Source organism: Parus major, chromosome 4 (genome assembly GCF_001522545.3).
Source record: "Parus major isolate Abel chromosome 4, Parus_major1.1, whole genome shotgun sequence".
Lineage (NCBI taxonomy): Eukaryota > Metazoa > Chordata > Aves > Passeriformes > Paridae > Parus > Parus major.
This window is the reverse complement of record NC_031771.1, coordinates 48,133,077-48,205,165: the sequence shown is the minus strand read 5'-3', so window position 1 is coordinate 48,205,165 and position 72,089 is coordinate 48,133,077.

Below are 72,089 nucleotides of genomic sequence, written 5' to 3'. Positions count from 1 at the left end.
TTACAATTCAGAGTGAAATAAAATTTCACTATTTACTTGCACTTTTTCTCCTGCTGAGCATAATCAATCTGGAATTGTGTTGAGAAAAGTGACATCAGATCAGAGGCTGTTATTCCCTTTCTTGAGTTTCATTTCTTCTTTTAATAGTATGAAAAAAATAAATCCTTTTCAAAGACATTAGCAGTTACACAACTGCACATAATTTTAATTTTGAAGGATTTACAAATATTCACAGATTGAAAAATACATCCATCAGTTCACAAAAGTAGAGAATGTTGTTCAGATTACTACAGAGATGTTATTTCCTAAGCAAGAAAAATAACTCCTAAGCAAGGAGTACCAAACTCTTAAAGTCCTTTTCTGCTGTACTGCATAGCTGTACTGAAATCAGGCACACTAGAAATCATCAGTTTATGTATCGGCAGAATTTGGATGATGTGAACTCTGCAAAAAAAAACAAAAACAAAAAACTCACTGAATATATAATGTCAGTAGTATTCTTCAGAAAAAGGCCCCAACCCACTGGCAGTTTTAGGTATGCAGACAGCCTAAGTTTGTATAGAAAACCTGCAGAAAATTATTTCTCTGTTACTAAGATAAATTAACTTTATATGTATGAGGACAGAATAGGGTAAGAGTTGTTAGCTTCCTAAATATTTGACACTCAAGTCTACTCTTACCCACTTAGCAATTTGGTAACATTGCTAAAGAATATTTTTCAGCTGTTAGTCTTTTTTCCTCACCATTTTATGCAATTTATCTCTTCTTTTGGGAATAAAGTCTGAAATATCACAGATGTAAAATTAATTTAGGACTAAGAAGGAACAGAAACAAACAAGAACATAATTATAATATTTAAGAAGTTCAAAATAAACACAAAATACTCTGCTAACTTTTGGAGTCAAAAAGAAGTTTAAACTCCATTTCACATAGCCAGCTGGAGGTTATATTTCCTGGAAGAAATTAAACAACAGGTTTAGATTCCATCCCAAATAGCCTGTCTCTTGCTGATAGTTTTATCATGACAGTAATTAATTTAAAAGCAATGAGAACTACTCATGTGTGTGAAATTTTGCAGGAATAGATATTCATTGACATCACAGCTGGTAGAAAATGAAGCAAAGAAAAAATCACTAAAGTGTTTGCAATAATGATGTCCTTTCCTTCTTCCTTCAACTGCCTCTAAAGGAAATTAGTATTTTCTTTTCTTATTTGATGAACTATCTTTAGTCTTTTTGAAAAACATTATAATGATTAGATGGCAGATGCAACACAATCTGACAACAAAGTTGTAAAACCAGCGCTTCCTCTCAAAAATGCCTGCTTAGATATACAAAATATGAAGTTGAGATAAAAGATCTAACAGTTTTGAAAACCTGCCAGATATTTTTCACTGAATAAGAAGACATATCTTCTCACTAAAGCAACAGAAAACAAATTAAGACCCAGTTTAAAACTTTTAACGTGCCGTGAATCTTCTGGAGCATTCACAGTATGATTCACAGCTTTGGATTATGTCTTCCACAAGCATTATTAGCAATTATTATTTTATGTTCTCACTTCTAAGCTAAGTGGGGTAAGCTTCTGATATCCACAGGCAAATCAGCCTGAATATTCTGTGATAAAGGAAATACCTTTGGAATAAGTATTACTAATACATGTATCTTATGGATAGGTTAGATACAAGATTTCTAGAGATAAATTTAAAATATGTGCACATGCAAATCAGAGTACCATAGAAAGGCTTAGGTTGGAAGGGACCTTAAGATTGTCTAATTCCAACCCCCCTGCTGTAGGGAAGGGTGCCACCTGTTAGATTAGGGCACATCCAATCTCAGTCTGGTCTTGAACACTTCCAGTGATGAGGAGTCCACAACCTTTCTGGAGAACCTCTTCCAGTGCTTAACTACTGTGTGTAAAAAGTCAGCCTCCCTCTTTTTTATAAGCCACTTTTAAGTACTGGAAGATTGCAATGAGGCCTCCTCAGAGCCTTCTGTTCTCCATTCAGAACCCTAACTCTCTCAGCTTGTTTCCTTAGGAGAGGCGCTCCAGCCCTCCCATCATCTTCAAGGATGTCCTTCCTCTGGACTCACTTCAACAGGTCTGTGTCTTTCTTGTTGGTTAATTATCTCAGGTCTAAAGTGAGGTAAACAAGGCTGAGGGAGAGGAATGCGTCCATAAGGAAAGCCAAACCCAGCAGCTGTCCTGAAAATCAGCTCTGGTTGGCTTCAGTTGGGGGAGATTATAACTCACATCTGCTGAGGCCAGGTTTGAACACACTTCCCTGCAACTCAGGGGAATGAGGAGAGGTTTTGGGGGGATGATGGCAAAACCAGAGGGGGTGAGCACTGGAGGCTGCGAGTCAGACAAAGGACATACCCTGCAGAGAGCCCTGCCTCACACACACTGGCTCAGCTCTAAAACTAGGTCTCTCTCCCAAGAAGGTCATTCCCACAGGACATTCACATCACAGGCATCTGTCATGTCTTAGGAGTCATAAACCATCAAAAATTCCCAAAGCACACCCCCAGACTCATTTCTGAGGCCTTCCACCAGAGGATTGCATGTGACCCACAAGTGCTGCAACAGATCCAGAGTCTGGGGAACTTTGCCCATCCCCACAGGGCATGGGCGTTTCTACATGTATCTGATCATATATTAACCCACTGAATCCATTGAACTCCATGTTTCATGGAACCATCACCATCTCTCACACTGAGAGGACCAGAAGAACACCAATGGGATCCACAGGTGTGGTGAGTAACTTTCTACTTTATTTGTCTCTCTATCACTCTCTCTACCTGACATTTATAACTAAAATCTGCACTGTTGACTTCAGCATATGCTCTCATTTGCACCTTAATTTGAGTAGAGGCATCTCTCTAATAATGGAATGTTAACATAAGGCTGCCTTGTACTTTGGCTCTGAAAATTAGAAATACCATGTGGATTTGAGTGCAGATTTTGCTTGCTGCTTTTACTTCACTGAATTGAATGAAGGAAATGGAAAAATACCATTCTGTGATTAGTGGTTATGGCTTTCCTGTCTTCCTTGTTGTTCAAGAGGTCTCCTTCACTGCATCTTGTCCTTGTTGTCCATTTACCTAGGCCAATTAAAGACAAGGGGATTTTTTTCTTTCTCTTTTCTTTCTCTATGAAGTAGAGTCTTAATGAAGAAAAGGAGTAAGTCCCCATTTATGTAACCGTTACCAGGTTCCTCAGAATCTAATAAATTAAGAGTAAGACAGAGGATATTATAAGCCTTCACATTTTATCAACATGATAAACTTCAAACCAAAATACTATGTATATTTACTTTGAACTCTGTTGAGCTGAGTTGATTTCTCTTCAAAATTATCAATTTAGTCAAGTTAAACATTAGTTCGAGTAATTCAAATAATTAAAAAACAAAATAAAATAGGTCTTCCTCTATCAATTTTATGTTGATACACACACACACATTGACTGCTGTATTGGCCCTGATAATAAACTTTCTTTACATGAATGATAGACACAAATGTAGGAAAAACTGCCTCACCAGCAACTCCAGGGCAAAAATAGTTTGTTTTAGAAACAGGTGACCCGCATTTTAGCTTTCACTGTGAGTTTCAACATTTAATGAACTGATTATTTGTGTGAGCACTGTAAAATTCTGTGTTCAGACTGCTGACCCACATAACTCTAAAAAATGACAAACTTCAGAAATAACAATTGAAAGGTTCAGATGCTCTGTATTGCCTGTGTTAAGCACTTTGAACAGGACTATAGCAATAATTATTATATATAATCATATATTATTATTATTATTATTATTACTATAAATAAGAATAATTGCATATTAATCATATGACTTAAACTCAGGTGAGTTTTTATAATATTTAATTTTTGAGAAGACAATTTTTTTTGCCTTGAAACTCAAAACTGATTTCTAGTTCCTAGTATTTAAACAGAGAAAGGTATTTGCATCAACAAAAAAAAAAGCTCTGTATTTTGTTTCTGTCAATAACAAATAACATGTATAGTAAGAGACTATACAACTGAACCTGCAGTAGAGAGTATATTTTTGCACAGCCAGACCAATACATGCAAAAATAATTTTGTCTTCTTTGGTCTTAAAGCAAGTAGAAATAAAATTTTCATAAATCACAATCAGATCACTACTGGAATAAAAGTAATAATGTTCACCCAGACATTACCATTTCTCAGAATATGGAAAAAGTGAAACTTCTAAGACCTTCCAAGTATATTCCCACTGTTCAAATTGTGTTAATTATGATTGCATATAAATGGAAAGATAATTTGCCAGGTTTGTTGCTTTTGCAGTTTCAGTATAGAAGTGAAAAGTGGAGCTGCAATATGCTGACATTTTTTGATATATATATAATCTTTAAAACTTTTAGGTATCTAATCCTGAGGAAATGCAGCAGAATGATAGCACAGGCCACACAGGCTAATAACCAAAAACCTTTATATTGCCTCCTTAGACAACCAGACACTTTCCAACAACAGTTTACAGCTCATGACTAGATATGCAGTGGAATTTTTACTGATTTCTGAATGAGTCAAAATTATGACTGGTGATTTTTCCCTGCCTCTCACTGTTTTGAATATTTGTTGGCTTTTATACTCTCTTTTCTCACTTTTTTATCCCTTTGCTAAACACTTTTATAATCATTAGATGTTTCTGGCTCACCTTGTCTTACAATGTTCACATAAAATATGTTTTTAAACCATATCTTTTATTCTGTTGTTGAAGTATGAAATCACGACACTGAAACCAACTAAGTTATTCTAGATGTATGCTGATATATCTGTTCTCAGTCTTGTTTTCCTTAAACCACCACAACAGCAAGAAACATCTATTTTAGGAAATTCTTTAGAATGGCAAAATTCATCATTAATAGAAATGGAGTGAGTTCTTTTCCCAAAAGAGGTACTTGTGAGATCAAACACACACTAGTAAAGCAGAGTGAAGAAACTGCATTGCGGCTGTCTCTGTCAGTCTGTTATCTACATAAGAAATGACTTTACTTGCTTCAGCCAACAATTCAGAACTTGTTATGAAGAGGGGTTTGGTGCTTTTTTTAGATCATATTTTGAAAAAGGAAAAAGTAAAGAAACCTCTCATTTCTTAAGTGATTTAGATTTTAAATGAATACAGCCAAATGTGTCAACTTAATTCTGTAATCTTTAAACTACTGGTGACAACAGATGGTAGATGGAACATGAATGGGAAAACATACTTGATTACATTGTAAATCCTTTCGAGTCTGTTAATTTTTAAAATTAGTTATTAGGACAAATATTTCTGGGCACAGCTTCATGTATTTATCATCATTAAGCCCTGATATTGTCATCCCCAGGTTTTAAAGATCTACAATAAAACCTGGTCAAAAATCAGCTTTTTTTAAAGCAATCTTCAAGAGACTTATTGCTATTAAATGACAAGCAAAGTGTTTTTCATTTATATAGGGTAATTTATCTTTCTTCCTGTTTCTTCATATAAGACCTCTTTTCACTGCACATTATGCATAAGGGTACATTGACAGTGAAAACAAATTATTTCGGTGTGTCTGAAGTCAAAAGGGAGGAGACATTTTTGAAAATACATGAAAAAAATAGCTTTTGATGAGAAGGTTTTCATTTGTTGATTTTTTTCAATTTATTTAACATATCCACATGAGAAACATGGAAACTATTTTAAAAATTAGGCCAGGAAAGATAAGAGATTTTAATCTGGTTTTAGATGCTAATGATCTCTGTCCTATCTAGCTCATAATGGTAATAGAGCTCTTTTTCTAACAAATTGAGGGGAAATGATAAATTCATGTTATGTGGAGAATACAGACAGCATTATTTACATGGTAAAATTCTACTAAAGAAAGTCTGTATTTGTATTATATAACTTCTATATGGTTAATGGCACAAATTTAAAAACCAAGGTATTAAACAACATAGCCATTCTTCACTACTTGCTTTTTACATAATTTTCAGATATAGATACAGCTATCTTAAGATGTTCCCTCTGTTGATGAAAATTTATTCTAGCACTAGGACTGAAAAGAACTACCACAACTGTGGGATGTTATTTAACGTTGGCAAAGGAAGAACTGACAGCTTGGGCAAAATGCAAATGACTAAGAAGTTTGTGATAGAAATGAGTGTAAACAGATGGTTTGGAGTGAGCTGAAGTATTGTTGGCTTTCTATTTTGGGATAATGGAAGAGCTCCTATTTAAGAAAATTTTTAATGGAAAGAAGGAAAAAATACTAACTTTAAAAAGTCTTCACTGTGTAGGATCAAGGAAGCTGAATGAACCTTTTCATAATTCTTGCTTGAAATGTGTGGCTAAGATCCTGCAGCTGGCCATGAAAGGCTGAGTGCATCTGAATAAAGCACTGCTGGGTTCCATACAGACCAGGAGAAAAGGTACCATGCTCCTGGAAGAGAACAATAAAATTCACCTAATCTTCTCTACTACTGCCCTTAGACACATTACCTTTAAGTGTTTTCATTAAACACTTGAACCTGCTTGGACTTTTTTTTGTATTCCTAGCAAATAATTTCTAAAAATTCCTTTCAATAAAACTTAATTTTACAGAGGACTACACATATCAAAAAAGTTTCTATTTAAGATTATAATATTTAGTTAAAATTACATACAATAGAATATTGCTATGGTGATGTTCCAATTTTGTGTAATTTTGTAGAAAATTGCTTAACATGCATGTACAGTCCATTCCACACAAATTATAATCAATTCAGCAACCCATTTCTTTCAGGAGCTTGAATATACAGACCAATCTGAAACATAATAGCCTTTCATTACTACATTGTAATGTAGTCATGTTTCATAGAATTAGGAGAATTTCTTTGTGTTTTTCCCTCTGAGACATAGACTTGTAAATAAAATCTAGGGAAATAAAATGTTAACTGGTGATGGGTGTCTAAAATGCAAGCTGATAAAAATAATGCAACTGATTCGCAACCCTAAAAAGATAGAGAAGAAAAAAATCAATATGTGATTATATATAAGCCAACAATAAGTTTAATCAAAATGTAGCTACACAGTTGAATACATCTAAATTGCATTAAATTACTTTTAGCTTACTTAAGGGGTAATTAGAACTCCTCTGTTTTAAAGAAAATCAGTTTACAAAAAAAGCCCAAATGCTATCTATATCTCTATCTATATTAAATGTCAAAGCTTAATATGAGAGCTAAGTTCACCTCATGGGCATTTTGATGTGACATTCATGTATGATATGAAATTATTATAACATTTTTTCTCTTTTTACAGGACTTTTCAAGACTTGTTGAAAACTTTGAATATTTACTGCTTATTTCTGACCTGATTAAGTGTAGAGAATATCAGGAGAAATTCAAGTAGTAATATTTTCGTGATTTTTGGAAATTGTACTCCACTACTATTTAGGAGGATTTAACTTAACTCACTAATGTCATAATGGAAAATATATTTCCATGGTAAGACAGTGATATATTTTGTGTTGTAAATATTCATCTGAATGTCCAATAAACGTCTAAATTAGAATAGTATGGGAAGACAAAGAGTAGTAAAAGTGGTATAAAAATGTAAACTGCAGTCCCACAAACTATCAATTCCCTTTCAAAGTTAACACAAGGACTGGAATAAGGAAAACAGCACCTACAATGTAGTTCAAGAACCTATCAGTTTCACAGCTGCTTGATATCTAGGTTTTTAGGATTGGTCAGCTGATAATTCTGTTTTATGAAATACATCAGGAACCAGTCCCACAAACACTGCATTTAAGAAAGGCAAAATGATAATGTTTAGAATTACTGATACTTTCAGGAAAACAGCAGATTTCTAATCAATTTAAGCATTACGAATAGTAATATTAAAGAACAAACATTGTCTTCTTTTATTTTTATTTTTCCCACTTATAATTCAACAAGAAATACAAAAACCAATGCCACTAAATATGAAATTATAAACTTTGCTTAAAAATTATTTCTAGTCCATAGAAGAATAAGTCTGGGAAGTTCATCATAAACATGTAGCTATAAGAACTTAGCAGATTTTGAGAGACAGCTCTGAACTCCACCCAAGGTAAAATTATACAATCATATTCATGTTTTAAACATAATTTCATATAGAAATTAACTTGAATAATCATTTCCATTATAATATTGTTTCTCTGCAATTTCTCATATTTAAATCTTTTGATCTTCTGCATATACACTGAAAAGCCATAAGGAATCATTAAAAGTATTTTCTGTTCAGTCTTCTCAGGAAAGGGATGAAGTCTGAGAGATGACAGTAGAAAATAAAATATCAGGGTACCAAACATCAGCATGTCACAAAATAGAAAAGGTTGGTTGCTAATGCTTTGTTTAGATTATTTGTGCCTGCAGTGATTCATGTGTTCTGCAGTATCCTGAATGGATTCTGAAGGATTACACAGAAGACTTCAAGAAATTTAGAGAAAACAAAAGTAAAATTTATCTTCAAAATGATCAAGTCATAATAATTGCATGACCTATTATAGACATGCTCTCTCTGCTCCTGGGTTGACACTGGGCTCTGAGTAACCAGAAAATTTGATTCTAGAGCGGTTCAGTAGTGATAAGAGCCGAATGTAGACACTCAGGAGTCTACATTTCCTGAGTGTAGACACTCAGGAAAAAAAAAGGGTAAGTGTCAGACCAGGTTGAAAAAAGTTTTCTAATGATATTTTTCTTTTTTTTTAATCTCTGAAGATATTTTTCTAATTTAATTTGAAATTTGTATGCCTTCTAAACATCTCTAGACACATATATTTCAAAATTTTTGCGAGGCAAGAATGTCTGACATTTTTAAATGACAGTTTTTACTGTTAAATAATATGTTGATAAATAAATGCATCATGTTATGTAAAACATTTGTGTTGAATAATTCATACTATGTAAAAGAACTACATGCAAAGCAGAATAAATTTGCATCTGAAGTTTTGTCAGAAGAAATGAGCACAATAGAAAAGTAAGGCAAAAAAATCAGGGTATGAAACACTAAAAGTAAAATCTTCTGATATGAATAGCTTTATTAGTGGCTACAAGTTTTCGTGAATTAAAAAGTTACCCTGAGCTATTAACATATTTTGAGGGCTTTAAATTAGACTTTTCCAAAAGATCTAGCCCTATGCCGCACTCATGAAAGCACTATCACCTGTATTATTCAAGTTATGAGTATGACTGTTTATGGTTTTATGTTCTCTGAATCTACAACAAATAAAAATACTTTAAGTTTTAAAATAACTTGTAGTGATGATTGTTCTGATACTACCTTACATGACCCTAATAAGAAAGGAGATCTATGTGCACACACAAATATAAACATCTATAACCACTATTGTCTGACAGCTTGGGTACATAAAATCCAAGTGATTTTATATATAAAAGAATATTTGTTCTTTTCTTATCTTAGATAACCCTTACATTTCATGCTTTGACATGGACAACCCAAAAGATTGACTTTCTCTCTCAACTACTTTTTTCAAGTGAAAAGTAGGCTGAGGGAAAATATGCAAACAGCCATCATCTCAGTGGGGAAGGGTAGGTCACTGTCAATCCATTATAGTTTACAGGTATAGAGAAAATATTTACAGGAATTAATTTTGTCTTTACCAATATAATTTTTGTAACTCAGATCTCACCCTTGGATAGCTGAAAGCAGTGGGGTGTCTTTTTGCAGATGACTGAGCATTAGCAGGAGAGTAAATAAATAGGATAAAAGTAAACTTTTAAAGTAGTGCTTCTCATGAGGCACACTTGGGAAATGTCAGGTACAAGCTCAGCAATGCTTTGATAGCTGTGACCAGCCTTGCCATGGGCTGCCCCTCACTGCTGGTGCAGTGCCTCTCACTCTGTCTGTCCCTGGCCATGTCACTGTCTGGACACAGGCTTCTTGACACATGCAGAAACCTAAGCTCATCAAAAGAAAAATAATTACTGCAGAATCTGATTTATATAATTATGTTGGTTTCAGTGCCAAAATAACCATCTTCTATGAAGTTATTTCTCAGCACCCCAATTCAATACAGTCTTTGTAAAAACATCACACTTTACTTGCCACATCTAACTCATAGATTTTCAGAAATAAATGGTTATTTCCATATAATTAGTTTAATATGATTTTTATTTGTTTTATTATATTTTAAATTTTAAAAAATTAAACTAAGAAAAATAGAAATGTCATTTAAAATGAAAAATCCATAGTAAGTTGAGAGAAATTTATTGGAAGAAAGACAACATGTCTTGTGTTATTTTCTTCTCGTGTTCATAATCAGAAGACAAATGGTACAGACAAGGGGAAGAAGTATAACGTGAAATTGTAATTTCTGTGCAGTGGTAATGAAAAGCCTGTGATAGAACAGAACGTATAACATTATGCAGCAGTGGGGAGCTTCTTTCCACTCAGAGAATAAAGAGCAAGAGAAAAGAAGTTTGGGTAAAGGACAAGAAAAGCAGCTGACTCACTCTTACTGTTATGCAGTTGTTAAACTCCAATTATTGAGAGATGCCTCTGCCCAAATTCAGGTGCAAATGAGACCATATGCCAGAGTCAATAGTGCAGATTTTACTTAACAGTAAAGGTGAGGTAGAGAGAGAGACAGAAAGAGATAGGATAAAGAGAGGAGGATGAAGAAGAGGAAAGTGAGAGAGAGACATAAGCAGAAAGATATCACCACCCATGGATCCAGATAACATCTCTTTGGCCCTCTTTACCCTGGGCTTCTCAGTGGTGATGGTCCCAAAATAATTCAAAACTTTTCACTATTTATACATTTGCATTCCCATTCTAGTATTTCTCTTCTTTTGAATCTGTGAGTTGTGGTTTCCCCCTGTCAGACCATCATAGCTGATTTTCACCAGAGGTGCTGAGATGGCTTTCCTTGTGGATTCTTTGCAGTGATACATTATTCTTCCCTGGTTTTGCTTGTCTCTCCTTAAGCCTTACATATTTGGACAATAGTACCAGTTTTATCATATCTCAAGTTCCCATCAGATGGCTCAATTTACAGTCCAAATTCAGGAATTCACAGAAGCATATTCAGGGGTTTGGTAGTCACACATGAACAGTTTCTTCTCTACACAATTTGCCGCAGTGGGCAAAGTGGCAAAATGGGTTTATCAGTTTGAGACAACTGAGGTCTTTATGTCTCTTACACAAATACTCTAATTAAAAAACGAAAATTGAGATAATTTTTTTTATTATAATATGCAATACAGTTTACATACACTGCAATCTAACCTATGATTGTTCCATACTGAGTGAACTAGCTTTTGTAGTTATGTTAATACAGGAAGGTCTTGCAGGCTATTACTGAACTTGGTAACAAATAATGGCCAATATAAACTAATATAATGGATCTATGGCAAAAGGAGGAAAAGTTAACTATACCTATAAAACATACCACTGTTATGCAGTATTGTTTGTTATAAATGTCAAATAAAAATTAATAAATGCTACAAATTCTGGATCATAATGGTATTTATTTGGTTATCAGTAGAAGAGGAAATTGATTTTTGTTAAGTATGAAATGACGGTGTGCACTATGGTAACTCATATTTGAACTTGACAGAGCCCATCATAAATGCCATTTATTTATTTTTTCATAATTTTCACCTGTTTAAAAATGTAGTGTTGAGGTAATGAAACATAATAGGAACTGTGTGATGTTTCCACCCACAGATACCCAATTTGCTGTTTTGACAGATCATATATTTTGTATTTCATTGTAGTAAAACTATCAATTCTATGAAGTTCTGCTATTTCAAAGAAAGTTAGGAATGTTCAACACATCATATTCCTATGAATGTCTGTGGCGTGCACAGTAAAACAAATGATCTTATGCAACATCACAGTGTTACCCTGTACTCTCACAAGTACCATCCTTGGCTTTTCAAATCTCTTCTTAAAAACATGAGCAGCAAGTTCTAGAAGGTAAGAAAATAGATACTAAAAGAAAAACTGTGATTAGATACTTCTATAAAGTCTGACAGAATTATTCTAAATCCATTGTTTGTCACAATACACAAAAGAGGATAATATCCAAACTCTGAATGACATCATTAGAACAGAATTTGTTAGCAAAATTTTTCAAATGCAGAAAAAGTGTAGTCTAACTGAAACCTACACAGAATAAATAATTATTTCTTATTTCATTAGACTTGTTTTCCTTGTAATCTGTAAGTAGTTAAACAAATCCAACCTACTATTAGTATTTTTGAGATAACAAACACTTTTTCTTGGAATAAAATATTTTTTCAAGAATATCTGAAGGAAAATCTTCATAAATAAGACAATACATCGTGCTTTTCTTGTACTTCTTGCATCTCCCCTGCCATTGCTGAATGATGGGTAAGATACTTGGGTACAGATCTTTAAGCTGTATTCTTAGAAAAGATTTAATCAAGATCTGTCCAGTAACAGTTTATATCTTGCTTCCTTTAGAGAACATTACATCTCAGGAAAAGCAGTTTGAATACAGAGAACTAAACACATTCATAATATGTAAGGTAGTGTAATTGAGGTGTCCTAAATATAAGGAACAAAAATTTATCTTTATCCCAAAAGGTGATTTTTATGATGCTCAAGGAAACAGAGCTCAGAAACACCTAATCCAAATTGAGGCAAACTATCACCTAGTTTTCAAATATTTTTAGAGTGGACTGTATTCTTTCTGAAGACATTAGTAGCATTATTTTCATATGAATGAATGGATTTATAGTGCTCAAATAAAGGAAAAATCAGTGTGCATCATGGTGGCAGAACTGAGTCTAATATGATCATCTAGGTGGACTGAAACTTTGAAAAAACTGTTAATTATTAGGTATCTTTCCTCCTTTTGTGTTCTGAATTGTCACAATAAGGATGCTATTAGACATTTATTATGCATCTCTCATCAAATATTTTATTTTCATTTTAGCGGATTGTGCTTTTTTTTAAATTATGTGATGATTTAGATGTTTATTTGGTACCTCCATTGCAATGAAAATATGCTTAGAACTATAATGAATGATTTTTCTATCTTTGCTCTTTTCTTACTGGGTCTTTTAAACCTTTTTAGATTTTTATGTACAATATGAATAAAAAAAATCAAGAAAATTCTTACTATATTGAGAATGGAAATGAGGATTTAATAATTTTGTCAAATTATTTTATGCAGTCAGTTTCACCTGTCCTCCCAGTCAATAAATATTTTGATGATGGTTTGGGATAAAGAATTGAGCCAAATATAAAGAGTCTCCTTTCCTTAGACAGCATTTTTGCAGGAAGATATTCAACACTGCTTTTCATATTTTAGGATTTTTTTATCAAAACCAAAAATCAAGACATTGAAAAAAATATAAAGGACAAACTTTTCAAATAGCTTTACATTAGCAGCCCAGAGTCATATAGAAACTTAATTGTGTGAATTTTGTCTGATTGCTGGGCATATCCACCTCTGCCACTTAATCCTGGAACCTCATCTCTCTTTTTCTGATGTTGTTCCTTATACCAGCATAAAACATACCTTAGCATAGCACAGCATATAAGAGAACATAACCTCTTCTCCAACATAACTTCTGATCCAGCTTTGCTGGAAGGTGCTATGCCTTCATCAGAGCAGTGACACTTTGATAAAGCACTAGGGCAATACATCATCAAGGAGCTGCATAGGGTGATGTATTAGTGCAATACATCAAAATGCCACTGCTCTTGAGAGGTCTGATCCTGCTCCTCTTGAAGTCTGAAAATTATTAGCACTGAGTAAAATGAAAAGAAGGATCAGAACCATAAGCATACAAAATGATTTTTATATTCTTTCCATCTTCTCAAAATATTTTGAACCGCCACTTTTAGTATCTTAATTTAGCATTTTAATCAAGGTTTTTATTATATGATTTAAGAAAGTCATAGTAGACTATGAAATCTGTATTTACTGTTCTTCCCTTCCATAATCACTGCAGATTTATAGGATAATAAAGGGAGAGGATTTTGAGTTTGTATGGCTCTCACTGTGAGACTCAGAGTTTGTTGCAGTGGGAATAAAACCTTAAGCTGTGGTGGTGTAAAAAGTATTTGTTGGAAGTGCCCTAACAATCTGAGACTATAACAACAGCAATAATGTCCTGGGCCAAAAATCACACACATCAGCAATATCCTTCCCCTGACAATGCCTAAATGTCCCTTTCCTAAACAGAGATTAGAAAAAAAACAACCTTAAAAAATTCCAGAACATCCATGTTGTTCTTCCCAGTGTTTGGCACATTCAAGATCTTTTCTACCCTCTTTGCCATTTTCATGCTCAGCCTCACAGAATGCTTTCTACCTACTTTTTTATAACCTCCTGAGACCTACCAAATCACCCTGAGGCAGCTCAACATTGTATGCAACGTTGAGGTGAATGGGGAATCAAAATTATTGCTGTTGATGAATAATGGAAAATAAACTTCATAAAATTCTCTGCCATTCTTAGATCATCTTTCCCTGGACATGTAACTCTAAAAACTAGTTGTCAAAGATGTTGCATCATTATATTTCCTAATGTTCAGTTCTAGAACTTCCTTCTTGCTGTAAAGAAGGAGGAAAGGATTATCTTTCTGTGGACTGAAAATGAGGCTCAGGGTCTTTCAAGTGTAATTACTCAGCCCTTAGTGTAATAAAAAGTCCCAATATTACCATACATATTTTTCTGCTTCTGGATTGTTGTGTAATAGTTTCTACCAAGTCAAATTCATCCATAGAATTTGAAGGCTGTCTGTGATTTAAGTCCTTACCAAGGCACTCAGCCATATTTCTAATATGACTTATAAAATAAGAGATGTATTATTTTAAATTAACACAATAGTTAATTTTTTTAAAAAATCCAATATTTAAATGAGTAATATTTAAAAAGATTATGTATGAGGCATAGTAATAAATACATATATTATTATACAATATAATTAAATATATTATATAAGAAGCCATGGCGCGTGACTCACCTCTGGTATGTTTTGTGCACCTCTACAAGTAGGAGGGATAAAACAGCACAAGTACAGACAGTAAAAGATATAAATAAGACAGCAGTTATCTGCTAAGAAATACCATTTAACATATTTCAGGATGGACTTCATTATTTTTTCTAGTTTATGTAGAAATGAAAACATAACAAACAAATTGCAAAACATTCCTCTGCTTTGGTTTTGAAACCTGGAAGATACTGACATATGTATAAGTCATACATATGACATTATGAAAATCCTTACAGTTGAATGTATTAACACCTGAAGTTTGGTGTTCAGTTTTTGTTTCTGTAGCAGTAAATTTTTGTAAATAGTATAATTGCCATAGACATTTGTGCCAAAGGAAAAACAAACATGGAAATATAAAACCTACTGAAGCAAAATTCAGAGAATTTTTGAAGCTTTTTATCTGTAAGAGTTGCATTTGATCTTTAGTCTTCAAAACAAGTCCTTGAAAATGTAGCCAGATATAAATGGAAGGAACTTTTATTGAGCAGTTTTTGAGAAATCAGTGTTTTAATTTTTGGTTTCTTGGGTATTTTCAAATATCAAAGATTAGCTTTTGCTTTTTTTAATGACAAACTGCAATAATTATGCTGGAGGTTTTTTTGTGTTTTTTTTGGTATATTTTTTTTTTTTTTTTGAGACAAGCTAAAGAAAATTAATCCACCTTTATAAAGCAGTCTAATTTTTCCTCTTTGGATATTGAAGCTGTAGAACTGAAAAACATGTTTTCCCTAAATTTGTTTGGATCCAATTAATAAAATTCATTAATAAGAGGTTACTTGATCATTTCAATATCTGAGTCACAACATTCTCTAAATAATGTAAAGGAGAACTCTGGTTTATGGGAAGGTTCAGTACATATGACTGCGTTCTTCTTTCTAAGCCAAATACGAGCAATAACAATAACTGAAAAGGGCAATATTGCATTACATCCTCATGATGCTGGCTACTTCCATAATGACTCTTTTGAAGACTATTTATCAGTGGAAAATTATAGTAAAAAATTAAGACGTAGAGAAAGTCCACTCACTGCCAACAAATTGCAATAGATGTTTAATAGAGATTGTGCAGTTTTAAGAGGGAATAAGAATTAGAAGACAGATCAAGCAATTAATCTTTCTTTGAAAATTCACATCCAATAAATTTATTTCATAGGAGACTGGAAGAAAAATAGCTTCTTAAATATCACTTAAAAAAATGCAGCTGTCACATGGCTTACTTCTGGATTTTGAAAGTCAGCAATGGAAATAGAATATAAAACTCAAGACAGCACAGAGATTTTGAGGTTATAAAACCTGAAACCTGTCAAACAAAAAGTGAACTTCCAAGCAGAGGTAGTTAAATCTGTAGATAACCTGAAGGTTATCCTCTCCAAATTAATTGGTATAGTCACTCAAGCATCTTTATCAGTGCAGCTGCATCATAATAATCTGAATATAGGATAAAATAATGGGTTTCTTAGCCTTAAATATACTGGCAAAATGTACTGCCAACAAACAAAAATAATAGAAATTACAAGACACAGGGAAATTTAAGCAGAGAGTTGGAGTGGAGCAAAAGCTCCTGAAATGAAAAACAAATCAAGCGCTGCAGGAGAAATAGGCAGCACACAACAATGATGTTACCCAAGGAAAAGAGTAGCACAGGCTCTTTCTGTGCTGCCTCTCAATAGTAGAATGTCAAAAGAGTAACCACCACAAAGGAAATCCATAAGGAAAAAAAAAGATGTCTGCAGAGTGGTACATTTAATCATTGTGGAGAAGAGCAGAGGAACTACGGAAGCTTTGCAATTTTTAACAAAGGCCTAGAGAAAAGAGATTCTCATAAACTTTGAATTCATGCTAGCAGTTTTAATGTATGGCCTGTAGCAATTAGCTGAATATTTTACTATACTGAAATAAGGGTTTTTTAATTAGATATTAACATCAAGTGAGATTTTTTTTTTAGGGGAAAGTGATTTTTGATCTAGCACTGAAGTCAAGGGGAGTTTTACCATTGTTAGCAGTGAAAACACAGTAAGGCCACAATAAACATCTTTGAATAACCTAAAGTCTTATTGTCTACTTGGAGTTTAAAAATGATGAAATAGAACTTCAATTGGAATAAAGAAAAGTTTATACAACACTCATAATTACTATATATATATGCTACTATATAATTAATGGGCAGTGTTTCTTTCTGAAAACTTTAGATATTATTTTAATATGAGTTTATAAAGCATAGGGATGACTCTGCATGTTTCATCAAATATAATTTATGACAACTTTACAGTTAAGTATCAGTACTTAGTAGTTATGTAATAGTAGATCCTCAACTGTAGTCTGTGCTGGGAAAAATATAATGTGTTATTTGTTTCTGGTTTTTCACTTTCACTCAATAAATATCCTGTCTGATGTCAGTATCTATTCCTCAGCCTAACTGAAATCATAGAATCATGAAACAACTTAGAGTATTTCTTTATTCAGAGAGGCATGCTCAGTGGTCAGATCCAAAACATAACCACACACTAGCCATGGTGTAGAAAATTAACTCTATCACCGGCAAATCCAGCACATTCAATGAGCAGCTCTGTCAGAAATGGTAAATTAATTTACTGTTTCAGTGCAATGATCCTGCACTGAGATCCATGCATTGTATTTAAGGAGTCAATGAACTTGGTCAGTCTATGTATGCTCTATTAGGGCTGAACTTAGGGCATGAGAAATCTGTATCTGTATACTAACACAATTGCTAACGTAGAGTCCTCTGCATGTGGATCAAGGGCTGTAATCCATTGGTCCTGACTGGGAGACCATTGTTCATAAGAGTAGCTGATGCTGCAGCGTTTAACCACGGTGATTAGTGCCAGGCCTGTGCTGTGCTGCAAGAGCAGTATGGCCTTTTGCCATACAGATCACTCGGCCACAGGGAAACAAACCTTAGACAGCTTGTTGGAAAAGAAGGAGCCCGTAGACAGGTCCCACTTGTTACTGGCAATTATGTCATCTGTGTGGTCTTGTTTTTATCTAAAAATGAGACCAGCCTTTAGGAATGGAATTTTTTCTTTTTAAGAATATTTTGTAAGAGTTGGAGTGACCAAAAAGAAGGAGCTTTTCTCCTTGTACCCATTCTGTACAGCATGCCATGGGGAAACCTGTTTAGGGTGCATCCAGAGTGGCACAAAAGTGGGATCTGAAGAAATATTTACTTGCTATCTATATTCCTCCTCTTATTGTATCTTATTAAAACAGCTCTTTTATGACACCATTTCTTGTTGGAACTTTATCAGGATCCAGAAACCCTTCTCCGTGTCTCTCCCTTGCTTCCAACCCCCTCTGCAGAACTCCTCTTCCCAATAAAAGCAAAAATAAAATCATAAATATCCTTCAAGATTATTTTTAAGGGTAAGTCACATACAACATTATGGTAACACAGACTGTTGACCAACAGTTCATCAAAACAGACATAATCTTCAGGATACTGCTTGAAAGTATTCTGCAAGACATCTTGGTCTTTCTAGTCATAGCTGATAAAGGTTAGGAACCATTTCTTCTCTCCTGAAAAAAGGCTTTTCATGTACCTGTGACCAAAAACCAGGAAATAAACTCACCAACCGCTTCATTAGGTTAGAAAGCTCATATTAGTTTTCTGCAGAACTGGGTGCATGGGGAATTGCCCCACCTAAAGTGCACACCCAGCAGACGAACAAACCAAGTTATGTCCATAAAATTAAAACATATTCCTTACATTTCCTGAATACATGAATATACACTAATGATTTCTGTGGATTTTTTTGGATATGAGTAGAGGTCTTCTGAGGGCCTCTGGTTATAATTTGGGGAATATTCCTGGTCTTCAGATTTTTCTTTTATGGTGCTGGGTCTTCTAATGGATCTTTTCTCCTTGAGAATATCCCAGGTTTTTAAATACTTATCATCTTTGGTCTGGCACAAAATTTTTATTCTTCAAACTAATATATCTGCTTGTACATGTTAAGTGCTGGTATAGGTAAACAGGAAAGGACTTGCTGGCACAGATGTAGGGAATTAACACAAAATTACATTAATCTCTAGCATTTGTACTAAGCACTTTATGGTACAAAAATAGGTATTAATCACAGACATAGGGATCAAACACTGTTGTACTAAAGTTAAATGAACTTTCCAGTATTTTCCCCTAGTGATGCATGGACACCTTTTTTTGAAAAAAAATATTGCTTCTTTGATAACATACCTTTCCTGTTATGCTTCAACCACATTAAAAAAAAAATCTATCACTATGAACATCTGGACTTTAAAAATTAAATTCTTCAAATGTTGTATTTAACTATCTGTTGTCTGAGATTCATATGCACACCTCTTAAATGTAGCATGCATTAGCCTCTGTTAGGGGACACACTCTACAGAAAAGTTTCTGAGAGGCTGGCATGGCTGGTAACCCTATGAGGTTGAGTTGAGATCTGCATAATCTCAAGAATGCAATCTGTTGCATTTCTAAATGTTTTAACGGCAGTTATAGAAAGGCTTTATCCTGCTTGAAGCATTGTTCTATGGGCAAAGGATAGGATATTAAAACATGTCCTTAATATATGCTGTTGCAAGTGCTTGTCATGGTTTTTTGTCTGAACAGAACTTGAAAAGAATGTTTCCAAAGTCATGATGGAGATTTTTTTCAACAAATCATTCACTATTGGAAAATGTTTTTTATGTAGCAGAAAAAATAGCAAATGGAAATGTCATATTTAAAAACATTGATAAATTGTGAACACTGTGAATGCTTCCATTTATGTTTCTCATGGTCAGCACGCTTTGATTAAACTGTGTACCACAAAGAATAAAGTTAAATAATATATGCTTGGAATTTAAAACAAGAACTTTTAAACACTACAGAATAGCAGTGACTACTGATGATTTTTTTCCCCCCAGAATCTGTTTCACATGCTTGCCACATAAAACCCTTTAGACTTCTGAGGATCTTTATTGACCCTTCAGTATCATCTGCATAACAATCCATCCAATCTCTCCTAAATAGACCTCTAAGAATTCAACTCACTTTTTTTTTTTTTTAAAATAGATCAATAAAAAAGTACTATGCTGTCTTTTAAGTATCTGTACCACAGTCTGAAATCATTTATATACAAAGAAGAGAAAAATAGCTGAAGGTCCTAAATATCTTAATTCCTATGTATAGAAATTGTGTATCCAAAGAATTTAGCTCTACCTCAGCTAATTCAATAAGCACATCATGGTGACAATCCAAGATGCCAGTACAGCCCTGTTGTTTAGGGTTCCTGAAGGTTCTAAAAGACCTCAAAACCAGTTTAAAAATACATGATTCATAAAGCTTCCTATAATGTCAGACTCAGAACTGTCTACACATAGACAGTGTGTCTGATATTGTGAATATATTTAAATCCTTCAATAAGCACTAAATCTGAAAACTATGTACATAATCTTATCAGAAGACTGTACATGAATAACACTGCTCTGAGTTCTGCAGCCAGTGAGAATTGTTTCCTGACTTTCAAGGGCTTTTTCTTTGCTTGTTTGTTTTGACACATAATAGCTTCTAAACTTGTTGTAGATTGAAAGAATAACAAGAACTAAAATGCAATATAATACTGTTTACACAAGAACACACAACAAGTTACTAACCTAAACCAAATCATCAGCAACTAAAATATCTATGAAAATTTACCTTGCATTTGTAGTTGATTAGTAATGAACAATTTAGCTTCATAACTACAATGTACAAATAATCTATTTGATTTACTATTCAATTTAAATGATGCAGCTAGGCATAAAATCTTGTTTGCAATATTGATGTTAGAATGAATTAAGTGTAAGGTAAGGTTAAAAACACTGGCAAAATTTATTCCTGTTTCTAAAAGCATTATTAGGCTCTGATATCATTACCAGATTTGAAAAACCAAATCAAATATATGCATGCACATTTTTTCAGGGTGTTTTCACAATATAATAAATTGCTGTGGTATACCCCTGGAGAGAACAAAAATGGCTAACTGACAAAACAGAGACTACAAGATTAACATTATACATAAAAAATCTTATTCTGGAAAGCTGTAAAAGAGCCTGAGCAACTTTTTAAGCCCGGTTGTACTATTTTAATAGTATCCACCATTAGGAAATACTGACCAGTGATTCAATAATACAGAAAGGAAAATGATCATTAGTCTAAACCTAATTGATTTTTTTTTTTTTTTCAGATTCTCATTTGACAAGCATAAGAAATTGTGATCCTTTGAGAGACAAAAGTATTCACTTTCAGGTGTATGAGGTTTTGGCATTTAAGAATACTGACCTTTTAAAATCAGGTAATATACCTTTTTTATCTAGCTGATGTTGCAACTGAAATCATGAGACCACAGTTCATCGTTATTAGAACTTAGAATTAGAATACCTGATGATTCAAAAATCAGAATGAGTTAATAAGTTACTCTGTTTGATTCTGCATAGTCCCATACTTAGTATTACTCATCCTTTGGGAATTGGTGTTTCCATCACAGAAGTCAGCAGTAGAAATAGCATTTAAAGGGGCCTACAACATGTTGACATTACTTCCAGGAACAAACACTGTATAAAATGTCTCTAGCTATAAAGATACTCTGCTTGTGAGAATAAGTGCATGCATACATACCCATGTCCACAGTCCTTTTGGTAGGACCGCTTTCCCCAGATATGAATAATTAAGGTACTCAGAAAATTTGTGAGTATTTTAAGACTTCCTCTGGAGTGAGTGGTTCTGAATCAGGCATCAGACATTGTGGTTTGGAAACACCTTCTTCCTGACAATTTTTCAGGCTAACAAGGTAAATAATATACTCTCTGCAATTATTGCAGTTCTCTTTTTCCTTTTTTTGCATGATAAGAAACTACAAATCTGGACTGAATCAGGAAACATTAATTAACTTGCACAATAAGCTAAAATGACTAATTAAAGCTTTCACCTCTGTCATTTCAAATATCAGAATGGTATCAGAATGAACTTAATTTCAAGAGCAAAGATGCTTATAATGAAGGATTTCCTTCTTTTAGAAGTGATCATTAGTAATAACGTAGCGAGCTTCATCTCATTTAACATTATCCTATTTAAAATTTTGCCTGTGTATATCTTTTGAGCTATGAAACAATTAGTTTCCATTGTGTCAGTTGTAATGATTCAAAACTGTTAAGCTCTTGACTCAGTCAGAGATGCTTCACACATCAAATTTTTGCAAACACAGTTGTGCTCAAATACATAAGGTAATCCAGGCCCATGGTACCATAATGCCCAGAATCAGAAATCTATAGTTGAGCATGTTTTCACGTTCATATGTTTTTACCAGTTAAGAAACTGATAGAGGAATTATTATGATAAAAGTGTGATCTCAGGACTATAGATGAGTTATTGCCCCAAACTACCACTCCTATCTAAGGTGGTAAAATTTAGTAATCTGAATAATGCTCTAAGGCTTTTTAACCTAGGGACATAAATTTCATAAATTATTTGCACACAGAAGTAAATAAAAGCCAGTACTTCAATAATTATCCAATTTCAACAAGATAAATGCGGTCTCTATCGTGCAGTGACACATATTGCCTCTGAAGAGGCAGTTGACTGTAATTCTTTGAATGACATAAGCTAATTGTCTGATCAGCAAAGCAGATGCCTAGAATCATAGTTCAAATTCCATCACAGTCAGTATATTTACTTTGAAAATTCTATTTCTCTAACAGTGAAGCTGTTTGATACTGGAGTGCTCTTGTGTTTCTCTTTCAAAATCTGTTGACTTTTGTTCATGAGAGGGTATGAATCTGAAGTAAGAGGAATCAAAATAAGGGGAAAAGGTTGTTTTTAATAACCTTTTGAGTTTCAGTATGAAATTTCTTAAAACATCTTAATGGAGAACAAGATCTTATACATTAGATGTGTATGTTGAGGTGCAAATTATTGATGTCCATGGGTGCTGACATGTTATTTTCAATAGAGTGAAATTTGCATATATATTGCACATATGTTGAGATAAAATTGATTGTTTTTTCTAAGAATTATTTTTTAGCATGCAGAGTGTTGTTATATTTCCTTTTAACTAAAAGCAGCCTTTTTTTTTTCCAAAACATAGATAAAACATATTAAAGAAACTAATTTTTCTGTGTCTTTAAGGGAACCATCTGATTCTTCAATTTAGTAATATATTAACATGGTGACTTTGACATTATGGCTGGAGGAAGAGTGGCTGAAAAGTGGTCCAGCAGAAAAGGACCCAGAGGTGCTGTTTGACAGCACCTGAACATGAGCCAGTGTGTGCCCAGGTGGTGAAGAAAGCCAATGGCATCCTGGCCTGTGTCAGCAATAGCATGGCCAGCAGGAGCAGGGCAGGGATTCTTCCCCTGTACTTGTCTCTGGTGAGGCCATACCTCAAATCCTGTGTCCATTTGTGAGCCCCTTATCAGGAAGGACACTGAGGTGCTGGAGTGGATCCAGTGGAGGGCAACAGAGCTGTGGAGAATCTGGAGCACATGTCCTATGAGGAGCAGCTGAGGGAGCTGTGGTTGCTTAGCTGGAGGAAGGGAGGCTCAGAGGACACCTTCTCACTCTCTACAAATGCCTGAAATGAGGGTGTAGCCAGGTGGGGGCTGGTCTTTTCTCACAGGTAACAAGTGGCAAGAAGACACAATACAGTCGTAAGCTGCACCAAGGGAGATTTAGGTTGGATATTAGGAAGAAATTCTTCTCAGGGTGATTAGACATTGGAATGGACTTTCCAGGGAGATGGTGGAGTCACCATTCCTAGAGATGTTTAAGGAAAGACTGGAAGTAGCACTTAGTTCCATGGTCTAGTTGACATAGTGATGTTTGGTCATAGTCTATTCTTAGAGGTCTTTTCCAACCTAATTGATTCTGTGATTATGTAAATAGAGAATGGCTGCAAGAAATTCACTTATGTAGATATTGCTGTAGAAAAGATCAGTAAAACAAAATATGAAAAGTTGAAGCTTACAAGATGAGAAATATTTTTGAATAAAATACAAATATTTTCTCAACTGCAATAGTATAAATCCCAGAAGATAGCTGTAAAGATAGAATAGGAGATACAATATAATTCCCCTTAAAAATAATAGTCTGGTAATACAAAGATCCCAGAAGACAGTGCTCTGTAAGGATTAAAATATACATGTCACATCTGGCGAAACTTGGAGAACTCTATTACTCTATGTCTTCGTGAAATATCTATTAATAAAAAAACAACAAAACCCAACAACATTAAATACTGTGCATCTGTTAAACTATGCCAGCAAAATGATTCCTAAGAGTGATACAATGTAGGCTCAAAGCACACATCAGGAATCAACTGGCAGAATAACAAGTGGGGGTTTGTGCCAAGGAGATTCAAGCAGATGTTTACTCTATGACAACTAACTGAGAAATTACTTGAGCATAAAGATAAGAGAACTACATAATGTTTCTATTGATTTTTAAAACACATTTGGTAGAGTGTGGCAAAGGGGTTATTTTGCATCTTGGAGTATTAGTCCTACAAATCTAATAGCAATTACCCCTGACTTTATTAGAATACATAAAGCACAAAGAAAATTAACAACTCATTCTCTAGTTGTTTTCTCCTCAGATATTTCTTTTCACCTCATTTAGTCAACCATATTTTGGTTTCATCTGGGTAGATATCTTAAATAAAATTGTCAGGTTTTATCTCTGCTTTCTTAGATGTATTACTGCAATAGCTCAAGATCTCAAAGCCATGTCATCAAATCCTTGAAGGGAGTTTAAAGTTTAGATTTCATATTAGGAAAAGGTCAGGAAATACCACCTGGACAAAATGAAGCTAGGTAGAGAAAACAGTAAATTTGAAACAGAAACATATTAACTACTTCAAGTTAAAATTGCTATATCTAATAATGGTATAAGAAAACAAGAGCTTTGGTTTAATTGGTCCGCAGTAGGGGAAAAAAATAAATAGGTAGTCTGTAATATACATCAAACCCACAACCTATAGCGTAAGAAAAATGTTATGCTTGTCATGTGTTAGACTTCTGTATATCAAACCCAGAGAGAAAGCATTTCAGTAGACTAAAAGCTAGATACAAAATGCATGTTTTGGGACATTAAACCCTATAGCACCTAAAGAAGTCAATGTGCCTGAACCTATTAGGATGATTAAAATTCAGTTCTTTGTACACTTAATAGAGATTGAGAAAACAAACAAACAATTATATGTTGCTTTTCACAGTTCTTTGTACACAAGAAATTAGTGTGAGCCAGTATTTCAGAAAAATATGAACATTTTATTCTACTGTGAGGATAAACACAGCTTGGAATACCACTGGGTGCATATTTTGCATATTATGAGAGTGTAGTTAAGGTTGTAGATACAGGCTGCTAATGATGCAGCTTTTCAGCTCCTTTAGTGTCCTCAAGCATCACCCATCACTGTTCATGATTGTCTCACGGGCTAAAACAGTGGAATTTATGCTTAATTAAATACAGGTTCACTAAAATAGAGTCAGAGAGATATGTGAAATTCTCTTATTTTTTGAATTTTAACAGATATTTGGCTAACAAAAGACAATTTATTGCAACAAATGTAAGCTAAATGCAAGGGAACAGGTGCAGCAAAGTGAGGTAAGTCTATAATCCAAACTATTATAGTTTGCTGAAAATAGGACTTTATTTTCCAAATGGCAAACATGCAAAATGAAAAGCACAGCTTAAGGAATTAAATAATATTTTATCTGAAGGAAAGAAAAATACAAAAGTAAAAAGATCTTCTGAAATTTGTCCCCCAATAAAACGAGGAGGACTTAATCTAGGAGAAAAAAATCACAGAAAAAAATAGAGAAATGGCAACATGAGGAAGTATATTGGGAATTGGAAGAAAACCAACGAAGGGGAAATGGATTTAGCAGCAGAAGCTGCACAGTACTTTTAGGTCTGAAGATTGGTGGCAGGGAGTGGATAGGGAGGAAAATAAGAACGAAATATACAAAGCATAGTTTCAAGACAATCAAGATGTAGACCCTAAACCAAACAAATTATTGTTTCACTTTTCAGCAAGAAGAATCTTGTTAGCTGATTGGAATGTATGATCCTTGTGGGTCCCTTCCAGCTCAGAATATTCAGTCTATCTGTAAATCTGTGACTAAGGATAATTCCACATGACACCAGTAATACACATGACAGAAGAAAAAATCATCTGAACAAGCTTTGACACAAAGAATAGTTACAGGAGCTAGAAGATAAAATGAAAGCACACATACTGTAACAAGGATGTGCATACTGTAGGATTAATTCCTCTTGAGAGTACCATAAGTATTTAAACTGAGGGGTGGGAAGAAAAGTGAGAATAAAGTGAAAGAGTATATATTTAAGATATAATTGGGAAAATTATCTAAAGTAAAGCTAAACTAAGCTAAATTTTTGCATTTTGAATGTTTACAGGTTACCAGTCTCTGGAGACATGTCTGGAAATATTACTGGTTTTCAGGAAGAAGCTAGAATGTTTGAAAAAAGGGATCATTTGGTTGTAGCCTAAAGCAGTAGTAAATGTCCCTTTGTTACCTTTCTAATGCTATGTCCCTAAGGTGAGAACCATCATTAGAGAAACCACCCCATTTTTATAATCAGAAATATTTCCATATGCACAGAGGCAAAGTTGCTACTAATATTTAGACGTCTTAATGATACTGTATATTGCTTACCTGTAAATATCATGCAAATTATATTGTCAAACAATATTTACTAACAGAAAAATTTCTGAATAAAAACTCAGAATTTCTTAATTGCAGTTTTGACTTGTAGCCTTTTACTGCAACTTTGTAATCTGTAAAGTGAACACAACAATGCCTCCAGTGTAACATCTATGTACATTCCTTTTCCATTTAGATTAAAGTGATATTATTAGTCTTATTTTTGATTTATTATCAGGTTTTTTTTTTTCAGTTCAGGTACAGCAAGACAATATACAGTAACTGCACAAAAGAAAGGAAGGGAACTGGAGGTACAGTAAATTTCAGTTAAACTGATTAATCTTGAAGATTTCTAGAGAAAGAAACTCATAATTGTGTGATTAATGCTACAATAAATTAAGTTGTAACGATGTATTTATAGTTTTACAGTTAGTGGAAAGCTGAATTATTTCTTGAGGTTTAAAAGAGTTACTGTGGTCACGTGAACCAATTTCTTGCAATTATTATATACATATTTATTTGTTTACATCAAATGCAGAGAATTTAAAAATATATAAACTGGTCCAGAAAGCACAGAATATGAAAAACAAGTTTAACAAAGTATATGTTTGGTTCCTTTTTTCTACTTTAAACAGAGACACTATGTCTCTATTAAAATAACTATGAACATTAATGTTTACTTTTTAATTTTCTGTTTCTTGTGAACTAACTTCATTTACCAGCAATTAAAAGAAGAAAATCAAGGAAAATTCAAATGTTAATGGTTTTCCACAATAGAAATTGGTGTGATGTAGTATAAATTAAGCTTCTAGTACCACAAATACCTTAAATGATAAAGCACCAAAAACTAGTGGTGGCACCAGGTAATTGTGTTTGTTACTGGGAAAAAAGGGAGAAAAATCAAATATACAATACAGAAGTCCTGTATCAAATCAATGTGAAAAATTTTCATGGACCTTGAAGATTCTTCATCGTGTTTTTAGGCAAGAATTAAACCCGTTCTTGAGACATCTGAGCACATACTACAATCTTCAGAGAAAACAATTGTTTATACACATTTCTGACTAGAAAGACAAAGAAAGAGAATATGAATCATCCAAATAACTCAATTTGAATACAAATCTATTAATTTTATCTTTTTTTCCAGGAAGTCATTACCTTTCTATCTATCATTACTGAGTAGTGAACAGTAGAGCTAAACTGATAGTTTAGAAAATAATTAAAAATACAATGCAAAAGATTGTGCTCACATCATCTTAAGATTATTTTGTGGAGGCCATAAAAACTGTACCACTGATGTAAGTTTATGTTCAGATCTTTGCCAAGAAACATTGTGGATGGTAACTGCAGTGTATGGAGTAAGAAATTTTAAGGATAAAAGACAGAGAATAATTGGCAACTATGGAATCTTTCAATACAGACAGTATATGACAGGGTTAAATAAAATTTACTCATATAACAATGATATTATTTTTCCTGCCATTTTGTGTGTAAGCAGAGCACTCTGATATTTCTATCTGTTTCAACACATTGCTGAAGAAAGGTAGCAGATGTCATGCCAAGGAATCTCGGAAATCTGTCATTAGAAAAAGTACTACCTTCAAAGAAAGCTGTTTATATATCTTACACTGCATAACAAATTTATGTCATCAGTAGATAAACATGATTTTAATACAAACACAAATAAAATATATAAATAAAAATGAAAGAAAATAACTAATTTGTAATCAATTCTTGTTTATCTCTGTTCAGATATTTTTATAATGTAGCACTTCTCTATAGTCTGGAGTTTCAATGTTCAGAACAATAATGTTTTATTATCAAGGGATATGCTTATATGTTCTCAGCAGCTTTTTTCTTTGTTTTTTTTTTTTTTTTAAATTATGTGATAAAGTTCTAATGAGAATAGAAACTATGATTACTGCAATCTAAAACTCAAAAAAACAATGAAATAATGTACCATAGGATTTATATGAACAGAGAATAAGATGGGTTGTCTAAGAAAATAAAAAATGATTTAATATTGTCTTTAGACAAACATATTTCTGGAGGAAAACGTTGAATAGGAATGATTTTGGTAGCTAAGATCTTAATCAATGTTGCAAATGGCAACTTTTGATCAATTTCAAAAATTGCAAAGGTATCCAGTAGTATAAAAGATATTCTATATGACAAATGATTTGTCATTTAAATTACCTATAAATGTAGTAGAACAAATCTCTTTGGTGATATTTTCTGAACTTGGTAAAGTGATGCAATATTTTGTTAGCATGCATCAGTTTAACTAATTTTTGATGCAGTATTTGTACAGTATAGTAAGATTAATATTTGGTTACTTCTTTTAAGAAGTATTTTTTGATTTAAACACTGGAATATGGCTCAAATTTTCCACAAAGTAATTACATTGCAGCATTTTTGAAAACATGTATTTCCATTTGTTTTGATTATTGCTATTAAGACCAGCAGTCCTGTAACTATGCAGATAGCACAAACCCTCAAATACTTGATCTGTATTTATATTATCTTGGGGGTATGGATTCAAGGAGATCTTAAAATTTTAATAAAGTAGTCATACATATTCCTGTGATATAATATGTTCCTAATCAAGTTGTGATACCGAAAAGCTATTGTGTAAGAATGCAATGATCAAGAAGTTTTATGGGCTTGTTATACAATCATTTTAATTACATTTTTTTGTTAAGCACAGACTAGTTCTTATTTATTACTTCAGTTTACATTGAGATTTTTATATGGTGCGTATTTCTATATGTACAGATGAATTGTAATCCCTGTTTTAATTATCTGTCAAGTGCCTTAGTTTCATTCTGATCTATGCATTCCTTTGGTCTCCTAGTGCTTAATTCAAAGGTGATTTCAGCCATTATATCCCACCTTGTGTTGAGGTTGTACTAACTGTGTAATTATTTCCCCCTGCACAAAATTCAAACACATAAGGCCTTTTATCTTCATGTGAGTCTAGTTTTATCACTAAACTTCTGGATCCTGTAAAATAAACTTAATCTGAAATAAGTCTTGTCTGCAAGATGTTAAGCTTAAAAATAAAACAGGTAACTTATAAAATATACTGTGGATTTTTTTTTTTTTTAATAACGTACTATTATTTCAATTGAATTCTTTAATTTTTTAGTTCTTTACCCTGGCATAATTCTGCATGAATTATCTGAGATAACCACAGCAACCTAATTTTTACTGAATATCATAATACCATCAAAGTTTTAATGTTTCCACAATCCTAAAAACCATTAAAAATTTAAAAAATAAAAAAAAAAAAAAAAAAAAAAAAAAAAAAAAGAAAAACCAGACTGAAAGTTAGACAGTAGTCTTCTGATAGATATGTTGGGTGAATTAATCTGGCTACCTGGAATTCAAAATACTCAAGAGGTTAATTAACACACATTAGAATTTCTCAATATACTGCAAGTTGAAGAGAAGGAATAGTAGATTAACACTGATAAAGCCTCATGAGCTGAGTTAGGAATTACATTACAACCACTAATGAATAAAGTTATGAGTGACTGAGCTGTGGTTGCTTAGAGACTTCTGGTTTCATCTAATTAACAGCACAAGCCAATAAACAAGACACTTGCGCTCTGAAGGCTTGTTTTAAATCAGTATTGGGACAATGTTAAAAAACGTGACCTCTTTCACTGTAGATAATTTCATTTGAAAAGTCAGTATATATACTCTTTTTATGAACTAGGCATAGATACACTTCTAAGTGCAAAAAATACTTTTATAGATTTATTATGGAAAATGTTTAGAAAAAATGTTATTCTGTAAGTCTCTTAATATTTTACCCATATTTTAAAACTTTTTCACCAGGACTATAGTCCTGAAATACAAGAAATACCAGTGGAAAGGAAGTAAAATTTTAAATATCTAGAGCTAAATTTCTGTTGTTCTTCAATTTTCTCTCTCCAACTTGTGCTGATTTCAATGAAAAATTTAGACAGTCAAGGTGCCTCACAGTTAGGAAATGTTCTTTGAAGTGATTAAAACTATACTTTAAAGCCTACTGCTGTATTTCCATTTACGGCTAAAATGGAACTTCAAAATACCTAACGCATTAAAAAGTTTCAGAACAAAACTTTCAAAATCCTTTAAGAGATATATTAGCTTGAATTTGCCCTTCAAACCCATTAACTATGTTTATTTTTCATGCTTCTAAATCTGTTTTATATATATTCAACAAGGTTATCTACAGTTCAGTTTGTATTAATTACAGGATCAATAATAAAGTAGTGAAATTTATTCTACATCTACATTGACAGAAATACAATCCTTAATCTTAAAATAATGCAGTTAATGATTATCTTGAGAAGAAGAAAATTTTATGCTATATCAGATTAAAATTGATCTACATATGCAAAGACATATGATGGTGTCTTAGACCAAAATTTAAGTCAAGAAAAAGGAAAAGAAGTTATGATGCATGCTAAATGGACTGGAGGGTAGTAAATAAAAGATCTTCAATATTTAAATTCCTGTTTTTGACTTATCTACCTGGAAGACATACAAAAGATGAGAATGGCTGGCTTTGTAGCACACTTCCTTACATTTAGAGCATAGAAAATATGTCTAAGCATGACAAGAAAGGGAAAAAAGGCTTTGCTACAGAATTTTAAATTTGTGGTTTTGTCTAAAAGCTTACTAAAAAGCCTACTAAAAATTTGGTGAATTATTCTGGATACTGAAGGAATATATGCCTACCTCTACATTTTGAAAGTTTTCTATTTGAATTACCTTTGATTCTGGCATTATTACACCAGCTGGTAAGAAAAAAGGTAGCAGAAATCAGACTACTAAACTCTTCCTCACAGGTTTAAGCTTAAATTGGTGACACCGTATCACATCTGGATGCAGCAGTATGAGATGTTTTAACTTTTGAGTAGTTGTAAAAAACATGTACTTGTCAGTATCACTGGAGGAATACATCAGTGTCATTCAGCTTTTGTAAACTTAGCAATCACAAATATGACAAGAAAGAAAAGGTGCTTGATAAAGGCATGAATCCATAGTGAAAAACACATTGACCTGTTCAGAACCACAGTGTTTAAAACATTTCTCCCCTTTTTTGTATGCACTTTCATTTTTACAGGTTGTGAATTATATATTCAGACAAAATAATAAAGTATAGGTGTGCCACACTAATATCTATACTTATACTTTAATAAGGAACTTATTCACTTAAAAAAATAAGAGTCGTAAAATATTATCTTGTTTCAATTTGTCTTATTCAAGTGAACTCAAACCAAGAGAAGGAGTATGATGAACAGCAGAGATGCCCCTTACAAGATGGGGGAGAACATCATGAGAATATCAAACATGATATCAAACATGGAGAAGAAAGACAAGTCTGTTTCAGCTCCAATCATTCTGGCAAAGGAGCTGTCAAATCTCATCAACTTGACCTCCATGCTGAACATTATCAAGGACTACAGACATCAATACTAACCATATGTCAACAGTAGCTCACAGCTAAATTGCTATTTTTAAAATTTTTTTGAAATCTTGACAGCTTTGTATTTGTAGCTATAGTGATTCATGCTGCATAAAAATCAAACATTACCATGAAGTGTGCTGTTAATGAATGGAAATACTAAAGCATCACTTTAAAGCAGACTGGCCTGTGTTACCAGTCTCCTAAACACTCTCATCACACTGACATCTAGATCACTGATACAGATAAATATCAATATAGATATAGATGATGTAAAGAGATACAGACTTAACTGCAACACAATTACTTGTGCCACTCAAGTGTTGAAATAAATTATTAAAAATTTGATCCATGAACCTAAATATTGACTCATCAGGGTAAAAAGATATATTTTCATCAGAGATAATATTGCTGCATAGTTTTCTGGTTAGTGTTTAGAAGACTCTTCTGTCAAATATAGAAACATATTGAATTTTATAAAAAAAATAATTAGTATACAGCTAGTTTTGCTGCAACATTCCCCCAGAAAAATAATCAGAACAACATTCCCCAGGCTGATCAAAATATAAATTCCCCATAAACAGGCACATGAAAGGACAATAATCAGATACAATTTTCACTTCTATTCTTACTAAGAGTGAACTTTTTCCTCTGAATGACTTAAACAAAGAGCATTAGCTGAGAATGTAACAACATTCACTTTCACTGAGCTTGCAGATGGCATCAAGTGATGCAGAACAATTGATACTTTCTGCTGCAGCTGCAAACCAGAGGGACCTGGACGAGATGGGGAAGGGATGGGCTGCCAGAAACCTCGTGAAATTCATCAAGAACAAATGCCAGCTCTTGCTCTGGGCATGACATGGTCTGGGACCACACCACCTGGGGGCCAGCTTGGTGGAGAGAGTTCTAAGGAGATGCTGCTTGATAGCAGGTTGGGCATTAGCCAGCAGTGAGGCCTGGAAGCAAAAAGCCAAGAGCAGCCAGGGCTGGACTAGCATGGTCAGGAGGTGCAGAGGAATGATTATTCCCCTCTCATCATTGGCCATTAGGCTGTCAGTTTTGTGATCTCTACTCAATAAAGATATTGGTTAACTGGAGCACGTTCAGCAGGAAGCCACTAAGCTGGTGGCAGGATGTAGCCTGGAGAATTGCTGAATTTGAGGGAACCTACCAGTAACACACCTTGCAGAAGGCAAAATGGAGTGATCTCATCACAGTGGTGCATGGCAGGAAAATGAGATATAATGACCATAATTTTAAACAATAGACATCTTCCCGGTATATAGGAGAAGCATTTTTCCTCATGAAGAGAGTGAGGAACTAGAACAGATGGCATTGGAAAGGTGGTACAGATTCCATCCTTGGGAGTTTTCGAGACTGATTGAACAAAACCCTGGGCAACCTGGTCTGATCTCAAAACTGACCTGTTCTGAGCAAGAGGTAGGAGGTTCCTCTTAAGTTAAAGGATCATGGAAGGTCATGTTTCTGTGTGTGACATAAGAAAACTACAGAGAGGCTGACAACTGATTCTGTGATAAAAGAAAAAGAAAAAAAAATCCAGAGAAACTGAAACCCAAATGACTTATAGGACTTTGATGAAATTTATTTTAGTTCCATTCAATTAAAAGTGAGATTAGATCAATGCCAATTACTATAGGAATAATGAGACCTCATATCCTCTACCTAAAATATGCCATTATGAATTTATAATAGGAACAGTTCTTTCTATCAATTATACAATTCTCTTCAGCAAAAAAAATGCAGACAAGTGCTCTCCTAATTTTAAGTCCTTTATTTTTTAAATTTCTTGAGTGACACTTACTGACTTTTGACAACCGCAAATGAAATGTTATGCATTTTCCAAAAATTTGTTTAAAAAGGCATATTGTGAGATGTTATATTTTATTGTTCCACAGTATTTTCTTGGTGTAAGGAGAAGTAAAAGTGAGACATGCTTTTCTCATTTTATTTTATAATTCTCAGCCTAAAAGCTAATGAACACTCAGAAAAGAAAGTGCAGTTAAAAAGAATGCGCATGTTAAGTACATATTTACATACAGTGCATTCACCTAAAAATGCATCCTTATGGAAAATCACAGAAGTCAGTTCTTCTTAATATTTTTCATGGTTCTGTCTCAGAAATGTCTCAGAAATGCAAACATACACATGCAGACATAAACAGTCTCATATCACCACTTATTCAATATAATTATGGAAAACAATACCACCAAGTTAATGCAAATTAACTAGCATTCCATACTGTATTCCACACCCTGTATTTTACAGTAGTAATGTGAACATTTTTTGTTTCCTATCTAACAAAGTAAATTCCTTTCCTTTATTAATCTGTCCATGATGCAATGATTATGAAAAGATATTAATATTTTATAAAACTCTAATAGAATTAATCTTCATTAGTCTTCATTCATCAGTTGTGAATTTAAATGAATGGTAGACAATTTACAGAAGAATGTACAGGTAAATATACTTACTTGTTTTGATAAAATTCAATGATTTTGAAATAGATTAAATTAGATTTTGAAAACAGATTAAAGTTTATTAAAAGTAAGTGGTGTTTGGTTGATTTTTATTAATCCCTATTAATATTAATTACATAGTATTAATATGCAATTACTGGTAATCATTACAGCAGAATTCCAATGTCTCTTTAATTTATTAAAATTATATGCCTTTTAGCTTAGTTCATCTAAAATATTGCAAATATTTACAAAGCCCCATTATCAAAAACTTATTTAAAACTCACAAAAGCAGCCTGTTTCTTTCTCATAGTAAAATGGAGAGCTGGAATAATATTCTATCCATAAATGTCAAGTAGGGGAAAAAAAAATCTAAAAGGGAGTTTAAATGTTGTGCACCACACAACATTTTTTAACATATCCCATATGTGAATTAATTAAGCATAAAATTACAAATATTTTTCATAAGCGTGCAACAAAAATTAAAACTGAAATCATTGTATATCCAAACATTGTTTTGAAAACTCAGTATTTATTAACTTGTTAAATAATTATTAATAAATCATTCATTAAATTCAATATTATTTCACCTTTATCAATTGAATTAATAGTTCCAAATAACAGCTGAATTCACTACAGGTGTAATAAGTGTCTTTACATTTAGTGAATCCTTGCAGCACACGAACTCTCCGCTACTAATTTCCTTTCATTCTGATAGCAGTTCCTGGCCTCTCTGAAGTTCCAGTTTGTGACACTATTCACAGCAAAGGAAACAACCCAGAGAGATACTTATAGCTACGTGGCTTTATTTATATCCACACTTGTAACCAATATGAATTAATATTCAATCTTCCTGTATTTCTCTGACATTCTGATGTTTAAGAAGTATAAGAATCGATAGGATAATTTATAGTGGATTGAACTATGGATAAAATTTCCAAGTAATTGTGACATTGAATTTGAAAATAACAAAATAAATATTCCTTTCTCTTATTTTTCTTAGTTGATCTAATTATATTAAACTAAATATTTAGATCAATTTTTAGTAATATTCTCAATATTTGCATTGGCATTAAGAAATGTAATTGTTATCTGCACTGAATCTTTAAAAAAATCTTTATAAATAGATTTCAGAGAACTCTACCTGGGCATAATTTTGGATTCAGAATTGTGCAGCTTTGTAGTAGCTGTGAATGTCAAGTATGACAGCTGTCATAGAACTTCCAGATCATACAGGTGCAAAATATGACATAATCAGGTTTGAATGCCCAGCATAAGTTTGAGAAAGTAGAATATTGCTTATGCCTTTGTGGCATAGTTTAGAAAACTTGTCAGATTTACTATTAACTAAATTGGGCTGAAATTCAGGTCAGTTCAACAAATAAAGTCTTGCCTAAACCCTGTTTTTGAATTTTATGAATATAAATCATTTCAGTCTGTGAAGTTATTAGGATTATTTGGAAAAAATATAGCTAGACATTTTACCCTATGGCAAGCTATTATTTGTTCAGAATTCTTTCAGCAAGATTAAAAAAAAACCCAAACTACTAATAATGTTTACCTCAGTCTGTCCACAGAATGTCATGATTACAAAGGGAGGGACTAATTGATCTATCCTGTATATGAGACAGAGTGTGCAGCCTCCCATTAAATTCTCATATTTTGCTGGTGCTTTGGAAACTTAGGAAATCTCCACCAGTAAAAGACCCCAAATCATGCCTGTCTTGAGAATTTTAGCAGAATTTGGCAAATATTTGAATATCAGGTGATTACATTGCTTTTCACTGAAATGAAAATGGTATCTTCTTCCAAAGCCTTCTGAAGACTTTCTGTTTAGAAGAGAAAAATGAAGTCCCAGAAGAGCCTGTGGATTGTGGTTAAAGAATCTGCCTCCAAAATTATTATTATCTCTTTCACCATCAAAGTCCTTGTTGCATCTTCCTTTGTCAGAACATATATAATGTTGCAAACAACAAGAATTTTAACTTTGCAATGTTTTGCCATTTTATTCAGAAAACACATGCCCATTTTCAAAGAGGTCAGTCTTTTAAAAACGGCACTGTTTGTCTCCTTTTACTTCTTTCTTTAGGTCCTCTTATGCCATACTACATGTCAACAGCCCAAACCTGTTTAGACTTCAACATATTATTTGAAAAGAGCTAATCAAGTCTGTGTCTGTCCTCAGTATAACTCAAATTACTTGACGGTAAGGCACACGGAAAATCTCTAGGGAAATGAGTACTTTGAAAAACATCACTCTTTGTTTTCCTCTCTAGTATTAACAATTACTGGTCACTTAGACCTACTTGTAAATACATATAAGCCTAATTCTTGAACTACACTGAAGATTATTGATAAACATCTGAAAAGTTTGCAATCATCGTTTTAGTCTCCAAGAAATTTTAATTCCACAAGAACAAGACTACTTTCCCTAAAAGCCTGAAAACTCACTTCCATAAAGAATGTATTATTCTTTTTTCTGGCATAGTTTATGTGGTGGTACTTTAATTCAAAGTACCTTGGATGACTTGTAGTCAGCCATGCTGTTGTGGGGAGACTTTAATTCCTAACTTGCCTTTTGAGCAAACTACCTTAGTAGCAGCTTAGAAATGAACCCAACAGACATCTACTTGTTATTTATGCAAAGTGAAACCAAAGAAAATGATGGGAGAACTGTTTTACATCAGAGTTGATAGCTCCCTAATGAGACCAGACAAGAAATAAAGCTCATTAACTGAATCAGGAATAATCAGGGTTTGCATTTCTGGGTAGTGTACTAGCATTACAAGGAGAAATGCTTTATCTTTTAGATACGTTAGCCAGGTACTCCATTTTATAAACTGAGAAAAGCAATTTTCTTGGGTCTGTTACAAACAGACCTGTTTTTCAGAAACTTATATTTTTCAACTAACTTAAATCTACAGTGTTAACCTGCCTTGTGGCATTATTTTTAGCTCAAAACTAGCGCTGAAAATTTCCTGAGTGCCTAATAAAGTCCTAAAATTCACTGCAGATGGGCTAAAACTCACATTTTTTAATAATTCCAGACAATCATTCAGGCATAACACTAACTATTCTCAATGCTGAGCCCTTTCTCTCATATTAGCATAATAGATATCAAGAAAAAGTAGGAATGTGGTCCATGGGATCATCTATCCTTAAGATTAGTTTTGCTCAATATCAAATAGGATAAGCTTATGGGCAGGCTCATTAATTCCTTAAAGGCATTAAGTAAGACTACATAATTGTTGCCATAACCCTATTTTCTCCTCCTGATTGTCTTTTGTCCAATAATGTATCTAGAAATGTAATGTTGCAATACTTTACCACAGGGTAAAAAAATTAGTGACCCTATAAGATACTTAGGAACCTGGCATAGTGAGAATAGGAGATGATTAACAAACTGTTATACCAGTGCAGGTTAAAGTGATTATTTTTCCCCCAAAAAGAGTTCAAACCAAAATAATTATTCTTATTATCTTTTACTAGTTTTACCTAGAACTTTGACATTTCTGATTTTGTTACTTGGTGCTTGAGCATCTTTCATACTACATTTTCTTACCTACTCACCCCATTCCTTGTAAAAGTCCTTAATTTTTTGTATGTTAAAACATCAGGAAGTTACTTGCTTGAGCTTCCCTCATCTTCATCAAGACATGGCAGGGTATTCTGCCTAGCAATTCCCTGAATAAGCTAAACTCTGTGCTCTAAAAGTCCCGAGTACTTATTCTCTAGATTACCTTCTCAGTCTTAGTGTTGGTCTTGAACTCTGTCATCTTGCAATTGCTGTAGCTCAGCCATTTTTGGCCACATTTACAGTCATCTCATCCCTGTTTGCGAGCAGAGTCAAATAGAACATTTTCCCTGGTCAACCTCTCTAGCATTTACATTAAGGAAATGTCACCAACAGTATCTAGAGCACCTTTCAGAAAGCTACTGAAACTCTTGCAGAAGTACAGAATAATGTAAGCATATTTTGAAGATCTGAACCATTTTATTGAAAGCTGAGATTCCCTGCTCAAATGCAGCTACCATAATGTGCTACCTCCCACCAAAGGATTAGCTTTTGTCACAGCACATTATATAATAAAAAAACCTCAAAAAGCTATTTCCTGGAACAATGTCTCTCTGCTTCATCTAGGAACATGGCTTTATATGTTTGTTTTGAAAAAAAGAAAAAAAATTATTTATATATATATATATAAAGGAAATGGAGAAACATATGAAACATTACATTTTCATCAGGTCGATGGAGATAAGGTTAACATGCCTCATCATCCATCCAAGTATCAACTGAGCGTTCTTCAATAGCCTGAATTATTTTCTAGATCTACATGCATTCCTTAGACTTTATCTTTTTTTAGTTTTGAGTAATTACTACAACCACTGGTTACATTTGTTATTCATACCAAAAGCTCATTAGTAAAGGACATTTTTTATTTCAAATTTAAGAATGAACAGCTATAAAGAAAATAAGCATTAGTTAATATGTTCCCTCATCAACTTTCACCTTTATTCTAGGAGTACATACTAATCTGTACTTTCAGTGTTACTCATTAGATTTAAGATTTTAGACTTTTTTCTCAAATTGCCCAAAAAGAGAATTCAAAATCAAAACAATGGTTTCAATTCTGTGGGTTTTTTTGGGATGTTTAGGCTTTTGGTTTATTTTCTTTTTTGTTTTTATTTATGTTTTGTTGTTGTTGGGTTTTTTTGTTTTGGTTTGTTTTTTTGTGGTTTAGTTTGGTTTTTGCTTGCTTGTTTTTAATACAATGGCAATGAATGTTTTGTTTTTCAGCTAATGAGTCTTTTTTTCCTAATTACTTTTTGGATGTGTATACAATTCATTTTTCTCTTTTTTGTATTTTCTTTTTTGAATAATTCTTTAAATATTTTTTCTCATCCCAGTTTTGATAAATTAAGTGATTTCTGTTTATAAATTTAGTCTCCCTTAACATCCTTCATTTTTACTTGAGTCTGTCAAGCGGTGTTTCAGCACCTCTTTGAATACATTTCAATCAGTGTTTTTAATAACCTTTTAATAACCTTTTCATACTCATTTGACTTTTTTTTCCCCTGATTCTGAGTTTGGAGTGAAAATTTGCTGTCTTTAAGCTACAAACACTGCCTTGTCCTCTCAGGTCATTTTTATTAGCTCAGTCAGTGTAACAATACCATAGGTCAATTGTTCTTTGCCAGGAAATTCTCCTTTATGGGTTGATCTTTCAGTTCATCTACTCTGAAGAAGTATTAGAAAGATATGTCAATTATCTGGAGCTAAATACATCCTAGAAATGGATTCAAACAAAAGGTTTTTTCAACCCAACTTTCTATCTACTAATTCAATTACAAATTTAAACACTTTAAATCATTTCAATATTATTTCCATCTTCTGAATATATACCTTATTAAAATTCTAGTATTAGCTAAGTCCTAATTATGAAAGTATATACTGAAGAAATGCACATAAGAAAAATAATAAAATGAGTGTTGGGGTATGAGTATGTCTGTGTGCATATTTTAGGATAGGATATGCATAAGGAAGGTGATTTTTCTGCTGAGGATTAGAAGTTACATTATTAATTTCCCTGTGGCTTTTGCAGGGTTTTGTTTTTCTAATGCTACAAACGTTTTCTTTCTCGCACAATTATTGTAATTATTATTTAATTTTTTACCTTATTAATTCAAGCTTTATCCCTCCTACATAAACCTAGTGAGGACTGGGGACTCGTTGCATCTGAATATAAACACAAAGAAACAAAACAGAAGAACCTCATGTTGAAAATGACTTGAAGAATTGTAAGATCTCAAGTTTCATTTGCAACTGTTTCTTAGTATAAACTCAAAACCAAATAAAATCAATTAGAAAAACAATCAAACAAACAAGCAAAAAGACTTGAAATCTTGAAGGTTGTTTTATTCTAAGAGAATCAGCTCTCACACATCTTGATCTATTCAACACACCAAACAGAAAAAATTTGAAAATCGAAATAAAGAAGAACTCTTATAGGTTAACTCTAAATTTACATCAAGCTTTAAACTCAGTTATGTTGTAGGTAAAATTATCACCCTGGCTTTTGGAGAGAACTTCTATACTAAATGTAAAGAGTGCATGTTTTTGGTTTTGTTTTTTTTTTGTTGTTGTGTTTTTTGGGTTTTTTTTTTATTTTGTGCACAAACAGTCTGTCACTGAGATTCTTTATAATTTAGTATAGACAACCAAAGTCTCTTCTAGTGAGAAAGATAATTTCTTGGATATGTTCAAATAAGAGCCAAGTTCTTGAACATGGACTTCAGAAATTTTCTGTATGCACACATCTTCAATTAGCATGAAATATTAAAGCATGCCTATACTGGTTTAATCATTCAAGGACAATAGACAATATTTCTTTGCCTAAGTAAAACAGATTTAATTGCTAAACAAGATTTCAAGGATCCAAACTTCATTTTAATCACAAACAAGCTGCAAGGCAATTTTCAATTACAGCAAGCTTTTTATTTTTATCCAGCTGTGTATCCCTGCTGATTCTTGAAATTACATGTAAATTGTCCGAGATTTTGAAGTGCTATACCTACTGAGGTTTTTATTTTGTCAGCTGATGAAGTATCTGTGATTAGAAACTCACTAAATTGGCATTTTTAAGACTCATTACCCCACCCTGTATATTTTTGGACTGGATGATTGAATATGAAGAAGGTTTTCTTGTCTCAAGGGACATCATTCTTCCTAATTAGGCTGTTGGTAGTGCAAATCGCTCACCTATCCTTCAGCAACTTCAAAAGGTAATATAGAAACTAAGCTTTAGAGGGGAGTCTGTGGGGTATTGAAGAATCAGGTCAATAACTCTTGTCTTAAAAAAGTTTTAGATTAAATTTGCCCTGGACCAACTTGCATAATGATGCTGCCTTTAAACTTTTACCATTATTCTATTAACTCTTCAAACCTTAGACGCAGAGATACACACCTGTCTGTACTATATTTAACTCCATGATTCATATTACTGAGCTATGTATTTTAGTGCAAAGAGTCTCCATTTGAACTCATGAGGTTGCCTCTTTTCCTACTATCATCATGCATGACGTTAATAGAAAAACAGAAGGTCCATTTTCATTCATAGTTAATGTGTATATTCAAATGCAAGTGAAATGGTTTTCAAATGATAGATTTTCTAAGCATATTGTGATAGAATAAGTGTTTTTTGTAGTAAAAGAAGTCCTGTTTATCACAGCTATTTCTATCAGAGCTACTCCCAAAGCTACCACAACTTCTGGAATACACCAGGCACCTTGTGAGAGCTCCTTGTGAGAGAGCTGGGGGTGTGGGCATATGCCTGCTAGGCAAACATGAAGGAATGAAATGTAGACATGAAGTCTGAAAATACAAGTGAGTCAACAAAGATGTTAGACAGTGAGAGACTGAATGCTCAAGTGTTTTTAAAAACATAAAGATTTTTTCTTAGTCTGAATGACACTGGAAAGAACATAGATTTAAGCAAGGTTTTTTTGCTGTTGCTCTTTTTTTCTCTGGTGTTGTTAGACAAAATGTAAAACTGCGTAGGAACCTGTAAGCAGTTTACATCTCAATCAAACTGCCTTTTCATTAAGACTAAGGTAAGGTTATTTCCATACCTATAATTCTGTAAAGGTATGTATCCTATTTCCCTAGAAAGAGGATTTTAAAAATGTGAACCCCACATTTTCCTGTAGCATTGTCTAAATGGATTAAGTATTATATAGAACTGTGGAGATTGGAACTAAAAAAGGGATCATGAAATAACTTTGTACTAATTTAATAAAGTAGCATGTTGCTATTGCAGTGTTGAATGTGTGCACATACGAGAAGAAGAAAAATTCTCTATCAATTTTTAAGCAATGAAAGAGATCCTCACTGAGCAAGGACCATAAATTTAAGTAGTAATCAAGAAACTAAATTGGTCTTAACTAAGCTTAGAAAACCATTATACTGAAACAGATCTTTGGCGGATTTCTAATCATAAATACAAGTGACTATATTAACACTTGAAATGTGGTAACATCTCCCCCTTGGCTTGCACTGAACTTTACTGTCAGTGAAACAAAAAAAAAGAGCTCTTATGAATCCAAAGGGCAAAGTTCTGAAGTGGGAAATGTTATCCTTAGCTTCTTATCATGAAATGCCAAACCTGTGGCCTGGCCTTTTGTTGCTTAAGAAGTTCTTTTCCTGCTTTGTCACAATAGATTAAATGGCTTTATGCCCCAAAGCTTGTCCCTTACACTCAGCTCAGCACTTCTTAAAAGAATTGACTTTTTTTGCAGCAAATTCTGCATAGTAAATCCTGATCTATTTTAGCCCAATTTCAACCTTTCCTGCTTTTAGGATTAAAAAATCTTTGTTTAAGCTACATATCCATATATATATTTGTTGCAGTATGTTTTATATTACCTTTTTAGTGGTATAACTGTTTCACATGGTAGGGGCTGCAGCAAACAGAAATATCCAACCATTGACAATGCTGGATGTTCTGGCAACAGTTTTCCAGCTTTAACTGGAACGCTGTATATGTTGCATGAATGGTAAGAGAGTAACATATCTGATTAATACTGTATCTGAACAAAATAATGACATGGTAGCTTTGTGAGCCACAGATACAATATAAACATAATATAATGAACATGTAGTAGATCTGTAGAAAAAGTAACACAATGAACTACTCAGCAGCTTATTTGCTTCAACAAATAGAACCAACAAATTAGAACTGTCTCAGAGAAATGGATTTAGAAATTTCCTAGAAAAAATATTTTCTGTTTAAAGGCTGGGAATTAAATACAACTCATGACCTATAATGTAAATTAAATATTAATCTTAATACAGTCCTTGTTTGCTTCAGTGAAAAAAAAATACAACAAAACAACAATAAACCAAAAAAAGTTAATGGAAAGTCATTGTACAAATTTGAAGGGAAAAAATTTAGATATTTTGATTAGTTGTTTAAAAGTAGCTTTTGTTCAATGTGGTCTGCCAGAGATGTTAAAAACATTGTAATGCAGCAGTTTAAGCAATGCCCAATGCAACCCAAATAACATCTGTAATAGCTACTTAAAACAGTTGGCCTCTTATAAATGGCAGAAAAACAGGATAAGGGGAGTGCTCACTGAGTATGTTACCCTAGTGTCAAGAAATAAATAAAAACCAAGCACAAATAGAAGCAATACATTAACTGTTTTTCAAAATGGAGAACAATGGAGCGTGAGAGGTCTTTTCCACTGCCAAGGCACTTTGCTAAAAGCCCTCTGGAAAGACATTTCCTTTTGAACTATATTAGGTCAAAAATGGATTTGGAAGAAAATGAAAGAAATTTCAAAGTGCTTCTGACGTTTACTTATTTATTTGTTTATGTGTTAGTTTATTTAATTCCTGTTTTTTAAGCTGGTGAAAGTGTATAGCTTTGCTATCTGCTTGCCTCAGGCTTGATGTTCTGACAGGACAGCCAAGATATTGAGACACATAAGCTGCTAAAAGCTTGATTAAAAAAGTATGCCTGGTTTAAATTCCAAAAGTCCTAGCTCAGTTAACAGCTTTTATATATATACATGCAAATATTAGAACAATTAAAATGAAGATAAAACATCTTACTCTGCTACCCACTGCTTCTTAATATATTGTCAGTTTATGCAGTCTTTTCATATGCTTGGGATTTTTATTAAGCAATTAAGTAATTTTATTAAGCTACTCACAGACTGCAGATCAGATTATATTTTCTGGCTTTGGGTTTTTTTTCTCCCTTTTCATACTTCACTGCTGCTCTTCCTGTTACTCTTGAAAATGTGCTTCTTTGTGTCCAGTTTTTACCTTCTGAATTTTTTTCTCCTTGATAACAATAAGAAGCACCCTTGGTAAAGAAGTTCAAAATAAGGATATGAGCAAATTTCACATTATATTAACCCTCAATTTAGGCTGTTTCTGCACACATGTCCAAAATTAATTTAATCCATCTGTAAAAGTGATACGACGGTATACTGTAATAAACTTGTAATTATCTTTTCTCAGTTCAAAATATATCACAGTGGAAGATCATGTAGCTTAATGATGATATAAAATAACAACAAAACATAAAGGACACATAGAGGGCTAAGAGCAATATTTATAACTCGTTCACACTTGAAAACCATATATTTGTGTCCAGTTTGACCACTAGCAACCAACATTCCATTCATCCATGCCCACCTAATCTTAAATACAGATAAAATAGATCTTTTCCTTTCTTCCATTCTTCATTTTACAACCAAAAAGAAGAATGTAAAAAAGAAAAAATAATGGAAATAGAAAATAATCCAGTAGACTTTTGAGATCAGTAATACTAAATAAATGTACATCTTGAAATGTGGAAATATTTAAACATTAACCAAGTTATTCCTTTCATGTGATAACAATCATCTTTCCTGTTTACTTTTGAGTGTTTTCTAGGGCACTCAGCCATGAAACAAATTTTAACAGGTTTTCAAATTATAGTACATGACTATCAGTTATTCAGCTCATATCCTGTTAATATGACAGGATGATACTTCTGCTGACATTATGGGTTAAGATGCCTTTAACTTTGAATGCTACAGAAGAGTATAACACACTTTGTTATTTTATACAGTTTAAAAAGATAAATTCTATTAACTGCATTTTCTGAATCCCAAAAGATCTTATTGCCCAGCTGATCTGTCAGTGACTGTTATGTCCAAAAAAATAAGCTGAAGAAATTTCTCAAATGAAGATACCAAAAATAAGCAGATAAAAAACAATAATATTTTTTATATTGGATTGTTTTGAATTTATACAATTTATACAATAAAAGTTTGCATATATAGACCTTATTTGCCTCTTATGATTTGTGTGGGTTTTTTACATATAGGAGGAATGTGTTTTATAGTTATTTCACATGTGTGTATTTTGTATGTATGGAGAAGTTTATTAATTTAAAGGAAAAGAGACTAGTGATTTGGTATCTGACAAAAGTAAACAGACCTTATAATATACTTTAAAAAATTAAGATTTTTAGGACTTTTTTTCAGCTAAATTGTGTCATTTTCCTGCTATGTTCTGCAAAAACATTTAGACTGACTGGGATAATAGACTGAGCAATTGAATACCACATCTGGTGGGTTTTTTGCACATTCTTTCACATTCTAAGAACCACATGAGAGATTGTATGCATACACTCCCAGCTCTATGCAGACTTCATAGAGTTAGAACAAAGTTCTATTTCAATACCTATAAAAGGTCATCTACAGCAACTATTTGATGCACTTATAGGTCATTTTGATCTTCAGTAAAGATCTAGCTGAGTCACAAACAGGATGAAATAGATATATATGTTTTACTTTAGTAATACAAGCTGGGCTATTCACTCTAGTGTTGGAAAAACTGTAAAGCAGTGTTTGGTCTGTTATGGATATCATATCGTAAGTGTAATGAATCTAAATTGAAAATATTTATTGTCTTACTAAATTAATAATAATTTTAATTTCCTTACATTGTGCATCTTGACAAGCTTTTCTAAAAAACACTTCTACAATTTCTTCTCTAAGAAAATCCAGGTAATGAAAGAGTAGCTGTCACAGTTGATCTAAGATGGTAGCTATTCTACAATGCTTTTTCTGACTAGGTTAAAAATGTTTTTTCAAAGTAATACACTAGAGTAAATAGTGTTTATTTTGACAGTGGGCTTCTGCTTTGCTGACATTCTTAGATATCTCATAAGTCCTAAGAGTTCATGGATATCCCACTATACACAATTGTTCTGGTTACCTATTTGTCTTAAAGCTACCTTATGTATCATATCTGTGAATTTTAGATACATACTGCAGATAACTGTTATTGTAGTGAAGTACTGTCCTAAAACCTACAACAGAATCTGAGGATCATAATAAATGATACAACTAAGAAATAAATAAAATGCTTTTTCCTAAAACCCTCATAAAATGACCAGCCTCAGAGGTGGAGAAATGCAACTGTTGAAATTGTTTACCATTTTTGAGTAGGCAATTATACCAATGCAAAATTGGATGGACTAGAAAAATTTGGGAATTATAACACTTCTGAAATGAAACCAGCTTTTATTTTTTAAGTTTTTCCCATGGATTGGGCATGAAATACAATGTGATATATGATCCATATGCAATGATATGTAGGTGGGACAACTGAACTGTTGGTGATTGTGACGGTCCAAAACTGAAAAAGACTGAGAACAGCTTTACATATGGCGAAAAACTACTGAAAAAATTATATTCAGGTCTGACATATTTATCACTTGCATTTTTTTTTATTTTTTTTTTTTTTTTTTTTTTACATTTTTTCTGGAAAGGAAAGAAGTATATGAAATCCATTATGTTAAGTCTCAACACGGTGCAGAGTGGAAAGACCTTTGTGACAGAGAACAGCAACCTGCAGCATATATAATTATGTGGTGTGAGTCTGCACAAGAACTACAGCTCTCAACTGTTATCTGCTCATGATAAATGATGTAATCCATTACATGTAGGAAAATTATTCTGATTTGTAAGGGAATCCAAAATGTACTTTTCTGCCTTAGGTATGCATAAATTAGCTGGGCATGCTTGAGAATTTTCCTTCTTTCCCTGAATCCCTGAAGAAAAAAAAAATTAAAGCCCACAAAGTTACATATAAGTTTCCTCTATAAGGCAAGTTTCAAAAAGATCTTTAAAATATTCTTCTACACCCCTCACTGTCAAAAAAAAAAAAAAATGTCCCCAAACAGGTAAGCATTTGTTAAAACAGAATTTTTCATATTAGAAGTTGAGGGATCTTGACATTAACCTGAAAAGTGCAGAAGGGGGTTGTATATGGAAATAAGTCAATTGGAAACAACCATGTTGAGTTCAGTTTTCCAGATTAGACAGGCAACAATTTTGTCTGTGCTGTGGTTTGTTATTGGCTGGGTGCCAGATGGCAAATAAAACCACTCTACAACTCCCAGTCAGCTGGACAGGAGAGACAAAATATAATGAAACTCTCAAGGGTTGAGATAAGGAGAGGAAGACACACTCAAAAATTATCATGATGGGTAAAACACTTGGGAAAAACCTTGAATTTGTTGCCAGTCATATCAGATAATGAGAAGTAAACCCTAATCTTACTAATGTCTTTATCTTAAGCTTCCCATCTTAAATTTATTCCTGATTCTCTACCTCCTTCCCTTCAATGGTGCCCAGATGTGGGAACAAGGCTTACAATCAGATCATCACACATTGTTTCTGCCACTACTTCTTCCTCAGGGGGAGGACTCCTTCTCATGCTCCAGCCCAAGGTGCCTCCCACAGGAAACAGCCTCCCATTAATTTCTTCAGTCTGAATCCTTCCCATATGCTGCAGTTCTTCTTGAACTGCAAGCTACCACCTCTACTGAAGTCTCCTCCCTAAGCAGTTATGTCTGGTGGAAGCAACACACTTCTCAGGATCTGTGTCAGGAGTCACTGGTTTGGAGTCTGAGGCAAGTGCCCACCATGAGGGCAAAGACCTAGAGCACTCAGCATTCACCTGAGTTGTGAACCTACTTGCAGATTGCACACCCTCCCCACTTCTGAGTGACACACCTTGCCACACACAGTGTTCCTGCGTTGTTCACCGTGCTCCCTGGAGCCATTTGCATCTCCCATGCTGATCCTGGCTGCACCCACTCCTCACCTGATCAGATCTCGAGAGCTTCCAGGTCCAGACAAGGCTCCAGGTTGCTGCTTGGGTGTCCCCAAGCTCAGGAACACCCCTGCACAGCTCAGTCTCACTCTCATCCCTGGATTTACCTCAGTCAACTGACTAAGAGACTGATTTGGTCTTAGTACGTTTAAACCTCTTGTAGTTCTCCTGGCTTTTTTAAAAAAAAATATTATTAGTGTTAGTATTAGTATTAGTATTATTAGTATTAGTAGTATTATTAGCATCAATACAATATTAATATTAAGATTAATATTATTTTTAATATTAATGTTAATATTATTTATTTCCCTCTTAATTTCCTAAATTTTACTTGTGTTTGATTGCACCTGGACTTTGAGGATTTCAACAATCTATCTGCAATAATTTTATTAAATTATTGTGCTTGAGAAGAAATACCTAATTTCATGCCATCTGCCTTATGCACAGAGCAAGGACTGGCTTTCCCCCCCCTTTTACTTCAGAACACTGAATTTCATCTACTGCTTCACTGAGCAATTACTCCTATTTGAGATCTTTCTCTAATTCTCCTCTATTCATTTTATTTTTGTAGAGCCCCAAATACTTTATATTGGTAGCAAAGTTCACTATTCACACCCACTGCAGACAGTTCATGAATTTCTACAGCAATTCTAATCCCATGACTGATTTGTAAGAGGTTCCATTGGTGACCATCAGCAATTGTGAAGACTGATCCATCTGGTTACCCTTCATTTACAGTATTTCACTGATATATGTAATTTATAAGGCTATCTTTCTTTTTACCCTATGACAACTTAAAGAAATTAGCCAAAGTCTTTGAAGAAGGATGTGAAACCTACATAACTGTGTCAATTCATTGACTCCTTTGAAAAACTGCAAGAGATCTTTGAGGCACGCTATACATATCTCTGACTTGCTTACATGCTCCTTTTTATTTTGTCACCACTGGTGGCACTTTTCTTGTTTTTGGTGAGGAGGCTGATTCAGACAACATATTACACACAAAACCTCATTCAGGAGCTCTGTATCTGATTTCTAGCATCTGGTATTTCTCACTGTATCAAACTGTTCTAAAGCTTTATCACGTCACTTCAGACCTATGTCTTATGAAGGTTTTGATGCAGGAATATACCTTAGGTTTTCCACAGTATACATCATTACAAAGAATTAAATTAATTTTTCTGGTATCATCTTGTCTTTTTTTCAGTATGGCTTTGACATGAAAATAGACTTCAATTGCATTTCTCTCCATTTCTGGTTCTCTGAAAGACACTCATTTAGTGATGCTCTTGAAATTCTTATTATTTATTGATATTTATTTATTTATTACCTAATACCTCTAAAAATTTCCTCAATATTCCTCATATATTCATCAATGTTTCTCAATATTTTTATCTCCCTGCCTTATTATGGATAAGTATATAATTTGAGTCACATTTTAAAAAAGTTGAATTTTTTACATATCTGTTTTCTTTATGTTAGACAGATGTTAAATCGGAATATATAATGCAAACTACAGAGAAGACTTTTCAGCCTACCATACAAATATCAGTCAGAATCAATAGATACTGACTGATTTTTTTATTTATTCCCTAACAGTCAACACATTGAGATGAAAAGCAAGCCTTCTTTCACCAAAAGTACTTCTGCTATGCTAACTTAATGCAAGTACTATTAGAAATTACAGTGTTTATTGAGATTAAACTTTTTAACTCTAGTCAAAAATATGTAAAATGACAGTTTTCTTTTAGCCTCTGTTGAGGTTTCTTTTAATAGTGAAATAAACTTTGGAGATACAGATGTAAAATAAAGTACATCCCATTAATAGGAGTATATTTGTACTTACAAACTCTTCCAAACTGGGACAAATTTGAATTGCTTGTTTATTGCAGTTTTAAGTGCACTTTGTGAGACAAAAGTACATAGGAGACAATCCTCAGTGTTAGCGTCTTAGCTCTATAAAAGTTAATGGAGTAAAACATTAAGACTATATTTCTAAAAGTCCACAGAAGCTGCACAATTAAGAAAGGAGCTTAAGAAAAAAGATGCTGCTTAAACATATAAGCAAGCCTCTGACAAAAGCAATTTCTATTAATCTAAAGTGTATAATTGCTGAGATAAGTCTTTCTTATGAATGGACTATCATTAGTGAAAAAATTCCTTGATCTATTTAGCATAATTACTCAGTTAAAACTGGGATTCTTTTCTTATTAACTAGAGATTTGTTTAGGAAAAATATTATTTTATAGTAGAGCAATAAAAATAACTCTTTTCAGCTAAAGATGCTGAAGAGAGAAATGTATCAAGTACATTAAAAATGTTTATGATCAAAAAGTACTAACCTGCTTCCTGATGCATGTTTTGCAAATGATAATGGTTTTGTGATGGCAGAGAGAAAAATAATGGGCTTAAAAGTTACAATTCCTATAAGTTCTTTTATTACATTTTCTGTTTGGTAGCTAATTGTGTGTGAAAAATCAGAGGTCACCCTGAAACAATCTTTCTAAGGCCAGTTTACTGAACTATGAATCATTAGTATATATATTTTCTTTTTATTATTGTTCAAAACCAATCAATTTGAAGTGTCTGTCTGAACTGAAGTTTCAGAATGATGAAAACAGAAATATAAAACATAATTTTCAAAGGCAAGCAGCATTTGTTTCCAAAATTGACCGAAAAAACCTTGGTAGTACTTGCAGTATTTGTATGACATTACTTGAAACTCATTAGTAGAAGCAAAGAGATGCAGTCTTAATGAAGGCATTAATTTCTATCAATATCTAAGGAATATGCAGGTAGGTCTGTCAGTCAGGTAGCATGACAAAAAATGAGTTATAAGAAGAAGAAAAGGAGATGAATGTTTGGAGAAGGCAAAATGTATGGGGTAGTACACGTGTCGGGACAGATGCACAGGGAATAGAAAATAAGATGGGTGAAGGTAAAGGGAATAAGAAAAATTAACTGCAAGAGACTGAGCAACAACCTTATTGATTAAAGTGACTGTTTATATTTTGTCTAGCAAATCAGTAATGTTGATATTCCAATAAGCAGAGAGATGTTTGAATATTTAGACATTTATAGTATTTCCACATGTGTGAGCATATACAACATGTATGAATACACATAGACACTCATTGTCATACACCTGGTTCCACAGGTAGTTAGCTACATGCAACAAAAGTGCATTGGAAAAGAAACGTAAACCAGAACAGTAGTCAGGGTAGAGTTACTATTATCAGAAGATAGAAACAAAGGTAAATGCAGGTCTAAAATACAGGTTACAAAAGATATTGTATTAAAAAAATATGGCTGGTTTTCAGTCTAAGGTTGGACTTGATGATTTTGGAGGTCTTTTTTAACCTTGATGATACAATGAGTCTGAGATTCTATAATGAAAAAAAAGAATCCTTCATATTATGTCAGATCAACCTGATATCTCATGACATCTACTCACCCACAGTTTGTCTACTCTTCAATATTAACTAACTCTGTCCAGTGTTCACACTATGTTGATTATTTGAGTGCTCTTCAATACCATAAAGAGAAGCTGAGAAATATTCTCTTCCAGAAAATAAATGACTGGGACTGAAGTAATTTACTTTTCATAACTGGAGTAGATATTTCACAACTTCTACCTATCATTTCCTCAGAAGAAATTTCAGAATGGTCAAATGAACACAACAGCCAATTTTCTGCTCTTAGTCAGCAGTTCACAGAGCTATGGCATGACCTGGAATGAAGATGAACTTTCTCTCCATCAGGACATTGATGTCACAAAGTTTGTGTCCAAACTTTGAGATTGGGATTCCCAAGCCATGAAACTTCAGAGACTTCATACAAAAATGAAAGGAATGCCTGATGCTTTGTGCTATTTCTGGCCTTTAAGGTACCTTAGGAAGGTAAAGAGCTGATATACAGCTTCTTTCATTCAATTTCTTCTATTTCCGTTTTTGTTATTTCAAACAAAGAAACTTGTACACCCATTTTTCCAGAGGAAAAGAGAACATGGAAAGGAATATCACACAGTTTTTGTCCCAAAATGCTGTCAAGACATAGCTATAAACATCAAAATTTTTAAGCGTATCCTTAGGACAGAGAGAAAATATTCTGAAGTTTTCACCCTTTTATATTTTTATAGTTTAATGTAAATCTCCTTCCAATATTTATTTTCATTTTGCACTTATGTCTTTAAAATACCTGTTCTGCACATCAATTGCTAATGCTAACAGCATAAGTTTTCCTTTAATGTGCTGGCCTGCTTAAAAGTTGTATTGAATCAAAGAGTTTTTATTTTTCCTCTTAACAGTTCAGCTCTTGTTTTTTTTTTCTGGACTTTTTCCTGCATAGGCAACCCTTAAAATTTGAGATGGTCTACAGAGGGGGCTAGATAAGAAGCTGGCAGTTAACTATATTCATTGAGCTTACTGTTAGACATTTCTCTTGATCATAACTGCAACTGGCATATGTAGACTGAGATGTCTGAGCCTTTAATTAATTTTCCTAGCCAGCTATGACAGCACAACTTCTACTGTAGCAAACATGTAGGGCTAAATTCAAAGCAAGTTTCAGCACTATTAGTTTTTATACTAATTTAGGTCAAAGTAGGGAAGATTATTATCACAAGATTAAACAAAAGTATCCACCAAAAGCTGCAGAAGTGACATGACATTCCTTGACCATTGTGCCATCTTTGTCATTGTGCCATCTTTGTTTTTATGTCTTTTTTTAAACTCAGATAAAAGGAGAAAAAGGTCTGTTTTCTGAAAATTTCAGAAAAATAAAAATATTAAACTTACATAGGATTTTGTGGCTGTTACATAAACTTCCTGTGTTCCACAATCTGCTCACATCACTCATTAAGTAGCATGTAATTTTCAATTACAAGCAAGGTTTCCAAGTTTACTGGCTACAAGGATGGCTCATAAGATTCAGGGCACACTGACAACCTCTTTACAGACATTCCTTTTAAAGGAATAAAAAAACTCAGAGGAGTAAAAAAAGTAAAATTCAAGCATTACAGGTGTTTGTGGGTAGAAAAGCTTTGTAAAGTAGATGACAAAAAAATTTTACTTCTTGTAATCAAATATAAAACAACCACTATCAAATGAGCTGCAAATCATTAAAAATTTATTTCTTATATCTGATGCAAATTGGCTATGGAAGCTTAATCTGTATTACTGCATGCTGTAGCAATTAAAATTAGTCTCTTTTAATGAAAAAAACCCACAGATGAACTACTGAAATCCTCATAAACATAAAATACTTTTTCTTTCTTGAGAAGGTCATCCTTGTTTCCTTGACAACATGACTTAACTAAGTAAAAGTGACAATACAGATGTTTTTCTTATGATTTAAAGTAGTTTCACTCATATTATTGCAGGCACAACAAACAATGAAAACCCTGTTTAATAAAATTATATACCTATTTATTTATCAAGAGTTATTTATCAAACGTGTATAAATTAAATGGAAAATCCATGGAACAGAAGGTTTTGGTGAAAGAAGTAGGACTTACACAACATAATGGGTAAATAATTTCTAAAAGAGAACTGTGATAGGACTAATAGAACTGGACAGAATAAAGCAAGAATTATGGGAGACAATATAGGGATTCTTTGGGAGGTTGAACATGGGTCTTTGTTATGAATGACTCATGCATGAAATTAAGTTGAAGAGGAATTTCCATGCCTAAGGAAAGATTTTTCATAAATTCATCACAAAGCACTGAGTAGCACTCCAAAAAAGATAATGTTTTCTACAGAATTTTGCAGTATTTACCAGCTTCAAAATATCATGTCTCAAAAATACCTCTTAAATATATAGAAATGGACAGCAAAAATAAGTTACAATAGCTGTAAACACCCCTTGGACCTTACCCTGCCTCATCAAAGTAATACAAGACCAAGAGACATCTCTGAGTCTTCTTACTTACCCTTCCTGCTAAAGGATGACTCTGTGCTGTACATTTTATGGCATCAACAGATCTACACAGTACTTGAAAACTGCCATTTATTGTCTATTAGATATGCATTTTATTAATTTATATTTTTTTTTGTTTTGTTTTCTCCTTTTATACGGTCAAACACTTTTGGTGATATTTCTGGAAGACTATAGCTGACCAAAGTTTGGGGTTTTGTTCTTATTCCTGGGGAAGCACAAAATGAATTAAAGAAAGTATGGATACTTGATACTCTTGGATATGTTTGAATATAAAAAAAAAAAAAAAAAAAAAAAAAAANAAGACCAGGATGCAAATAAAATAATTTTCTAATAATAAAATATCTAATAATAAAAATTGGCTTCCAAAAATGCTTCCATCTTTAAGTACTGATCATAGCAAGTGATTTCAATCTGTCCTAAGTTATTTTGTAATAGAGTTTCAAGAAAATAATAAAATCATATTCTACATGGACTCTATAGAAAAAAATGCTTAAATAAAAGTTTAAAAACACATTTTCAATTTAATGTTATTATATTTCCCTCTGTCTTTCTTTTTCTTGTTATTATATGACTCAATTTTCATTGTTATCATAAATCAAAAACATAAAAATCAACTGAATATTTGTTCATTTTATTCACATAGTTAAATCAGTGTTAACCTAGAATAGACAATTTTCTTAACATTTGTCTGTTTTTCCAAGAGCTGACAGCTTTTCAACAGCAGATTAAAATATATTCAATTGTGAGTCTTGATAAGAACCTTATGCACCTTTATTTATTAAACACAAGAGAAACTTTAAAGTTATTAAGTTTGCAAAGCTGAATAACCAAAAAAAATAATATTGCAGGATTCATCTCATTGTGTTATGTAGATGCATTGAAACTGTCTTCACTATTACATTAGCATCACATCGTAAAAACTTTTCTACTATGTGGAATGCATGGCGCTCATAGAGTTTACAATTGTTTCCTCTGCCACTGTGTTTCTAAAATATTTTAAAGCTTTGTGAGTAAAAAACTTTTGTTCACCAACTTCTGCATGGTATTCATTGCAACAACATTTGCTAACATGTGATGTAGCAAGACTACTACACATAAACATTCATCTGGCTTGGGTCAAAAATGTATTTAAAATCACATGCAACCATCTTCTGAGCAGCAGTACAGTAGAACTGTCACATATGTGTGACAGGCAATATACCCAAACAGCTTTAGGAACAAGGTCAGGATGTTGTAGGGAAGAACACAATTCCCCAAGATCTTTTAGATTTAGGGGAATCCCTAAAATGAGGAAGCATAAGTAATATGCTTATTAAAAGAAAAATAAGTGAAGAAGGCTCCTAAGCTCCTACAGTATATTATTCCATCACAAAATATGTTTTTTTCTTACCAATAATAAAAGACTTAATAGTAACAGTAACTGACAGCTTCCCCTACACAAATTGATTTTTGTAGCACCATTATATGAGAAAGGATATCATTATTATTTATGTTCTATTTAATTAATAAAACATAGATTGAGAACAAAGATATTGAGATAATAAGGTCAAAAAGAGTCACTAATTTTATGAGCCCAATTTCACATAACCTGGACCTGATTTTAGAGAATATAATTGTATATTACAAATTATGTATTCAAAGCACAACTCTAACTAGCTTATGCTGCAGTTATGAGTACCCAGTTGTTTTGCAAATCAGACCATAGGGAATAAAGCTGGTCACCCAGAAAATGAAGAATACATAATCATTGTCCACATGTGAAAATGTGCTTTAAGTGGCTGAACCAGATTTACACAGGAAAGCTGAGCAGAGACCTCGAGACCTGAAACCAAATCATTTCTCTGAGCATTTCTCAGATGCCTTCTCCATAACTCCTGCAGGCCTCTGCCTCATTTACCTAATGCTTCCCGATGTTTAGAACAATTGAAGCAGGAGTTCTGCAGACAGCAGTCTCTCTTATACATCCAGGTTTAGGGTATGTGGTTAAAGGGAGCACAGAGAGACAAAGGCAGGCTCTGAGTCACATCATATCCTGCAGCTCCTGTCACATCCCAGAAGAGCCATCAGCCCACCAAAGGGACATCTCCTCAACACCAGAGGAACACAGGAGTACAGAGACAGACAGGAAGCCAAAGTAAGGATTAAGGATGGCACACACTGTCCAGCCCCTGCCATCAGTCCCATTTCCAAGACATGGAACCCATTAATAGAACTGTCTCTCCTGATCACCTTTCAGATTAACATTATTTGCTGCCTAAAAAAGGAGGGAATTATATGGGATGTGCAGGAAGAGCATTTCAGGATTCCACAGGATTTTTCATGAGGTATTTAGAAGAGAAATCGATGGTGGGAAAAGGAAAGTGTTTTGATAAGCTTTTTTGGCCATGCCCTGTACCTGAATCATTTTGGTCTGTCCTATCATTTATTAAACTCCACCATCAATTATATTCTGGTAAGGATCTCTTTACTCTGTGCATGTATGAAGTGTAACAAGAGCAAGAGCTGGATTCTGCACCTGGGACAAGGCAACCCTGAGTGTCATGAAAGGCTGGTGTGCAGTGCCATGGAAGAGTATTTGGGGGATCCTGTTTGATGGCAACTGGAATATGGGTCACCAGTGTCCTGGCATTGAGGAGGGAAAACCCTGTCCTGGGGGGCATCAGGCACAGCATGGCCATCTGGGCAAGGGAAGGGATTGTCCAGCTCTGCTCTGGGGCAGCCTCACCTTGAATATTGTGTGCAGCTTTGGGTGCCACAGTATAAGAGCATTCAAAGAAGGGCATGAAGATGATGAAGAGTTTAGAGGGAAAGCCATACAAAGAGCAGCTGAGGTCACTTTGTCTGTTCAGCCTGAAGAAGAAGAGACCATGGGTAGACCTCATTAAAGTCTACAGCTTCCTCATGAGGGGAAGAGGAGGGACAGTTTTTCTCCTTGGAGACCAGTGACAAGACCTGAGGGAGTGGCCTCAAGCTGTGTCAGGGGAGTTTTAGGTTGGATATTAGAAAATTGTTGTCCACACAGAAGGTGCTTGGGCACTGGAATAGGCTCCCCAGGGAAGATGTTAAAACTCCAAGCCTGACAGAGTACAAAAAATTTTGGACATTTTCAGACATGTGGTGTGATTCTTGAGGGGATCTTTGCAGGTCCAGGAGTTGGACTTTGATGATCCTTGTGAGTCCCTTCCAATTCCAGATGTTCTATAATTCTGTGCATGAGGATCTCAGGTACAGGAATTGAAGTGACTGATGGGATGCACATGAGGCCAATCCAGATTATCCAGTGAATAGATGAAATGCCCTGGGACCAAGGGTTTGCTCTGGATGTGAAAGCATTCGTGTGGGTCTAACAGCAGGAACACAGTGGGTTGGCTATGGGACTGGGGAACTCCTGAACAGTTCTCTGTGTGAGTGAAATGAGCTGTACCAACACATGGAGTAGCACTGTGGCCTTGGGCACTTATAAATTCAGATGCCAGCAACTGGGGATGCTGAGATCCAGGCACAGCCACTGGGTGTCTGAACCCAGCTGCTGCAGGGATAAACATATTTCATAGGTATATTTATTTCCACCAATGAACTCTGTTCTGGCTCAACCGGAAAGGGCATTAGGATGAGCCTGTTGATGCTGTCTGTGTTCATGTGGATGCTCTGTGTATGTCTCTGGGATCTGTGTGGACAGCCCTTCATAAAAGTGTATACACAAAAATTTTCTGCCTGTATGTGTCCACTGGGAACATATTTTCAGCCTCACTTCAAGCTGGACATGAGGGCAAGGAGCTCTAGCAGCCTTGCCTCTCTCAGCTTGTCAAACCCAGTATGAAATATTTTCCCCTGACAACTGGGATTTATTCACAGAATTAAGTGTTTTGTAAACTTAATGGATGAGGGAATCCATAGTATAAAAGTTGGATCATAAACGATACTGTAACAGAAGGTGTGCACATAAACAGGTCTTACTAAGTTATGATTAATTATATTAGAGCTTTTCCTAACCTTTTAAGTTTTTGGCTCTGTAACTCCTTAATACCCTTCCACTACAACTCTGCAATGTTTTGTAAGCAATTAAAGCAAAATTGCTGTTTGCCTGTGTAGCTGCTGTTCTTATTAATAACATTTTTTTATTATTTTGAAATCTAATGTTAACTTCTATGATCTCATAGACTCTCTGATGTCATGTTATCATTACATGATATTAGAATGATAATGTATGTAAATCCAGGACAGCAGTTCATGCTATGACTCTGAAGATCCAATGATTGGAAAAGTTTCTCAACTATGATTATAATAATTCCTGGCAAATTCCATGTTTGACTTTTCTGTATGCAGTAAACAGATTGCCACACAACTTTTATCACACATGTTTTTAAATACTACAAACATCCTTTAAAGGAAAAATAAATTAGCTATTTAAGTTCATTGACTTTTTTTTAACCATTATTAAAGTGTATGAGTTAATGAAGGTCATGAATCACGTTTCTACACACATTTTCCTCTCTTTCAGATACCCAGCAATTCTAATATGCTCAAAATAACTTTACTTGCTGATAAGGCATGATACAGAGGTACTCTGCATGCAGAATAGGCTGACAGTGTTAATGCAGAATAAATCCAGTGTATCAAAGACAGAAGAAACTCCTTCCTGCTAATGCTGCAAAATCTGAAACAGTTCTCATGAGTGCAGAATTTCCCAGGATTTACTCTTAATGTGGAGCAACCAACCCACTGAGATAGCTACACAATACAAAACACAGGCAGGCTCATCAAATTTAGAGACTAATTTAGAGAACTTTCTGTTCCAATACAATTTCTACTGCATTGCACAGTGTTGTAGATGCCTTAACTTTTGTTATACAGAGGACCTTCCTCTTTCTGTTCTGTAGCCTGCTGTTCACTTATACTCTTGCAACCTTATGTATCTTGAAACTGCTCTGACCATGTCCTTACCCAGTACCTCAGGTGCTGCTATCCTCACAATCTTTCAGTGCCAGACTCTGAAGGATAGTTATGTCTGTTAGATCAGGCTCCTTGTAGAAAGTTAGTATCATCATTGTTTAAAATACTCTTTTCTTATGCTTGCCCACTCTTGCCTTAGAGATATTATTGCTATCTAACTCCACAATAAAAACTCATTGCCAATCCTCTCATATGTTTCAGTTTGTAACTTGAATACCTAGTAGGTAACATAATAGACAACTGTTATTAATATATAAAAAAGTATACATTGTTTGGGAGACATATTTTTCCCTCTTCTGTTTCCCCAGCTACTCCCATCAGTTTGAAATTTTTTCCTAAAGTAACTTTGAATTCAGAATATAACACTAATAAAACTTTGTGCATGTAAATTTTCTTCAATATTATTTGTACCCTCTAGAATAAAAGATTAATTATGTTTGCAATTTTTTCACTGTTTGTGACTGTCTTTATGATGCATACAGCATTGAATGAGATTCTGTTCTTAAAATTTCTTTCTGACTCTTCTTATTTACTGCAGAAGTAAGGCAGCATATATTGAAAAATAACAGCCCAGGAGCAAATCCATAAGAATTCTTTACTTGCCTTTATCAAGACACACAAATAAATTGTGATATATCTCACAAAAGCACTAGGAGAAAAGTTGCACTTTACATGTTTGACTGCAGTACATTCTTTAGCTTCCTCTACTTTGATTATGATTTAATCCTGTGTTTATTATTTTGTGATAATTTTGCCTTGGTTCTGTTCCTCATATTTTTAATCAGAATTTATTTCTATCATAGATATGCATTAGTTCTAAAGTCAGTTCACTGTATCCAAATCAATTAGGATTTTACGGCAATTTTTTTTTCAATATCTGGTCTTGGGGTTTTTCTGCATCTAAAACATATGATCCTACTTTTTACCATTATTAGAGAATGATGGAAAAACGCTAATTCCAGGAAAATAATGCTTGCAATTGAGTTGAGCTAAGTACTGTCAAAAATCTAATTTTCAGGTAATGAATGACCAGCGCATTCTTAAGCTTTAAAATATAAATGGATGCAGTTATAGTATCAGTAGGATACTATATATATAGTAGGAGTTTATATATATATATATAGCATGAGTTTTTATTTATCCAGTTTTCAGGTTTGTCAGAGAGTAAACCTCTCTGAATGTCTAAAAATTTTTAACAGGGTTACTTATTTACCCTTCTTTTTGTTTTTCTCTTAGTACCTAAATCTTTGTTTCAAGCAGACCTTAGGTTTATGCAAAATGCTTATTTCAAAGTACTGCACATTCAAATAAATATAGGCCTGCTTTTTGATTTTTTTGATTATTCCATTGAAAATTAAGCTGTTTAGTTAACATTATTTACCAGCATTCTCTGGCTATATATTCTAAAATGTAGGTAATTTCTTATTTCTTTTCCTACATATGGAAGCCTGAGTGTTAGTCTTATTTTTTTTCCCTCTAGCATAGGCAACAAGTTTCTTATTTTCTCCATTTTTACTCAAGTGATTGTCTAGTATATCCAATTTTAATCTGATGTGGAGGGATTTTAACTTAATAAATTACAAATATATAATGAATTATTGTTTCTGGTCTTGGTGGTTTTTTTTCAGTTGGTTGGGGTTTTTAGGTTTGTTTTTGTTTGTTGGTGAGGGGTTTTCTGGATTTTATTTTTCTGGGTTTTTTTGGGGGTTTTTTTTTTGGTGTTTCATTTTGTTCATTTAAAAATGAAATGAACATTTTTACATGTAAAACTTTTTACACTTAAAAAAGATCTGCTGCCAGGCTTATTGGCTCTTCTTTGATACTTAAGTGAAAAGAGTAATCATCAAAATTTTGAATAAGTAATTTTATTTATTTTTTTATTTAAATAGTTCTGTCAGACCATCTGAAAGAGATGGTATCTGAGTGTAGGCAGGAAAATATGGTATGTATGGGAAAGAGAAAAAGCAGAAGGTAATCTATTATCTTGTTGAATAAGACAGTGATATAAGGCAGTACATCATATTTTTGTAGTTATTCTACTATGTTAGTTATTTAGTTTTTCTACATTAACTAAAAAAAGTTGAGAAATGTTTTAGAATCTCTTTTTACAAAAATGTTATCTACTCTGTGATTTCTATTTTACGGCACTTTCAAATACAATGTGAACTGTTATTTATTACCCTTTACATATCTTTTGTGTTTGTAGAGAGAGCTGCTTCTGGTTTTTTCCTCTCTTTTTCAGCCAGGTTATTTTTTGCAAAATTTCTAGTGATATGATATGAGAAATTCTTGCTGCTGGTGATACTTTTCAAATATAACAAGAAAGCTCTTTTAAGATACTAGAATACTAAAATATAGATTATTAACTCTAGTCTTCTGGCCAAATTCATGTTGGGTCATCTACCTTTTGAACTTTTAAAGATATCTTGATGTTTCTGCTGGAGAAGTTATTTATCTTTATTACTGGCCTAAGGCAGGACTGATGTGATTTGTTGAACAACTGTTGCATTTCAGTAGCAGTAAATTGATTAGGCTTCCTCAGAACCCTTGAAAAATTTATGAACATTGGAAGTGTCTGAATGTACTGCTCTTTGCTCAAACATGGCTATATATTTGAGTCATAATAATCTGAATTTTCTTTATTTACCATAAAAAGTGTTTGTTACATTCTAAATATGATTTCTAAACTTAAAAAGTGGTAGAGCTTATATTCAGTTTAATACTAATACAAGTTATCTATAAATTTTATTTACAGTTCCCAAATTATTAAAATATTTTATGATCTTCTGAAAAGATGCTTTGCTATATGCTCTATCAGAATTTTCAAAATTATAGATGCCTTGTCTTAGTGACATGATCCTGAACAACATGAAAAAGGAAAGAATGAAAAGGAAAATCATTCAATTACTTTAGAAAAAGCTGGCATGACAGGTCACATACAATTACTTATCACATGTATTTCTTTATCGGTAAATCTATCTCTGCCTGCCACAAATACATATTTACTACTATAACTCCAGGTATTCCTGCCAAATGCAAGTTTTTAATATTCATGTGTCTTATAAGCTTCTATCTACTTGCAGTGTAAAACTCTCAAAGAATTCTAGAGCAACAGCAGAGATAATTAAAGGAGACTCAGATAACTGAAGACATAATAGATTTTTGTTTCAACAACAAATTAACTAGTGGTCTAGACAAAAAAAATGTACCACAAGTTATGGTTTTTTTTCTCATGTAAGAGGGACTCAACAGAGAGGGTCACTGTATCCACTGAATGATGTACCTGCAGTTTTGGAGATAGAACTCCTGACTGAAAATTCCTTCTGGCATTATGTCAATCTTTAGCTCTGCATTCCTCTCCATAAATAAATGCCTCAGCTAAGAACTGAAAAAGGGACTGCACATCACAGTAGTTGATGTCCTCATCCACAGCTGAGGATAAAGAAATGGATTTGAATGTCTTCTGTAGAGTGTAACCTGTAACACCTTAAAATCTGCCCCAATGGAATACAACAGACAACACAACAAAACAGAGTACTATATTTAAAATCCCTGGAGCATAAAGCTTTAAGGCAGAGGAAAAAAATATATTCTGAGAAATTATCTCACTGTTTATCAATAAAAACACTTCTACATTGATTTAATAAATTGTAATCTTTTCTATGAGGTTTATTAGAGCTTTGTTAGTAATGTCAAATTCATTGCCTTCCCTCTCTTGATATAAATTATATCTGAAAGGAAACTTAAAAAATCAAGTAAAGGTTGGTGTTGGAGGGGACATGTGGTGGCCATCTAGTCTAGTCCCCCTACTCAGGCAGGTTCAGTTGCAATATTTTGCCCAGGATCATGTCCAAATGACTTTTGAGTATCTTTCAGCAATCTTCATGCTGTACAACCCCTACTCCTCTATCTAATATTCTGCAGCCTCTATTGGCAAAATGTGCCACTGCTTTAAAAAAACTAATTCCTGATGTTAAGATAGAGCCCGCCATGTTTCAATATCTATATACCTTTCAAGTTTGTATATTTATTCCATACTGTAACTTCTGCATGCTTTGCTTTTGCTGTTCTATTTTTATATGCAATTTTTAGTTACCTTTTTTGGTTGGAATGTTTTTGTCATTATTTAGACAAAGATTAGTGAATGTAGCTGTCATTTTACCATGAAAAAAAATTAATCTAAAGAATATTCATAATAACCCACAAGATAAAATACCCACAAAACAGGATAAAAAATAGTCAGTGTTTCTCTGTTTTTGTTGTTTTTTTCCTCCTCTTTGTTTGTTTATGCAATTATGAGCCAAGCACATAAATGAAATGGGAAATTATGCTTCCACACACTGTATCTATGTTACAGGCATTTAAACAGGAATTCAAATTACTGAAAATGTAAACAACACAGGGATAACAAAGTACACAGCTGATGTTAACTAGATGGTTAGAAAAGGAAAACAGAGTGAAATATTTTAAAGACAACTTACCTGTAAAATAGAAAAATAGGCAACAAATTCTGTCAGTCCCAAGCATCTGAATGTTTTCTAAATATTTTCAAAATGGAAGCATTCATAACATCCCTAGCTAGGAAAAATGCATTTATAGTCAATTTTCTGGAAATATTTATAATTTCACATTCAGAAGTTTAGTTGGGTAGATAGTGGGGTGAATAGTCTCATGAGAAACAGAGTTCACTAATACTGCATATATCTTGCCTCTCAGAAGAATAGATTTTATAATGTAAAAGTTCTCTTTAGTTGTAACAGCTCAAATTGGTTTTAGTGTGAAAACAACACTTGACATTTTACCCTGCCAACAGTGCTGACACTGATAATGCTGACCATGCAAGAGGGGCTCCTCAGATAAAACATATACAGAGAGAAATCATGACAACTTAAGGGTTCTAAATTAAAGATGCACTTGATATTCCAGTGCTAACATTGGAATACAAAAAAAAAAATATTATTTATAATATTCAAAATATAAATACTAAGAAAAATGAGTTTGCAATAATAGCAGTACTAAGCAGGTTTACATTTTTCCTTACCTATCATGCTGAGTTAACTGCAAATCTCATCACTTTTTCATTCAAGTACGAAGTACAAGTACAAAATTCTTTAACCTTGCCCTTTTAACAAAAATTTCAGTTCCTGACATCAAAATATTTTGAGAAGGAAGGTGTGACTGCCCAATAAATCCCTACAATGAAAGAACGCTCAGAGGAGAATGGTGAGGAAGATGAGCCTATGAAGTTGTAGGAGCAATGCAGGCAGTGACTGCCCACCACTGTTCTAGAAGCTAATTGTGTCTCAGGGCACAGGGCTCCAGAGTGGATCAATAAGTAGTGTAAATCTTTACCCCTGAGCTCAGTAAAACAGTGCAAGTGCCCCTAATTTAGCTAGACAAGCACAGGGGCAGGGAGGGGGAGAAGTGAATATGTGGCTCAGCCCAACATAGTTTATGGAAACTAGAGAAAACCAAAAGTATTTTGAAGGGAGTAATAGGCTTCAGCTGTTTCAGGTATTCCTTTCTGGGGGCTGGGGATGCTCAGCACTGTGGTGGTGAGCACTTTCTAGACACTGATTTTGAGAATGACAGTGGCATTGTGTGTTGCTATGTATTCTGTTCAATGTACCTTACATTCTCATCATGCTATGCAATATAGCTTGCATCACTCTGCTAATTTGTAAATCTCATGCAACATCAAGTAACTTTGTAGTTATTGAACTACACACTGCACATGGACTAATAGAACCTGTTAGGGGTAGTGTAACAAAGGTTATTCAGAACTGGGGACTCTGGTAGAAGAGTAAAATGAGTTCATGTGAACATAATAAAAATCATGTGATTTAAAATATTGTTGGAAATGTCATAATAGCATCAACATCCCAGTCCAACAAGCTCAACTAGACTCAGGGTTTTCTCATTTGTTTCAACAACAGCAACACAAGCAACAAAATATCAATTATAAACAAGAAAAAATGTTATGCAGTAGTTAATTTTAATTTATCTTTTTAATGTTCCAGAGGATTTTTTTTATTTTAAGCATGATTATTGAAAGTATTTTCAAAACTCTGTTAATGAAAATAGTTTTTAATATATGTAAAAAACCGCTTACATATATGACTACTCATACTGTTAACAGAGCTAATTGTTCAGATAACCAAAATATTCTTTATAATGAAATATACAGAAACCAATATTAGCAGCCACATTCTTAGCTATTAAAAATGGATGTAATTTTTGTAGATCTAGTGGCAGTTACAAAAGCATAGTGGTGAACTTTAAAAGTTTCAGATTTTTTATAGGAAATACAGTTGCTTTTATACTCCTTGATTGCCATACTAAACTGATAGTGTCATGTGTACCCTGTGTTTTTGAAGTTATATATTTAATTATGAGACATATAGGAGACAGGTACACTTCTTCCCCCCCCAATACAGCCTCTAATATCCCGGTTAATTGTTTTTGTTTGGTTGATTTTTTTTTTTAAGTTGTCAAAGCTTTTTCAGAAGCATTTGGAATACAGTAGTATTGTCAGTCTCAAACTTCTGTTTGGAAGCTACTAAATTTGCCTATTGTATCTGTGTTTTCAAAAGATTAACCATGAATGGCAAGAGTTTCATAAAAATACAGACAGATCAATCCAGATCAGTGTTCTTGATATTTAAATTTAATGCATACAGCATTTACTATTTTCTTCCATTTCCTTTTATCTGTAAAACTATAAAGATATTATTACTATTCTAATTATCTCCATCTAGATTTTCCAGTTTCTTATTTTTTGAAATATCATTGACCTTGAGAGAAAATTTAAATCATTTAAACAAAAAGGAATCAAAATTGATGATGTTCTGGTATTGTACTCTAAAGAATAAACCCCATCATACAGCATAACAAATTTCAAGCATGGTGCTAAATAACATTATTCATACTGAGTTATTCATATTGAATTTAAGTCTGAAATATAAATCTAATTTGTCCATTTGGCCTTTACTAGATTTACTTTGGCCTGAAAACAGAGTATGACACGTTGAATTACTTGAGAGTTCTCTATGTCACTTGTTTCCTTGGAGCATTTTGCGCTGCTATGACTCAGTTTTTTCCTCCTGTAGACAAGAGAGTTCAATTGTGCAGTGAAGTTCATGGATCAGCGGCAGACAAGCACCAGTGGTCATGTGTCAGCAGCAGGGATTTACTCAATCAGGAGGATGCTTTTGTGGTGGAAGAGGGAATCTGCAGCCTGGAGAGCACTTTCTGTGACTGCTGGGTGATTTACTTCTTCTCAGGCTGTTATCCAACTGTCAATTGTCTAAAGAAAATATGACTTAACAACTCTCCTGTCTCCCAAAGGAATAAATGAAGTAATCTTATTTTTAATCCTTCCTTGGTTAATTAGCTTCTTGATCTTTGTATTGCCACTGCTCCTCAAGCTGAATTTCTTTCCTCTCATTCTTCTGCTTACTTATCATTCCAAATATTTCCCCTTATGTTTCACTTTATCTTCACTTCTTTCTACATAGCAAACACATCCCCTGCATTTGAAATACCAAAAAAAAAGCTAAATCTCTTTCAAAAGAACCACTTATTATTTTTAGTATTTTACCCAATTATTTTCATCTGAAATTTTGGTGCACTCTATTCTCTTTTGAAATAAAAAAGGATAAAAAAGGCAAAATTATTTAAAATTGAGCTGGCAGATTGCATTTCATAATAATCTGCTATAATATGATTCTTATTCACAGTCAAGCCAAGATTTTGAGATCTGTGAATCTAAATTAGGAACCTAAATAGTTGGTTATATAATGTACTTTAGAAATTGCTGAGTATTTAAAAAATTAATGAGATTAATTTAATTTTGGATTTTATTCCAGTTCAGTTTTTCTGGCTTTAATAGCAGCAGTCAAACAAAAAAATAATACCTTATAAAGCTCTGTTATTGGTCTCTGACTTAGTTTACTCCATACTAATCTTCTCAGAGACAACCAGAGTCACTTTGGGCCACAAAATGAGTATCATTATTTCTCAAAAGTCCATCCACAGTCACTTGCACTTTTTGAGACGCTCACTGGTTTTCCTACTTTTGTCAAATTGAACTTTTCCATGTATTTGACTATAGTAATAGCAACACTATCTTAATTACATGTGATAAAGCCCTGACCATAACTTGCTCAAGGTTTTGTTAGGTAGGCATGTATTTATCTACAGGCAAATAGAAATATTTTCACCACTACCTGAATAAGCTGCAGTTAAAGGCAGCTATATAGTCAGATGAAATTAATAGAAAATTCTCATTGAATATTTTTGAATACTTGCTGTGAATACAGTTCTATATAAAGAAATAACCCATGAATACTGGAACCTAGCCTGCAGTAAGAAATGGAAGCAGGCACTTGCTACTCTTCATTTAGGAACTTGACACTAATCCTGAAAGATTTCCCTTCTACTGAAAAGCAAAATTTACCAATAACATTCCTTTCCCTCTCACTAGAAGTGCATAATTTTATTTCAGAAATATTAACTCTGATTTTCTTTCTCTTTGTGCTAATTTTAATATGTAGCCCTATATTGCCAATAATGGGTTGTGAGGGTTGTATTGAAGTCAAAGCTGTCACAACTGCTGTTTCTCAGATTTGCTCTGTCAGAACTTTTCTCAACTTTCCTGTAGCTTTGTTTTTTGCTTGGTTTAGCTCTATCAGCATCTTCTCTAAGAGAGCAGTAGTCTATTTTATTTTACTTTTATCATCTGTGTATGATATAACACAAGTTTTAAATAGACATTTGTAACAACTAGCAACTATTCTATCCAAAAATAGTTTTTTATAACCTCAATATGACAATGTAAAGAATTACTAGTTTAATTGAATAGAAGTTTCTTTCAGAAGTGTAGACAAACAAGACTGTAGAAGAGTGCAACTCTGAGTTAATGGATGGGATTTTGGTCTGGCAAAAAGGACTTCAGGGCTATAATCAGCTCATCAGCTCATCCAGTCAATTTCCCCAAACATCTGGGCAATTACGTCTAAAAGACATAAAAACCACATACATCATGAATTTGGAGTAATGTGGAGCTGCAGAATAATGAAGAAAGATCGAGGTTGTAAATCTCTGTTATCAAACATGTAAATGTTGTTCCTGGAGCAGAAAAAAGAAACCATAAACATGAACATGGTGTTTCTCCTACAGTTGACTGCAGACACTGACAACTTCCTATAATACACCCCTGTCCCCTCCACCTTCACATAGTCATCAGCCTTTGAACACAGATGATTACAGGAAATGAGAGAACAGCACCAGAAAAGGGGTAGAAACAAAAGGGCTATTATGAATTTTAATTGTATTTATACTCCCATTTCCTGTATGTGCTGCATCAGCCCCAGGGGGCAGGTAGGACCCACCCAGTTGATAAGGGAGAATTAGAAATTCAAAAGTAGGGGGAAATAACCCAAACTTCTGGGTTGAGATAAAGGTAGCCTAATACATTATGGGGAAAAAAAACAAACCAAAACAATCCCCCCCTCCCCCATCCTCAAACAAGCAAACAAAAATAAATCTTCAAACCCAAGTAGTACAAAAGCAATCATTGCCACCTGCAGAACAATGGCCAGCCAGCCCTTGGGCAGTGGCTACTTTGGAAATTCCCCAGCCCCAGTTTTGTTGTTTACCATGACATCACAGACTACGACATGTCCCTTTGACCTGATGGCTTGGGGTGCTCTGGCTGTATCTCTGCAATAATGAAATTACAGAGAAGTGTTGCTGGGAAGGGACCTTAGAGACCACCTAAGTCCCAGTCCCTCTGCTATGGACCATGGACCACTGTTCACTAGAACTTGCAGTTTTGTGTTCACCCCTAGCATACTTGCTGACAGAGGTAGAGACAGGAACAGATAATGTCTTTTGCAAGCACTGTTCAAGAACAGGTACAACTGGTGTGTTGTCAACAGTTTTGCCCACTAATCTAAAATACTAAGTTGTCAATCTAAATACAAACTGCTATGGAGAAAACTAACTTCCTCCCAGCCAAATTCATTACAATATCTATGCCTTTTTCATGCCATTTACATCATGCTCAGGCCCTACATTATTCAATATATTTTTATCAGCCATATCAAACCCCTTTTCTGTCCTCTGACATATACACAGATAGTATTCTGTTAGTCTAATGTCTCTCCCCATTCAGTCTGTTCAGTTCATGTAGTTCTTGACTTAAAGTTCTTCTATTGTGATAGTTGTTCAGGACAGATTAATGAACTAAATTCTGTTATATCTGAACATATCACTAATATGTCTGACATATGTCGCATCACTCTACCCTTTCTCCACAGAAAATACAGTAAGCAGTTCATTTAAGTCACCCTAGACATAGATTTAGAGCAGATAATCAAATGAAATAGTGTCATTGTTCAGGCTTAGTAAGAGAAAGAATTATCATCCATGATAGTACCATTTCTACAGTTTAGAAAAGATAAAACATCCTATACTGGATACTAATATTGCATTATAGTAGTGATGCATCTCTTATTTAAGAAACTGCACTGACTATAGAGAACATGTGCATCACACTATTTTAAAATGAATCACAGCTTTTTCTGTTTTTACGTTTATTTGCAGTTCCAGGAGTGTGCCCCCTATGATTTTTTTGCATGATTTTATGATTATTGCTAGGAGCAATGAGCATGTTTTACACTCTTCTGATTCTTTATTCTCAGCTTTTTTCAGTGAAGAAATTTGTTCTTAAACATCCTGGGGGAAAGAAGTAGGGGGTAGAACAACACATTCTTTATCTCTGAGAATTTCTGCCAGTGTCTTTTTAAAGATATATTAATTTGCTATAGATGCAGTTAAACTTTGTCATAGAACTTTCCTTTTTTATTATAATATTTTTAATAGTTATTCAACAGCTACAATAAAGTATATATATAATACATATCATATCACAGGCTGCTTTCCTAAATATTCATCATCTACTTCTTGAAAAAAAGCTGTCTTACATTTTAAAGTAAACATTTGTCTCTTATTTGGCCACTTCCTACTCTGGCTAAAAATTTCACAAATGTTTTTGTTCAGTTTTTGGGGGTGGGGTGGTGGGTTTTGTTTCTTTGTTTGTTTGGGGGTTTTGGTTGGTTGTTGTTGGGGTTTTTGGTGGGTTTTTTTGTTGAAATACTTTTATTTTGGAACATGTTTTCCTTTTGTCAGCTCTAGATGACATTTCATAATTCATACCCTACCAAACTTTGACTCTGAAAAGACAAAAGCCCACACCCTCTGATAAGTGGAAAGGCTGAAAGTCACAGTAGTAGCAGGATGTTTTCATTCTACAGAATTGGAATGTCATAAGTTGTGATTCTGGATTATCTATCTAGTCATTGAGTCTGTCACACCCAGGACAAAAGAATTGGAACAATCTCTGTAGTGTTCAGGTTTCTTTTTTTTTCATTCAGAAAACATTGGGGAAGCATGGAAAGAACTGTGGAGAATTAAACCAGACTTGTTGCTGGGAAGATGGAATTGACATCTGCACTCTCCTGCAATCAGTATATAATAAAAATCCAAATGATTTATCAAGAGTGTGGGTTATCTAAGCACTCCTTTCTATGTGCCAGTATTTTAAATAAACTGTCTTATATACATGAAACCATTATAATGGTGGAATGTGTGTTTCCTGGCCAGTGTGTGGTTCCTAAGCAGGTGACTAAGTAGCAACCACAGATCTGCAATAGGCCTGAGATAAAACATGCTTTGATAGAATTTACTGCTTAAGCACATACAGTTAGTAAAAAGACTCACAAACATAGGGTTAGACAAATTAAAGAGAAAGGAGATAATATAAATAAGATTAATTTTCAGGATTTCTTTTTATTGACTTGGATATTTGGTTGATTGACTAATGTAAACAAAATAATAAATTAAATATTGCTCAATCTTATGTTTGTATTTGTATACAAATTAAAGAAATGATATAGCAGGGAACTTACATTTCACTTTCTCAACACATGAGTAGAACCAGAGAGAAAGGCATTTCATGGAGTTCATTGAGCAACTGAAAAAAATAGGATAAGGACACTCAAATATCATTACTGTGTTCACACTTGCTTTGTTACTGCATTCACATCTTATTACTGAGTACTCCTCTGTGTTTTTTACACTGAGTTATTGATATCAATGAAACTACCCTGAGATCCTGGATTTTTCACCTCAGAGTGTCAGAGAACTCAAATTTTTTCATGTTATTTATTCTTTTACATTTGAAAGCATAATATTTAATTGAAAGTATTATTTAATATTAAACAGTTCAGTGATGCCTGACTCTTACTGGGAAAAAGTATTTGCACTTAATTAGAGAGCATTTATTGGATTGCATTTTGTCCTTTTTTTGTCACAGGTTAAAATAAAAAGAGAACATGCAAGAGCAAACCAGAAGGAATGCTTTTGATCACATTCTGAAGGGTATACTGCTTGATGAGCAATTGCTTAATATTTCTTTACTGCATGATTACCTACCTTCCCCTTCTAAAAATCCCAGAAGTATTTAGAAAAAATGCCTGAGGTACCACAATAATGTGCAGACACAGCCTGTCAGACACGCATGAATTAAACCTGACCAGAAGACTTCCACACAAATTGAATTTCCCTGAGTTTGCTAGTCCTTCGAAATGAAAATTTTTCATGGTGCTGAACCAGTATCTGCCATCAGTCAGTACTGTAAGTGCAGCTCAAAAAAAAGGATCCCAGTGAATTCAGTACTTTCCCAGCACATTGTTCAGTTCAGAGTAGTTGATACAATAAGGAATGGCACTCAGCTAGAAAACTGGAGTAACGAGAAACTGAATGTTCTCACTAATAAATGAATTTGACTGTATTTCTTTCCATTCCAAGTT